Below are 72,089 nucleotides of genomic sequence, written 5' to 3'. Positions count from 1 at the left end.
ATAACCATTTGAATCCAGGATGTTTTTATACATCCCATGCAGCAAGCATCCCAGGCAGCAAGTAGTTAATTGTAGTTATTAATTTGTATAGCAAAATATTCTTCTGTATCACTGTAGAAAGTGGTGAGGTACACAAGTTATAATAATAATATTAAAACATATTGAAATAATTAAAGCAGTAGGAATAAGACCCATGCCCAAATGCGCTTGCAGTCTAAAATGAAAGAAAGGTGATCTGCCAGCAATGCCCGTAGAAAAAGAACAAAAATCATGTTCTGGGTTAAAGATTTAGAGAATCAAAATTACATGTCAATATATGGATTCTGAGGTTATGTTTTAGAGCTCATGGGGCTGGTTAATAATATATAACATTTGGAATAGAGTTCCAGAGAAAGGGCATTGAGAAACAAAAGGCTTAAAAAAAGGGCCAAAACATTCATTTTTTTAAAAAGGGGCAATTTTTATGATACATAATAATTTAGCAAGATAAATGTCATTCAACTTGAGTTTACATCCACTTTAACATACTTGTTGTAAAATAGTAGATCTAGCAGTTTTCTTTGTTTAAAAATAATAATGGTACAAACTTGAAAGGTAATGTGTTGCTTTTTAATTTCTCCACAGATGAAAGATGATTTCGGCATCAATCAATCAGCAACACATAATCCTGTTTCTCATATTGATCATTTTTTTTCTCTTTTCGTTCATCTGCTACCGGTCAGACTTTGTTCCTTATAATTCAGAATGTCCAGAAATGATACATAAGCAAGACAAGGAGGTCCAGAACAAGACATCAGTGAAACCAAATCCAACGCCAACACCAAAAGACACTATTGTTCTGGTTTGGAACTGGCCATGGGGGCAGCAGTTTGCGTTAGACAAGTGTACAGAATTTGGTTTTCCTGGATGCAAGCTTTCAACAGACAGGAGTCTATATGGTATTGCCGATGCCGTTGTTATACATCACGCAGATGTATGGGATAAAAATGCATTACCTCAACAGCCAAGACCTTCTTTCCAGCGTTGGGTGTGGCTTAACTTAGAACCTCCACTGATTATTAGAAACTTGGAGATGATGGACAACTTGTTCAATGCAACTATGACATTCCGTCAGGATTCGGATATTTATATCCCATATGGCCAAATAGAAACAACGAAAGAGCCTCAAAACTTCTCCATTCCCAAGAAGTCCAAGCTGGTATCTTGGGTGGTCAGCAAGTGGTATCCTGGTGTTCGTCGCATTGCTTATTACAATGAGCTGAATAAACATGTTCCAATAGATGTTTATGGAGCAAAGCACATGCCACTGAGCAATAAAGATTTCCACCCAACAATATCTCAGTACAAATTTTATTTGTCTTTTGAGAATTCCATATATAGAGACTATATCACTGAGAAGCTTTGGTCAAATGCCTTTGGTTCTTGGGCTGTTCCAGTTGTATTAGGAACGTCCCGTAAGAACTATGAGCAGTTTGTCCCGGGAGATGCCTTCATTCATGTTGATGATTTTGCAAGTCCAAAGGAGCTGGCTGATTATCTTCTTCAGTTGGACAAAGATGATGTGAAGTACCAAAAGTATTTCAAATGGAGATCCCGATATTATGTAAAGATAGGTGATGGATGGCCATATCACTACTGTAAAGCATGTGCAGTCATAAAGCAGAGTCCAAAATATCAGGTCGTTCATGAAATAGCTAAGTGGTTTCTGAAGGATGTATAGCTCTGACAGTTGGAGATTAAATCCTAACTCCAGCTAGTTTTGGATAGAGTGGGGTGAAATGTCTGTCAGGTTTAATTTCAGTCTGGAACACTACTGGGGGGAGTTGCCTTACTTCCTGTGCCTGTGACCCCATGCAATAATAACATTTTCCAAAAATGTAACCCTTCCTCACACTATTAAAATTATGTTCCTTTCTGTTTTCTCTATCTGCATTGGAGAGATTTGCTATCACTACCTGTCCTGAGAGAAAGTGGGACTCTCCCCACTAAGGACACAAACAAAAGTAAAAAACCTGGCAGAGGTTCTAACCGTTCATCTCTTCATACAAAATGAAATAAGCAGGTTTGTTTTATTGTTGCACTTGAAATATTATTTGATACTGTAAATAATTATTTTCTACTGTATGTAGAGTAAATTATTTAGTTCAAGCTATGAAACATTATTGCCAACACAACACTCCCAAAAAGAAATTACCCCTTGGTAAATGTTCAACTTACATGCAGCTTTGGATCTCTACTCAGGCTATCTTGGTCCTATTCAACAGGTTTCCACAAAGCATGCAGACTGGAAGAAAGTCCATCCCAACTCAGAGTACTCTGTAAGCCAGCGGTCACCAAACTATAGCCCTGGGGCTGGATGCGGCCCTCTGCTTGCATTTATCCGGCCCTTGGGGCACCATTCCATTCCACTGACACAAATAATGGGGCATAATTCCTGTCACTGACACCAACAATGGGGCACTATTCCTACCACTGACACCATCCAAAGGACAAATTCCTCCCACTCACACCAATGGTGGGCACAATTCCTTCCATTGACCCCAATAATGAGGCACAATTCCTTCCAGTGATACCAATGACAGGCCACTATTCCTCCTACTGACACCCACAGTGGGGCACAATTCCACCAACAAAAGGGCACAATTCCTCCCACTGACATCAACGATGGGGTAGAATTCTTTCCATTGACACCAACGATGGAGCACTATTCATTCAACAGACACCAACAATGGAGCACTAGTCCCCCCCCCACTGACACCAAAGATAGGGCACTGTTTAATCCTACTGGACCTCTCCAATTAGATCCTATCTCTTTCAAAAATATATTAGGACTATTGCGGTACCAAGGGGATATAGACAGAAGTATTAAAAAGTTATTTAGTTTATTCAAAAATAGGATAAAAAGTCCCACAAGGGATACAGTGTGAACAATAACATAATAACACAATCATACATTTAATTGTTACAGCAATATTGACAGTCAGGTTATGTAAATAATGCCTACACAGACACATAAAGGCAGGTTATGTGGTACTTGCAGACGTGACCTCTACAGTTTCGCGGTCAAAGGCCGCTTCTTTAGGAGGCGTCTTTTAGTACATATTCTACAAAATAGCAAAAATAAAAATATCAACATTGAGATACATGGAAAGAGGAAGCACATATACATGGAAAATACAAGATTAATATTGGAGAAGGTAATCGTTATTAAATGTTGCACTCACCAATCTACACCCACAAAGGGTTTAGAGCGACACTGTGAGACGCCCATAAAGGGCGTTCCCCCGGGGGCGGGCCAGGGGGGCACTTAGGATGGTACTATTGTGGAAAAAAAATAGAAAATGAAATGTAAATTGTAATAAACTGGGGTTCTAATGGGTGAAAGGACCACCCGAGTGTGTCAGGTCGCGGTAAAAAGTGGTGGACGAAGGGAAAGAAGGAGGGAGAGGAAAGGGGAGGAAAAAAGAAAAAGAAGGAAAAAATGAGGGAGAAAAACACACGGGGACGAAGAGGGATAAGGGCTGGGGGGAAGGGAGGGGAAAAGGGGGAGAGGGGAGGAGGGGGGAAGGGGAGAAAAGGAAGGGGGGGAGGGAAAAGGAGGGGAGGGGCGGGGGGAAGGAAGGGGGAAAGGAAGAAGGGGAAAGAAAAGGGAGGGAAGGGTGGAGGGGGGGAGGAAAGGGGGAGGGGAGAAAAAGACCAAGGGAAAAGAGGAGAGGAGGAATCGACCTGGGGGGAGGGGCCAAAGGTCACCTGACCAGAATAGTATAAATAGAGATGCTTGGAAGAGCGGGGGTTTGTATCAAAAGGATATACCCAACATTGCTGTAAAGTTAAAAACCTATATAGAACTTGATGGCTATCCACACCCAGGATATATGAAAGGTAGAGCGACAATAACCATAGGGATTTAAGTTGTGTCAGCACTTCTACCATAAAAAGAAATGCTTACAGGCAGGGGAGAAAGGGGGGTATAGTGCCTGATAATGTCATAACATCCCCCCCCCCCCAAAAAGGCAAAAACAGGTAATAGCTACTTACAAATTTCAGCCGGCGTAGATAGAACACTGGGTGTGTGCCTTTCTTTGGCAGTCAGATAAATCTGCTGCCTTAAATGCCCCCAACACGGAAGTTTAATGGCGCTGAAGACATCAGCTGCCATCTCTTCCGGGTCCTATCCCTCTCTGTTGCGCAATTGTGAGGAACCTTCTGCGCAAGCGCACAGCTCCACAGTGATTGACGCAACGGCGTAATTCATGGCTAACTCTGTTGATTTATTTGAATATATAGCCTTGCACTCGCTCCCTCTCCAGAGTGACGTGAGGAGTTAATTCTCCCCCATACGGCGGGCTTGCTATCCTCCAGCAGTGGGCGGGGCTCCACGGAGCCCAGCTGCTGCTTCTCCTTGATTGACGCCGTTGTGTCAATCACTATGGAGCTGTGCGCTTGCGTGGAAGGTTCCTCACGCTTGCGCAACAGAGGGGGATAGGACCCGGAAGAGACGGCAGCTGATGTCTTCAGCGCTGTTAAACTTCCGGGTTGGGGGCATTTAAGGCAGCAGATTTATCTGACTGCCAAAGAAAGGCACACAACCAGTGGTCTATCTACGCCGGCTGAAATTTGTAAGTAGCTATTACCTGTTTTTGCCTTTTTGGGGGGGGGGGGGTGTTATGACATTATCAGGCACTATATCCCCTTTCTCCCCTGCCTGTAAGCATTTCTTTTAATGGTAGAAGTGCTGACACAACTTAAATCCATTTATTTATCCCTAGGGACCTCCTGTGGTATCGCTGTCTGGTCCCTATGGTTATTGTCGCTCTACCTTTCATATATCCTGGGTGTGGATAGCCATCAAGTTCTATATCGGTTTTTAACTTTACAGCAACGGTGGGTATATCCTTTTGATACAAACCCCCGCTCTTCCAAGCATCTCTATTTATACTATTCTGGTCAGGTGACGGGTCTCTCCCCTTCCTTTGGCCCCTCACCCCAGGTCGATTCCTCCTCTCCTCTTTTCCCTTGGTCTTTTTCTCTCCCCCCCCCTCCACCCCTCCACTCCTCCACCCTTCCCTCCCTTTTCTTTCCCCTTCTTCCTTTCCCCCTTCCTTTTTTACCCCCCCTCCTTTTCTCCCCCCCCCTTCCTTTTCTCCCCTTCCCCCCTCCTCCCCTCTCCCCCTTTTCCCCTCCCTTCCCCTCAGCCCTTATCCCTCTTCCTCCCCATGTGTTTTTCTCCCTCATTTTTTTCTTCTTTTTCTTTTTTCCTCCCCTTTCCCCTCCCTCCTTCTTTCCCTTCGTCCACCACTTTTCACCGCGACCTGACACACTCGGGTGGTCCTTTCACCCATTAGAACCCCAGTTTATTACAATTTACATTTCATTTTCTATTTTTTTTCCACAATAGTACCATCCTAAGTGCCCCCCTGGCCCGCCCCCGGGGGAACGCCCTTTATGGGCGTCTCACAGTGTCGCTCTAAACCCTTTGTGGGTGTAGGTTGGTGAGTGCAACATTTAATAACGATTACCTTCTCCAATATTAATCTTGTATTTTCCATGTGTATGTGCTTCCTCTTTCCATGTATCGCAATGTTGATATTTTTATTTTTGCTATTTTGTAGAATATGTACTAAAAGATGCCTCCTGAAGAAGCGGCCTTTGACCGCGAAACTGTAGAGGTCACGTCTGCAAGTACCACATAACCTGCCTTTATGTGTCTGTGTAGGCATTATTTACATAACCTTACTGTCAATATTGCTGTAACAATTAAATGTATGATTGTGTTATTATGTTATTGTTCACACTTTATCCCTTGTGGGACTTTTTATCCTATTTTTGAATAAACTAAATAACTTTTTAATACTTCTGTCTATATCCCCTTGGTACCGCAATAGTCCTAATATATTTTTGAAAGAGATAGGATCTAATTGGAGAGGTCCTTGCTGCCCGCTCTTTCAACCCAACATTGCCTTATTCATTTCAAGGATGATGGTATCGGTCAATGATATAATACCTCACTTTTCTAACCTTGTGGCAAACTTTTGAACAGTTTAATCCTACTGGACGCCAGGACATTTTCTACTCCCACAGGTCACAGTCCAGCCCTCCTAGTCTTAAAGACAGTAAACTGGCCACTTGTTTAGAAAGTTTGGAGACCCCTGCTGTAAACGCATAGAAAACCTTCCAGTAAACGCACAACGTGTCAGTTGTAAAAAAATAGTAGCAGCCTCAGCTCGCTCCATCTACGCTATGGCCCCAATGTGTTTTTTCCCTGCCCCCGGAGCTTAATCAATTATTAAGCCCTGGGGTGGGGCGAAATGCATGGGGATTGCCTAGACAGAGCAAGCTGAGGCTACTACCATTTGTTTGACACATGACTTGGCATGGTGTGCGGTTACTAGAAAGTTTTATTTCTTGGGTAAATGTTATTTACATGTCAGGAAAGTTAGTGAATGGCCATCAGTCTTTGAGGCAATGCATGAGCTTTTGCTGATTCAGATCATCCAATCAAGGACAGTTCTGTTAAGGCCTATTGGTATTCATCAGCAGATAACTTGTAGCAGTATATGAAGAGGGAACACCACCTATACCTTGGGGTCTTCAGTGTCAGTAAGAGGCTGTGTGTGAAGAGGTAGAGGGAGTCACAGGTGCATTATGGATATTTATAAATGGACTTTTGGATTTTTTCACTCACGATGTTAATACTTTGCACACCTTGAATGTGGTACATTTTTGGATATTTATGAATGTATTTGTGAGAACTTTTTTACTTATGGTGTTAATACTTTGCATACATTATTATGAATCACTATATCATGCATCTGTATAGGTGTTTTACTGTTTTATTCTCAGTGCAACAGGTTTAGATGATATTATTTGCACCATTTGCATTTTTTATATCTGAGTGCGGCTGTGGTATTTAGGACACATTTATGGTATATGTTTTAGCACATAGCACAGTTTTTTCTATTATACTCAGCGGCGGCTGTTTTTTTGTTTTTTTGAGGGGGGGACAGCAAACAACCCGCACGGTTGGTCAATCGGCGGCACTCCCCCCCCCATCTAGGTTGCGGGCCCCTACGGGCAGCGGGCAGCAGCCGGGTTTCGCTATTGTCACACAACTGGGTTGAAGCCTATTAGAGACTCTGGCTCTAATCATGTGCTTCAAAAAAACACACCTGGCCATTGGAATCCATGCGTCCGGCGCCCTCCGTTTAGATCAGGGGGCCGGATGCGTGGATAGGGCGGCGGCGCCCATGCGCCCTTAATGGACGGGCCTCCACTGATTACACTTTCTCTTCTTAAGGTGACAACTCTCATTTAAGCTAAGGAATGGTTACCCATTCCTGTGTGCATCTAACTTCTGCTACAAGGAACTATGCTAGGAATACCATACCCAAACTAAATTGTTATATTATATATTTTTTAGATAGATAGAGCTTTCTTTTGGTAGTATTTAATCATCACCGGGTTTTTTTATTTTTTGCTATATGAATAAAAAAATACTGAAAATTATGCAAATAAATAATATTTTATAAATTCAGGGCAAATGTATTCTGCTACTTTTTTTTGGTAAAAAAATAACCCAAATCAATGTATAATATTTTTTTTTTTTTTTTTAAAGTTATAGAGTCTACAAACCATGGTATATATATTTGAAAATTAATCAATCCTTGAGGTACTGACAGCCTATCCCATTTTTGAGGCCCTGAAATTCCAGGACGGTACAAATACCCGCCACATGACCCCTTTTTGGAAAGTAAACAGTCCAAGATATTAAGAGGCATGTTGTGGTTTTTGAAGTTGTAATTTTTTTTTGTCTCACAATTTTTTGGAAAATTTAGGAAATTAAATAAAATTTGTTTTTTTTTCACAAAGTTGTCATTTTAAATTATTTCTCACACACATCATGGATATATTTACAATTACACCCCAAAACATATTCTGCTATGCCTTCTCAGGGCTTTTTTACTCAGAGGATAGGTGCAGGAACTCACCCCTTCTGACTCACCCCTTTTCCCTGCCCCATACTCACCTCTGAGCGCTGTTCCACCCCCAACTCCCAGTACCGCCCCTTTTAGAGAATACAGAACCAAGAATAATTTTGTGGTGCTAAGTAATTTGTATGGAATTTTTTAATGATAACAAGAAAGACAGAATAGATTCCCTGTAGCTAGCAACAATGGACCTTCTAGCAACCATAGATCCACCCCAGCAACGTTAGACTCCCAACAGCCAGCATCAATAGACCCTCCAGCAGCCAGCAACAATAGCCACCTGTCTCAACATTAGATCCCTCCCAGCAAGGATTGACTACCCCCAGCAACATAAGACCCACCCCCAGCAGCCATAGATCCTTCACCAGCAACAATAGACCCTCCCTGCAAAAACAGATATCCTCCAGCAACAATTGATTCTCCAGCAGCGAGCATCAATAGAACCTCCAGCACACTCACAGCACCCCTTGACATTACATACATTTAGTGCTGGAGGTGCCGGAACTGCGTTCCCCCGCGTTCCCCCTGAAAAAAAGCCCTGTGCCTTCTGAGTATGGGGATACCACATGTTTGAGACTTTTTTACAACATATAAAAGATGCAGGCTGGCTATCTAAAGCACCAGACCGGACATTATAGGCTCAATATGAGAGACCACACAACAAAATATAAACATAATACATGTGGTGGGGGTATATTAGGACCTGCCTCAATTGTGGGGAAGTGCGGATTGGTGGGCAGCATGGCGTGGTAGCACAGTGTACTGGCAGGTGAGTCATCTGAAAATGTACATATGCTGTTTTGTAGAGGTATCTGTGTGGGCCTTTGTGATTGAATATATGTAATGATAGCCCTATCCCATTAGTTACCCTTTGCTGACAGGACATATATTACATTTATTTATTCAAAATGTTGTTTTCTAATGGACTCTGGACTAACTATATGGTTTAACACAATCATTAGCCATTGGTTGATCTCTTGTTCCTTAATACTGATTAGAGTGAGTATCCTATTAGGTGCAATGTGGGGTTTTTGAGTATTTTTCAATGGTTTTTGTTCCTTCTAATGTTCACATCTATGCCTATGTTTTTTTCTATGATATTTATTTCGTCATTTTCCCGGTTTCAGGTTTCTGGGGAGTTGATATCATCTATTAAAGTGGTTGTAAACCCACTTTGAAAAAAAAAAAAACACCTGCAAGACGAAGGCATAATCAGCTAGTATGCATAGCATACTAGCTGATTATGTAATACTCACCTGAGATCGAAGCCCTCGCTGCAGTGCCTGTACACAGCACCGGCCGGCAACCTCACTCCCAGGGGTTACTTCCGGGTATCGCGGTTCTGGCGCTGTAATTGGCAGGAGCCGCGATGACGTCATTCCCGCACATGCGTTCGGGAGCCAACCGTAACGGCAGACTCACTGAAGCAAATGGCACGTATGTTGTTTCAGTGCGCATGTGCCAATGACATCGGCACATGCAAATACAGGGGATATCTCCTGAACCGTGCAGGTTTAGGAGATATCCTGGGTAGCTACAGCCTTATTATAGGCTTACCTGTAGCAAAAAGTGGTCTGTAAGGGTTTACAACCACTTTAATCTGCTTGTGATCTACTAGTATCCTTAGCGCTGATGTTCCTGCCCTACAATATCAGTAAGTAGGCCTATTTTATTTGCACCTCAACTTAAATGTATGTATCTCTAAATGTATGCCTCTTCGATCCCTGCACCCCTTTACTGCCCATGGTGATGTCCCACAAGGTGGTGGCTGGCTTAGGTGACCCTGTGCCCACCCCCAGGCTTTGCTAAATGAACGCCCTATGATCCACCATATTGATAATCATTGATTATCATATAATCATAGGAATCATTGCTATAAAATATATTCTGTTTGTTATTGATTTTTAAATATATAGAAAAGTGCAGCGTGGGATAGTAAACCAATGGTTTTACCAAGTGAACATAATATATAAATTTACATCAAAAGTGACATGTGTATCGTAATCAAAAATATCCAGTGAAATAAACCAAGTTAAAAAAAATCAGGTGGAAAATAAATTAAAAAATTAATCCATACATAAATTTATGTGTTAAAGAAATTATGTGCATTAATGTGACAAACAAAGTTCATAAGTGAAGGTATCCCAATGGAAGAACTTCAATACAGGAACCAGGGTCTATGTTCTCCGCTTGTACTGCCCGTCACCTGACAATAAACAATGGAAGCTTACCAGAAAGCCTGCGACCGCCCTTCTCAGGGGGGGTCAAAACAGGCTTAGTAGAAAACGCAGGAACACTGTTAGGGATTCCCAGGTGACCAGCTGGCATCAGTCAGGAGTAACTTCCATGGTTCACTTCCAAGAAATAAGTGCTGTGCACCAATGGATGACCAAAGGGGCAAGAAAGCACCAATGGGCGACCGTTGAGACAAGAACTGTGCACCAATGGATAGGGACTGAGGGGACAGCAGTAAGCCTCCATTGTTTATTGTCAGGTGACGGGCAGCACAAGCGGAGAACATAGACCCTGGTTCCTGTATTGAAGTTTTTCCATTGGGATACCTTCACTAATGAACTTTGTTTGTCACATTAATGCACATAATTTCTTTAACACATAAATTTATGTATGGATTCATTTTTTTATTTATTTTTCACCTGATTTTTTTAAACTTGGTTTATTTCACTGGATATTTTTGATCACGATACACATGTCACTTTATTGTAAATTTATATTTCATGTTCACTTGGTAAAACCATTGGTTTACTATCCCGCGCTACACTTTTCTATATATTTATCTTTCTGTGCCCCATATCAGGGTTATAGTGCTTAGCAGCAGGATATCCTTCACGGTTTCCATCTTCAGTAATTTATATGTTTTTTATTTATCACACACCTAGCGCAATTTCTTTCCTTATTTTGTTATTGATTTTTGAAATATTTTTTTCTATAATATATATATATATATATATATATATATATATATATATATATATATATATATATATATTCAGGCCCCCTTAAATTTTTCACTCCTTGTTATATTGCAGCCATTTGCTAAAATCATTTAAGTTCATTTTTTTTCCTCATTAATGTACACACAGCACCCCATATTGACAGAAAAACACAGAATTTTTGCACATTTATTAAAAAAGAAAAACTGAAATATCACATGGTCTTAAGTATTCAGACCCTTTGCTCAGTATTTATTAGAAGCACCCTTTTGATCTAATACAGCCATGAGTCTTTTTGGGAAAGATGCAACAAGTTTTTCACACCTGGATTTGGCGATCCTCTGCCATTCCTCCTTGCAGATCCTCTCCAGTTCTGTCAGGTTGGATGGTAAACGTTGGTGGACAGCCATTTTTAGGTCTCTCCAGAGATTTTTTTTTTTTTGAGTTAATTCACAAACTTTTCTTCTCAGCATTACATACTCACATATTGTGTGTAATATGTCCGCCTGTGTCAGATTTCGTCGGAAAGAATAACTTATATTATTCACTGCAGGCGGTTTCCATCTTCATTGTGGGCATTTGAAGCCCACAAGCATTTATTTCCTGGATGTGGTGAATGCTGTGCTCCCAGCATTCACAGCTCATTCCCGCACATGCTCAGTGGCATCCTGGGAAGCCTGAGACTAGCTCCCAGGAGTCTGGGAGAGGCTAGAAACACGCCTACTCCCACTGAAGGAGAACCAGGAAGTGCAAAGAAGAATAGAAAAATAAAAGGTAATTATGGCGATTTAAATTTTTTTAAACGGCATGTCAGCATCTAGGCAAGGAAGAGAATACATACAGATAATGTTCAAAATTTGGGTGGAACCCCGCTTTAAGTCAGGGCTCTGGCTGGGCCATTCAAGAGTTGTGAAGCCACTCCTTCGTTATTTTAGCTGTGAGCTTAGGGTCATTGTCTTGTTGGAAGGTAAACCTTCGGCCCAGTCTGAGGTCCTGAGCACTCTGGAGAAGGTTTTCGTCCAGGATATCCCTGTACTTGGCCGCATTCATCTTTCCCTCGATTGCAACCAGTCGTCCTGTCCCTGCAGCTGAAAAACACCCCCACAGCATGATGCTGCCACCACCATGCTTCACTGTTGGGACTGTATTGGACAGGTGATGAGCAGTGCCTGATTTTCTCCACACATACCGCTTAGAATTAAGGCCAAACAGTTCTATCTTGGTCTCATCAGACCAGAGAATCTTATTTCTCACCATCTTGGAGTCCTTCAGGTGTTTTTTAGCAAACTCCATGCAGCTTTCATGTGTCTTGCACTGAGGAGAGTCTTCAGTCAGGCCATTCTGCCATAAAGTCCCGACTGGTGCAGGGCTGCAGTGATGGTTGACTTTCTACAACTTTCTCCCATCTCCTGACTGCATCTCTGGAGCTCAGCCACAGTGATCTTTGGGTTCTTCTTTACCTCTCTCACCAAGGCTCTTTTCCCCCCGATAGACCAGTTTGGTCGGACGGCCAGCTCTAGGAAGGGTTCTGGTCATCCCAAACGTCTTCCATTTAAGGATTATGGAGGCCACTGTGCTCTTAGGAACCTTAAGTGCTTACTACTGCTTCTCAGTAGGGTATTTTATATGTCAATATTTAGATCTTGTTGAGGCTATTTATGTTGATTTTTTTTATTTAAACCAGTTTTTAAAATTTATAAATAAATGTATTATGTTTTATATTTTGTTGTGTGGTCTCTCATACTGAGCTGTATTTATCCTGTATCGTATCATCTGTAATACATCTTTAATCAAAGCTAAGTAAATTTCCTTTATTACATTCTTTGTGTGTTGGGTGTTTTAATCCTTGCATTTACTGACCACATATCTGAAAGGGTAAATATATGAATGAACCTATGAATAAATGTAACCCCTTGTTACATAATGGTGCTGCGAGCAGGATATTTAACCCTTTCAGTGCTGGTTTGAAGTGCAGTGATTAATCCTAGTAATACTGTTGTGAATTGTAATGTTTTTTGACAATTGGGAAACTGTATTATGGTATTATTAGTGTGCACTGTGATGGGAGGTTTGTTGCTAGCTTTGCTTTGGTGGCAGTTAGTGGCAGATATGTTTGATTTAAATTGGATAAATATAGCAAAGGGGGTAGATGGTCAAATGTTTCCACTCATTGTGTGCTTAGGGGACCCCCGGCAAACTTTAGATTTTTTGAGATATAGAACAGATGAGCTGATGACCGCATTAGGAGGATGAGTGGCCCTTTCGCTGGTGCTCATATAGTTGTTCTTTGAGGTTTGAAAACGATGAGCAGAAAACAGGTAAGAAAAGGAAAAATATGACCTGTGTTGATGCTTAGATTGTGATTACTGTAGTAATATATGTGTTGAATTTAAATGTTGAGCTCTTCTGTTGGTTGTTTAGCTAGCTATTGGTGAGGAAAAGTTGCTTGTATTGATGATTTGTAAAAATGCATTTGGTTACTGATGTTTAAGTGAGTATGTTTAACATTAGAAACTAAGCAAAATTTTGAGAAAAGTGAGTCTTTTGTATGTTTAACTGAAAAGATCATTAGTTAGCAGGAATGGCTGCAGTCTGCAGCACCCCCCTCTTTTCCTCCCCCCGAACAATGGACAATAGTCCAGCATGTTGCGAAAGGGACACCTGCAGCTGTATTTGTGAGAGCCTGCTTGGATGAAGACGACCCCTTTCTCCTTTAAGAGAGGGAGATTTCCCCTCAACCCCCCTTAAAAAGTTTGTGCCTGTGTAAAGCAGGGCATTGCTGAACATCTGAGAAATGTCTAATTATGTTGAAAAATATAACATCATAGTTGAAATTGTTAGTTTTTATTATGCAAATCTAGGATTATTTGAAACAAAGAAATAAAATGTCTGATTGATGTTAACACCATTTAAAAATCCTGAATAGCAGTCATGATTATTATAATTTTATTGGTGAATGTAATAAAGTGTCATGTTTTAGGATACAATACTATTTTTTTTTTTTTTCGTTAATACAGAAGGAACCAGATCTATTCCTAGAAGTTTCGTAGATCTGTATGGTATTGAACAAGAGGTTGCAATAGAAACATCAATATGAGTTTGGTGATGTATAATGTTTGTGCACAAATGTGATGAACACCATATAATGTTCTTGTGAATGTTATTTCAACCATGGTGAATTAATGATAACTTCGAATGGATGTCCCTTAATGAAAATCCATGTAGTGATAATTAAGTAAAATTAGCTCAATTAATATGGGTAATAAAAAGTGCACTCATGAATAACAGAAATAATGGCCATATGTTTTGTAGTTTGTGGAAAGTGTTGGTTAAATGTGTTTGTTGCTAACTATTTGTTACTTTCTAGGAGGGGACTGTAATAATATCACACTAAAACCTTTCATTTTGTTTAGGTCCTAGACAATATTAAACAGCATCAATCCACCTTTCTCATATGGTTTGATGTCCAAGAACTAAAGATGAAGATTACAGTCAAACTGAATAATTTATGTTGTTTTTGTTGTTATTTTTATGTAATATGCAAATGTACTGAAAGTTTTCATTGAAACTGATTGTAAACCAGAGCAGTTAATAATCTCGATGCTGCATGATAGATTTCTAAGGGTTTTCTCTGATTGAGTTGAATATAAAATGATATAGAACAAATAATGTTTGAATCTTGACAGCAAGATTGTTTTGATATCTGGAATTATATAATACTTGTAATGGTTTGAAGGGTGTAAGAATACCCAAACATTTACATATTGTTCCTGCGTATATGTAAGCTAAATTATGGCAGCATCTACTTCTGTATATTCTGCCATAATTATTTTAGAGGAACTGTAAGGCATTACCACTGTGGGAGTGTGCTTGGGGTTTTACATATAAAGTACATTTTCCTACATGATTGACAGATTAAATTTAAAGTAATCATTTTGTTTATCAAATAAAAAAAAAGTACTTTTATGTCTACTTATAATTGTGCATTTAGGTTAATATTATTACGATGAACACAATTTTTTAAGTCTTTCAAAATGAGGTGTTCTAGTGGTATATATACGGTCAGTTATATCTGACACTTAGTGATTCTTTGGCCACCCTGTTTTATACACCTGAATGAGTTTTCATAAACATTTTTTGGTAAAGAAAAGAGTTATAAAATAGGTTCTCAGGTTTGGTTTTCCTCAATTCTCCTTGATTGCTTGGGGTGGGACTGGCATGTTGAGTACAGTGACACATATGCATGGGCATATTATATGCACATATTGGGATTAGTGTAGACAAGAGCCGGTTAGCCTGCCAGAATGTCTTTAGAGTGTGGAAGGAGATCAAAGTGCATAGAAGAAACACACATAAAGCAGTTTAAAGTTGAGCCTATAGTTTGAGACAGAGTAGTGTATAGTTCAGGTGGGGGATGAATAATATACCTGTAATAATATTTCACCTTTAATGTAGAAAGCTGAGTTTTTCAGTGTTAAGCCAGGTCAATAATGATCATCGATTTGCCTGTTCAGAAATCCATAATGGGCTATATGGGCATTGTTGTTAATTCCGGAATGTTGGACTGACATATTTGGTAATGTACCTGCCATGACGTCAACTAGAAGCATATTGGAGAAAGGAGACAAACACTTTTGACAGCAGCAACGTTCTATAAAGTCTTTACCAAAGATCAGCAGCTGAACTGTTGGTGCAAGTTCCACCTGTTCTGAGGGTCGAGTACCTGAACTCTGCCATCCGCTATCATGGTTAAGTACCTGAATCTGATGGTGAAGTACTTGAACTGTTTTATATGCTCTACTGGTCATTTGCCTGAACTGTCTGTAAAAGTTCCAGCTACTATGTGGTTATGTGCCTGCACGTCTATGACTTGTGAGCTGCAATAGTCCGAAGGATATGGACTTTGTATTCTACAGTTCTTTCAGTTCTACAGTGTTGCAAGTGCTATGCTGCAGCTGCAATCTGGTAACCGGATGTCTAAGACTCTGCTCTCCATCACCAGATATGGAGGACTTTGACAAGTATCTATGTGTTTAAACTTTTGGAAAGGAAAGTTTGATGTTCATGCCTGTACTTTCAAAAGGAAGTTTGGTGTTATTCTGTTAGTCCAACATATAGTTGTTTTTATATTTTTGGAAGTTTGGATATTTTTTATATTTTTCAGCCCTAACATAGCAGAATGAGATTTCCTGGACAGGTAAATCAGGCAAAGAAAGTGGGTCAAGAGATAGAACTTTAGATAGATAAGACGAGGTGTGGAAGGATGTAAAACTTTTATACATTAGTTTACATGTGGAAAATACCCAAGGAGTGGGATATATTGGAGATGGACCATATTTAATAATGAGGAGTGTTTCGCATACATACTCATAATACTAGAAATGTGAAGGATGAAATTAATGAAGCCAGAAATGTTTATATTAGAGTACAAGCGAAAAGACTACCTTGAGTAGAACATCTTGATATATCTATAAGTAATCTTGAGTATTATTAACTAAACTAACAATCTTGTAAATCAAGGGCTGGAATGTAGTATGGGTCTATATTCATATATAAAACTTTAGTTATTGAATTACAAGAAACTTAGTAATAGTTTTATAAGTAATCACTTCTATCTATCTATATACAACATGTTTAATGCATGAGACATCTGCTTCATTATGCTATGGGAAGTTGGGAACCTTTGACCTTTTCTTTTCATCAGTTGTAGCTATTGTTTTCCCTACCATATAAATATGACTGGGAGGCCAGTCACGAGTTTGAGGTTTGATTCAGGACTGAAGAGAAGGTCTGAATCAAGTTGACTATCGTCTCCAGGTATCTCATTTCTAATGAGATTGTGACTCCCCTGGATTGAATATGCTGTATTTATCCTGTATCATATCATCTGTAATACATCTTTAATCAAAGCTAAGTAAATTTCCTTTATTGCATTCTTTGTGTATTGCGTGTTTTAATCCTTGAATTTACTGACCACATATCTGAAAGGGTAAATATATTAATGAACCTATGAATAAATGTAACACAGAAGTTAACCCCTTGTTACAAATGCTGCACCCAAACGAGATTTGCGTCCTTTTTTGTCAACAAATAGAGCTTTCTTTTGGTGGTATTTGATCACCTGCGGTTTTTATTTTTTGCGTTATGAACAAAAAAGAGCAACAGTTTTGAAAAAAAAACAATATTTTTCAGTTTTTGCTATAATATTACCTCAAAAAAATGTTTTTAAAAAACAAATTTCTTCATTAGTTTAGGCCAATATATATTCTTCTACATATTTTTGTTAAAAAAAAAAAAAAATCGCAATAAACGTATATTGATTAGTTTGTGTAAAAGTTATAGCGTCTACAAACTATGGGAAAGATTTATGGCATTTTTATGGCATTTTTTAAATTTTTTTTTACTAGTAATGGCAGTGCTGGCTCTCCTGCATGCGATCGCGCGTGGCCAGCGGTGATCTCACCCGCCGGCCATGCACATTGGGACTCCCGCACGTGCCCCCTCTGGCAGTTCTTAATGGGGAAGATGTACCCGTATGGGGTTTCGCCCAGCGGTGCCAGTGTGCTGAAGTATATATACATGAGCCGGTCGGGAACCAGTTAAGACCCCTTTTCATGTCATTAGATACTGGCCAAATTGCATTCTTATCAAATTGCATTCAAACCCCCCCCATGGACCTATACTATTCCTTTCAAGTCTGACCAAGCAAATCTACATTTTACAATCCCCTGTAGATAACGTCCTTTGAATCCTTTGGTATGTAAAATGCAACTTGTCTGCCAGTTATGTGTTAGGCCTAGCACACACCTATGTACACATTACAAAACTGTATACTGTGTAAACATATATAAATATATATAGAATATCCTACATAATTCGGTCTACAGATGCCTACGGGGCTTTCTTACATTTCCAGTTAACCAGTTAAAGTCTGCCCACCGCATATATATACTGCGGCTGGGCGGCTCTATTGCGCAAAACAATGTACCTGTACGTTGTTTCATGCAATAGATAGTGTGGGCACATGCGCCCGCTGCACACCAGGGGGGAACGCGCATGCGTGTCTCGCGGACTCGAAGTCCGGCCACCCGTGAGCGCTTCACAGACAGATCCCCATTCTGACAGGGGACAGCACTGAGATCATCTGTTCCTAGTAATCAGGAACAGCGATCTCTGTGTTGTACCAGTGAGCCCATCCCCCACACAGTTAGAACACACACTGAGGGAACACGGTTATCCCTTTGATCGCCCCTAGTGTTAACCCCTTCCCTGCCAGTGTCATTTATACAGTGATCAGTGCATTTTTTTTGCATCGATCTCTGTATTGGTGTCACTTGTCCCCAAAAAGTGTCACTTTAGATAAGCTGTGTCTGCTGGAATGTCGCAGTCCTGCTTAAAATTACAGATTGGCGCCATTACTAGTAAAAACAATAAAAAACACTAGTGCCCCGTACACACGGTTGGACATTGATCGGACATTCCGACAACAAAATCCTAGGATTTTTTCCAACGGATGTTGACTCAAACTTGTCTTGCATACACACGGTCACACAAAGTTGTCGGAAAATCCAATCATTCTGAACGCGGTGACGTAAAACACGTACATCGGGACTATAAACGGGGCAGTAGCCAATAGCTTTCATCTTTTTATTTATTCTGAGAATGCGTGGCACTTTGTGCGTCGGATTTGTGTACACACGATCGGAAATTCCGACAACGGATTTTGTTGTCAGAAAATGTTATAGCCTGCTCTCAAACTTTGTGTGTCGGAAAATCCGATGGAAAATGTGTGATGAAGCCTACACACGGTCGGAATTTCCGACAACAAGGTCCTATTACACATTTTCCGTCGGAAAATCCGACCGTGTGTACAGGACATAAGGCTTAATGTACACGGGACGTTTTTACAACCTCTCCTGAATGATTTAATTTGACAGATAGTAACCCACATCTAAAACATCTGTTTTGCCGCGTTTACATGCTGCTTTGCATTTAGAAGCGTTTTTTTTTTTCAAAATAGCCAAAAATGAAAAACGCCTGTAAACAAAATGCGGCTAAACGCGAGTTTAGCATTTGGCACTTGAAATAACTCTAAACTCAGCGTCTGAACTTATTTTTTTGCTTTCCAAAAAAGGCCTCTAAACTCAACTGCCTAAAAATGACATTAAACAAACCTGTGTACATGTACACATAAGATACCATTGGATGAGTTCAGGGGCAGCTGAAAAAAGCATCCAACTGACTCTGAATGTCCGTTTACCAGCAGCAGTGTACATGAGGCCTAAAAGTCTATAAATCTATCCCCTATTTTGTAGACGCTATAACTTTTGCGCAAACAATCAATATACGCTTATTGCAATTGTTTTTTTTTTTTTTATTAGCAAAAATATGTAGTAGAATACATATTGGCCTAAACTGATGAATAAATTCCTTTTTTCTTTTTTTTTTTTTAATTGAATATGTATTATAGCAGAAAGTAAAAAATATATATATTTTTTTTTTCAAAATTGTCGGTCTTTTTTTGTTTATAGCGCAAACAAATAAAACTGCAAAGGTGATCAAATACCACCAAAAGAAAGCTCTATTTGTGGGAAAAAAGGACATCAATTTTATTTGAGTACAACGTCGCACGACTGTGCAATTGTCAGTTAAAGTAATGCAGTTCCGTATCACAAAAAATGGCCTGGTCATTAAGGGGGTAAATCCTTCCGGGGCTGAAGTGGTTAAACAAATACCTTCCAGTAAGATTTTCCACTAAGTTATTAATAATAATAAAAAGAAGAATAATCATGCCCAAAAGTGTTTGCAGTCTAAAATGAAAGAAGGGTGATCTGCCAGCAATGCCCATGGAAAAACAGAAAATTTGAAGATTTTGTGAATCAAAATTACAAGCCAATATGGATTCTGAGGTCATGTTTTAGAGCTCATGAGGCTGGTTAATAATATAGAACATGTGTAATAGCATTCCAGAGAAAGGGCATTGAGATGCAACAAATGCTTTAAAAGGGCAAGAACATATATATTTTTTATAAAAGGGGCAATTTTTATGATACATAATTATTTAGCAAGCTAAATGTCATTCAATTTGAGTTTACATTCACTTTGATATAGTAGATCTGCAGTTTTCATTGTTTAATATTAATGATAAAAGTTTGAAATGTAATGTGTTGTTTTTTTAATTTCTCCAGATATGAAAGATGATCAGTCAAACAACACACAATCATGTTTCTTCTAGTGATCTTTTTTTCTCTTTTCATTCTTCTTCTGGTACCAGTTAGACTTTCCTCATTATAATTCAGTATGTCCAAAAATAATATGTAAGCAAGACAATGAGATTCAGAACAAAACATCAAAAGACACTATTATTCTGGTTTGGAATTGGCCATGGGGGGGTAAAGTTTGCATGAGACAAGTGTACAGAATTTGGTTTTCCTAGATGCAAGCTTTCAACAGATAGGAGTCTATATGGTATTGCTGATGCCATTGTTATACATCATGCGGATATAATGAATAATAAATATGCATTACCTCGACAGACAAGACCTTATTTTCAGCGTTGGGTGTGGTTTAACTTGGAACCTCCAATGACCATTACAAACTTGGAGATGTTGGACAACTTGTTCATTACGACTATGACATTCTGTCAGGATTCAGATAGTTTTATCCCATATGGCCAAACAGAAACAATGAAAGAGCCTCAAAATATATCCATTCCCAAGAAGTCCAAGCTGGTATCTTGGGGGTGATCAGCAAGTGGTATCCTGGTGTTTCTCGCATTGCTTATTATGAAGAGCTGAAGAAACATATTTCAATAGATGTTTATGGAGCAAAGCACATGCCACTGAGCAATAAAGATTTGCACCCAATAATATCTCAGTACAAATTTTATTTGGCTTTTGAGAATTCCATATATAAAGACTATATCACTGAGAAGCTTTGGATAAATTGATATTAACAAGCCTTGTGAGCCACCGAAGGGTTAATGCCTTAAAACCAATCCTAAGTGCAGATCAGCTGCAAACACTAATCACGTTTCATAGTCGTGCAGTAGTTGAAAAAATATATATAAGTGTGTCTGCGCTGAAAAATCCAGAAAGTGCTCCGTGCAAAAATAAATAAATCAAATAATTATATACTGAATACCAAATAATCAAGGCTAATTGATTCTTAGTGCTAAACACACATGACCCCCAAAAGTGCAATGTGCAAAAAATATGCCCAAAATCTGAGTGTCAAGATAAAAATGAAAAAATACAAAATATAAAAAATATATATATAACCATTTATAAAAAGTCCTTATAGTCCATAAAAAATAAAGTGCTCAAAAAAGTGTGTCCATAATCAGTGAAGTCCATCCATCCTGCTCATCTCATAAGTGTATCACCATAAAGCATGCCTTAGTGCTCTCCTGTGACCCCAAAAGCGCATTCGCTCACCTTAATGTGTGTGACACAGTAATTAAACTCTGTCAATGCACGCTTTGGAGCCACTCCTGTGCTCAATGGGATCAGCTGTGTAGATCTCCAATGTTCCCCAACAACGTCATAATAATCATATGGAAAAGAAAGGAAACTCCATAGCGCAATATTGCAACATAAAAAGGATTTTTATTCAAAACAAAGCTCTCCCTTAATAGGGGTACTCACATGCTGCAGGTGCGTAAGTGCACCATCCTGTACAGGTATAACAAGCCGATCGTTGGTGTGTGGCGTGCGGTGCGGTGTATGCATCCAAAACCTCTCTCTCTCTGCTGACAGCTCCGTCCTGGCCCCTCCCCTACGCGTGTTCGGCACAGGGATCACGTGCCTTCATCAGGGGGATTTGATTGGACGGACGCTCTATGCTCAATTTATAATACCGGCGGCCATTTTCCCTTAGACCGCAGACACCTCTAGTAAACGGCTACAGCCACATATAAGATCGCAATCTAAATGTTAATCAATCTTCAAGGATCAAAGACACACAACCAAACAGCCAGATGCTTCATGTGTCTACAAGCATAGACCGGGCAAATAGAATCTATATAATATAATACGTTGTAATCATATCCCAGAACGAAGCTGCCTTTAATAGAGAACACCGCAACGCACCTCATACACCAAACAGCAACAATGACAATAATAAAATAATAATAAAAACATGACAGCTAGATATACTATCACTTATAGTGAATCCTTTTTAAAGATCTAAAAATCTACATAAAACCCATTTAATAGTCGATGTGTATGCAAATACCAATCTGCAAAAAATTATTTAATATGTAATAAAAAAAAAAAAAAAAATTTATTATAAAAAATAAAATTAAAAAATTAAAAAAAAAAAAAAATATATATTAAGAAGTGTAAAATTTTACATATATGAATAAAATATTATACCACCAAAATTACTGTGGGGGAGTGACAACAGCAAAATTAGTAAGCAAATTAAAATTATGTACCAATAATAAGACAAAGCCTAGAAGACTGCAATAGGCAAAGACCATAAGAAGATGCCAAAGGGCATGCAAAATAACACTGGGGCCCCCTATATGATGTAAAACCCCCTTATAGTTAGAGAATACTAAACTAAATGCGTAACCGAATAAAAACGGAGAGATGAAGGCAAAACGCTTAATAAGAACTCTCTGGTGAATAAGAGCCATTAATAATTACTAAGGAAGCATCTTAAATCAAAATCTCTGTTCAGGCCACGAGGCACCAAAGAGCCAAGTTGGTGTATCCACCAGGATTCCCGTTTGCTAATTTCTCTAACGAAATTAGAGCCCCTCCAGTGACGTTTAGGTGCTTCAATTCCCCAGAATCTCAAACCAGCTGTACTTTGGTTATGCATTTTCTTAAAATGCACATATAGATTATGTTTATCTGAACCTTTAGGGCCCTGGTAGTGCGCCCTACATAAATCAAATTACATGGGCATTTTAACGCATAAACAACTCCAATCGTATCACAGGATATAAAATCCCTAATAGTGTAAGATAGATTATTTATTGGATTCGTAAAATCCTTAACCCTTTTAATATTGTCCGGAACCCTAATACAGCTGTAGCATCTGCCACAGCCATAGAAACCTTTGAGCTCCCAAAACATTGGGATATGATTACAACGTATTATATTATATAGATTCTATTTGCCCGGTCTATGGTTGTAGACACATGAAGCATCTGGCTGTTTGGTTGTGTGTCTTTGATCCTTGAAGATTGATTAACATTTAGATTGCGATCTTATATGTGGCTGTAGCCGTTTACTAGAGGTGTCTGCGGTCTAAGGGAAAATGGCCGCCGGTATTATAAATTGAGCATAGAGCGTCCGTCCAATCAAATCCCCCTGATGAAGGCACGTGATCCCTGTGCTGAACACGCGTAGGGGAGGGGCCAGGATGGAGCTGTCAGCAGACAGAGAGAGGTTTTGGATGCATACACCGCACCGCACGCCACACACCAACGATCGGCTTGTTATACCTGTACAGGATGGTGCACTTACGCACCTGCAGCATGTGAGTACCCCTATTAAGGGAGAGCTTTGTTTTGAATAAAAATCCTTTTTATGTTGCAATATTGCGCTATGGAGTTTCCTTTCTTTTCCATATGATTATTATGACGTTGTTGGGGAACATTGGAGATCTACACAGCTGATCCCATTGAGCACAGGAGTGGCTCCAAAGCGTGCATTGACAGAGTTTAATTACTGTGTCACACATATTAAGGTGAGCGCATGCGCTTTTGGGGGTCACAGGAGAGCACTAAGGCATGCTTTATGGTGATACACTTATGAGATGAGCAGGATGGATGGACTTCACTGATTATGGACACACTTTTTTGAGCACTTTATTTTTTATGGACTATAAGGACTTTTTATAAATGGTTATATATATATTTTTTATATTTTGTATTTTTTCATTTTTATCTTGACACTCAGATTTTGGGCATATTTTTTGTACATTGTACTTTTGGGGGTCATGTGTGTTTAGCACTAAGAATCAATTAGCCTTGATTATTTGGTATTCAGTATATAATTATTTGATTTATTTATTTTTGCACGGAGCACTTTCTGGATTTTTCAGCGCAGACACACTTATATATATTTTTTCAACTACTGCACGACTATGAAACGTGATTAGTGTTTGCAGCTGATCTGCACTTAGGATTGGTTTTAAGGCATTAACCCTTCGGTGGCTCACAAGGCTTGTTAATATCATTTTGTATACTTTTTTCATATGCTTGTTAGTAGCCTGATGGATCCTTTTGCCTTTTTTGAGAACCGAGAGATAGATCTAGAAGATCTCTTCTCCACCGTTAGTGGTAATGAGAATGATATTACACAGCTTTTCAGGAAATTAGGACACTGTATGGATAAAAAGAGCAATATATGGTGGGACCAGTCCACCATGGAGAAGTATTTAAAGGATGGCATGATTCCTAGGAAGCTACGGTGGGATATTCCCATCAATGATGGTTTACTGGGAGATGACGATATAGAGGAATGGTATACGTTTTTTGCAGGGAAAGGGAGAGAAATCATGGAATTTCTCATTAAAAGAAAACAGCGTAAATTGAAGCTCTTAGAGAATCAAATCAAAGAGATCAGAGATAAGCTTAACCCTTTCATTAATAGTCCTGAACATACCAGACTAATGGGGGAGCTGCATAAGAATATGCAGAAAAAAGATATTGAGAACAAAAATGTTAAAAAGAAAAAGTATTTGAGAGATCTTGAGGACTACCAAAATAAACAAGTTTTTCGTTGGCAATCAACGTTAGCATCTAATGCTGTGACTAATGCTCAGCCACAAAATGGTGATATGAGAGCACCACAATCACAGGGGCAACAACATCTACAACAACAGAATATCAAACAACCAAATAGGGGATATCCTCCACATCGACAGGAGGATGTACAACCCCATACACCCTATCGTCAGCCGCCTAAGAGGCCTTATTACAATCAACAAGGACGACCAGGCAATGAGGGAAATAATATCCCATACCCCAGAAATAGTGCACAACCCAATCAGGGGAATTGGGGTCATGGGGCACTAAGTTATCAAGGGAATGGAGATAGAATACAATATGAAGGAAATCAATATGGCAGGGGTTACACTTCTAACCCCCCCCCTCAATACAGAGGGGGACAACACAATGCTTATGGCTATCATAGGCAATATGGGTACCAACGTAGTACCCCATACCGGCAACAAAGGAATTTTGATTACCAGCAAGGTACACCCTATAGAGGGAACCATCAATCGCACAGGGGTCCCCCACCTTATCAACCTCCATATAGGAGCTATCCCCCCAATCTGAGAGAAGATGCACGAAGGGGTGGTATTTATTATTCACCTAAACCGCAAAGAGTCAGATATGAGAAACCTCCGCAGGATCAATACAGGGTACCTGTTTATAACAGTTTTCAACCGTTGGAGGATAATGAACACTTTCTGGATGAGTCTTTTTTAGGGGGGACCAGGGGAGGGTCCACCCGAGAGATAAGAAACCCAGGAAGAGAGGAGGGAGAGCTGGACGAAGAGTACAGCAGAAAAAGAAGGCGGGAAAATTAGGGGAAGGTATCTACAATTTGAGCGGAGTTACACTTTCGAGGGAAGAATTGTTGGTGTTAGATAAGGGCATCAAATATGCCCCAAAAAAAGGACTCAATAAATTTGAAACATATGTTGGGGTACAGAAATTTATCAGAAAACTTAAGAAATACTATGCCCTTAATCCTGTAGAAAGGACTATTACGAATAACAGGTTCACCAGCTTAAGGAACAATTCCGTATTCAACCCCTATATATCCAACAACAAGTATGTAGATCTATTCAAAAAGTTGGTCACTACAGAATTGGAGCAACTACCAATTAACCACTTGACGACCGCCTCACGCCGATTTACGTCGGCAAGGTGGCACGGACAGGCAAAATCACGAATATACACGTGATTTGCCTTCCGCGGGAGGGGGGTCCGATCGGACCCCCCCCCGGTGCCCGAGGCGGTCGTCTTTGGTCCCCCGGCGATCGGAGGTGAGGGGGAGGCCATCCGTTCGTGGCCCCCCCCTCGCGATAGCCGCCGGCCAATCAGATAACTTCCTTTGCTGCTGTATGCTAAACAGCAGCAAAGGAAATGATGTCATCTCTCCTCGGCTCGGTATTCCGTTGCAGCGCCGAGGAGAGAAGACATCACTGTGAGTGCACTAACACTACACACACAGTAGAACATGCCAGGCACACAAAACACCCCGATCCCCCCCCCCGATCGCCCCCCCGATCCCCCCCCAATCACCCCCCCCCTCCCTGTCACAAACTGACACCAGCAGTTTTTTGTTTTTTTTTGTTTTTTTTTCTGATTACTGCATTGGTGTCAGTTTGTGACAGTTACAGTGTTGGGACAGTGAATATTACCCCCCTTTAGGTCTAGGATACCCCCCTAACCCCCCCTAATAAAGTTTTAACCCCTTGATCACCCCCTGTCACCAGTGTCGCTAAGCGATCATTTTTCTGATCGCTGTATTAGTGTCGCTGGTGATGCTAGTTAGTGAGGTAAATATTTAGGTTCACCGTCAGCGTTTTATAGCGACAGGGACCCCCATATACTATCTAATAAATGTTTTAACCCCTTGATGGCCCCCTAGTTAACCCTTTCACCACTGATCACCGTATAACTGTTACGGGTGACGCTGGTTAGTTTGTTTATTTTTTTTAGTGTGAGGGCACCCGCCGTTTATTACCGAATAAAGGTTTAGCCCCCTGATCGCCCGGCGGTGATATGCGTCGCCCCAGGCAGCGTCAGATTAGCGCCAGTACCGCTAACACCCACGCACGCAGCATACGCCTCCCTTAGTGGTATAGTATCTGATCGGATCAATATCTGATCTAATCAGATCTATACTAGCGTCCCCAGCAGTTTAAGGTTCCCAAAAACACAGTGTTAGCGGGATCAGCCCAGATACCTGCTAGCATCTGCGTTTTGCCCTTCCGCCCGGCCCAGCTCAGCCCACCCAAGTGCAGTATCGATCGATCACTGTCACTTACAAAACACTAAACGCATAACTGCAGCGTTCGCAGAGTCAGGCCTGATCCCTGCAATCGCTAACAGTTTTTTTGGTAGTATTTTGGTGAACTGGCAAGCACCAGCCCCAGGCAGCGTCAGATTAGCGCCAGTACCGCTAACACCCACACATGCAGCATACGCCTCCCTTAGTGGTATAGTATCTGAACGGATCAATATCTGATCCGATCAGATCTATACTAGCGTCCCCAGCAGTTTAGGGTTCCCAAAAACGCAGTGTTAGCGGGATCAGCCCAGATACCTGCTAGCACCTGCATTTTGCCCCTCCGCCCGGCCCAGCCCACCCAAGTGCAGTATCGATCGATCACCGTCACTTACAAAACACTAAACTAAACTGCAGCATTCGCAGAGTCAGGCCTGATCCCTGCGATCGCTAACAGTTTTTTTGGTAGCGTTTTGGTGAACTGGCAAGCACCAGCGGCCTAGTACACCCCGGTCGTAGTCAAACCAGGACTGCAGTAACACTTGGTGACGTGGCGAGTCCCATAAGTGCAGTTCAAGCTGGTGAGGTGGCAAGCACAAGTAGTGTCGCGCTGCCACCAAGAAGACAAACACAGGCCCATAATGCCCTTCCTGCTGCATTCGCCAATCCTAATTGGGAACCCACCACTTCTGCAGCGCCCGTACTTCCCCCATTCACATCCCCAACCAAATGCAGTCGGTTGCATGAGAGGCATTTTCTTTATGTCCTCCCGAGTACCCCTACCCAACGCCCCCCAAAAAAGATGTTGTGTCTGCAGCAAGCGCGGATATAGGCGTGACACCCGCTATTATTGTCCCTCCTGTCCTGACAATCCTGGTCTTTGCATTGGTGAATGTTTTGAACGCTACCATTCACTAGTTGAGTATTAGCGTAGGGTACAGCATTGCACAGACTAGGCACACTTTCACAGGGTCTCCCAAGATGCCATCGCATTTTGAGAGACCCGAACCTGGAACCGGTTACCGTTATAAAAGTTAGTTACAAAAAAAGTGTAAAAAAAAAAAAAAAATATATAAAATAAAAAAAAATAGTTGTCGTTTTATTGTTCTCTCTCTCTCTATTCTCTCTCTCTTGTTTTGCTCTTTTTTACTGTATTCTATTCTGCAATGTTTTATTGTTATTATGTTTTATCATGTTTGTTTTTCAGGTATGTAATTATTTATACTTTACAGTTTACTGTGCTTTATTGTTAACCATTTTTTTGTCTTCAGGTACGCCATTCACGACTTTGAATGGTTATACCAGAATGATGCCTGCAGGTTTAGGTATCATCTTGGTATCATTCTTTTCAGCCAGCAGTCGGCTTTCATGTAAAAGCAATCCTAGCGGCTAATTAGCCTCTAAACTGCTTTTACAAGCCGTGGGAGGGAATGCCCCCCCCCCACCGTCTTCCGTGTTTTTCTCTGGCTCTCCTGTCTCAACAGGGAACCTGAGAATGCAGCCGGTGATTCAGCCAGCTGACCATAGAGCTGATCAGAGACCAGAGTGGCTCCAAACATCTCTATGGCCTAAGAAACCGGAAGCTACGAGCATTTTATGACTTAGATTTCGCCAGATGTAAATAGCGCCATTGGGAAATTGGGGAAGCATTTTATCACACCGATCTTGGTGTCATCAGATGCTTTGAGGGCAGAGGAGAGATCTAGGGTCTAATAGACCCCAATTTTTTCAAAAAAGAGTACCTGTCACTACCTATTGCTATCATAGGGGATATTTACATTCCCCGAGATAACAATAAAAATGATTTAAAAAAAAAAAAAATGAAAGGAACAGTTTAAAAATAAGATAAAAAAGCAAAAAAATAATAAAGAAAAAAAAAAAAAAAAAAAGCACCCCTGTCGCCCCCTGCTCTCGCGCTAAGGCGAACGCAAGCGGCGGTCTGTCGTCAAACATAAACAGCAATTGCACCATGCATGTGAGGTATCGCCGCGAAGGTCAGATCGAGGGCAGTAATTTTTGTAGTAGACCTCCTCTGTAAATCTAAAGTGGTAACCTGTAAAGGCTTTTAAAGGCTTTTAAAAATGTATTTATTTTGTTGCCACTGCACGTTTGTGCGCAATTTTAAAGCATGTCATGTTTGGTATCCATGTACTCGGCCTAAGATCATCTTTTTTATTTCATCAAACATTTGGGCAATATAGTGTGTTTTAGTGCATTAAAATTTAAAAAAGTGTGTTTTTTCCCCAAAAAATGCGTTTGAAAAATCGCTGCGCAAATACTGTGTGAAAAAAAAAAATGAAACACCCACCATTTAAATCTGTAGGGCATTTGCTTAAAAAAAATATATAATGTTTGGGGGTTCAAAGTAATTTTTTTGGAAAAAAAAATATCTTTTTCATGTAAACAAAAAGTGTCAGAAAGGGCTTTGTCTTCAAGTGGTTAGAAGAGTGAGTGATGTGTGACATAAGCTTCTAAATGTTGTGCATAAAATGCCAGGACAGTTCAAAACCCCCCCAAATGACCCCATTTTGGAAAGTAGACACCCCAAGCTATTTGCTGAGAGGCATGTCGAGTCCATGGAATATTTTATATTGCGACACAAGTTGCGGGAAAGAGACAAATTTTTTTTTTTTTTTGCACAAAGTTGTCACTAAATGATATATTGCTCAAACATGCCATGGGAATATGTGAAATTACACCCCAAAATACATTCTGCTGCTTCTCCTGAGTACGGGGATACCACATGTGTGAGACTTTTTGGGAGCCTAGCCGCGTACGGGACCCTGAAAACCAAGCACCGCCTTCAGGCTTTCTAAGGGCATGAATTTTTGATTTCACTCTTCACTGCCTATCACAGTTTCGGAGGCCATGGAAAGCCCAGGTGGCACAAAACCCCCCCAAATGACCCCATTTTGGAAAGTAGACACCCCAAGCTATTTGCTGAGAGGTATAGTGAGTATTTTGCAGACCTCACTTTTTGTCACAAAGTTTTGAAAATTGAAAAAAGAAAAAAAAAAAAGTTTTTTCTTGTCTTTCTTCATTTTCAAAAACAAATGAGAGCTGCAAAATACTCACCATGCCTCTCAGCAAATAGCTTGGGGTATCTACTTTCCAAAATGGGGTCATTTGGGGGGTTTTGTGCCACCTGGGCATTCCATGGCCTCCGAAACTGTGATAGGCAGTGAAGAGTGAAATCAAAAATTTTCACCCTTAGAAATCCTGAAGGCGGTGCTTGGTTTTCGGGGCCCCGTACGCGGCTAGGCTCCCAAAAAGTCCCACACATGTGGTATCCCCATACTCAGGAGAAGCAGCTAAATGTATTTTGGGGTGCAATTCCACATATGCCCATGGCCTGTGTGAGCAATATATCATTTAGTGACAACTTTGTGCAAAAAAAAAAAAAAAAAAAAGTGTCACTTTCCCGCAACTTGTGTCAAAATATAAAATATTCCATGGACTCAATATGCCTCTCAGCAAATAGCTTGGGGTGTCTACTTTCCAAAATGGGGTCATTTGGGGGGGTTTTGTGCCACCTGGGCATTCCATGGCCTCCGAAACTGTGATAGGCAGTGAAGAGTGAAATCAAAAATTTACACCCTTAGAAATCCTGAAGGCGGTGCTTGGTTTTCGGGGCCCCGTACGCGGCTAAGCTCCCAAAAAGTCCCACACATGTGGTATCCCCATACTCAGGAGAAGCAGCTAAATGTATTTTGGGGTGCAATTCCACATAGGCCCATGGCCTGTGTGAGCAATATATCATTTAGTGACAACTTTTTGTAAATATTTTTTTTTTTTTTTTTTGTTATTATTCAATCACTTGGGACAAAAAAAATAAATATTCAATGGGTTCAACATGCCTCTCAGCAATTTCCTTGGGGTGTCTACTTTCCAAAATGGGGTCATTTGGGGGGGTTTTGTACTGCCCTGCCATTTTAGCACCTCAAGAAATGACATAGGCAGTCATAAACTAAAAGCTGTGTAAATTACAGAAAATGTACCCTAGTTTGTAGACGCTATAACTTTTGCGCAAACCAATAAATATATGCTTATTGACATTTTTTTTACCAAAGACATGTGGCCGAATACATTTTGGCCTAAATGTATGACTAAAATTTAGTTTATTGGATTTTTTTTATAACAAAAAGTAGAAAATATCATTTTTTTTCAAAATTTTCTGTCTTTTTCCATTTATAGCGCAAAAAATAAAAACTGCAGAGGTGATCAAATACCATCAAAATAAAGCTCTATTTGTGGGAAGAAAAGGACGCAAATTTCGTTTGGGTACAGCATTGCATGACCGCGCAATTAGCAGTTAAAGCGACGCAGTGCCAAATTGGAAAAAGACCTCTGGTCCTTAGGCAGCATAATGGTCCGGGGCTCAAGTGGTTAAGAAGGTGCACGAACACAAGGACCTCAAGAGGGGAATTGATTTATTGGAAAAAAGAACGGACATAGTGGTTAGACCAGCGGACAAAGGGGGGGGGGGTTGTTATACTTTCATTACAGCAGTATAAGGATGAAATGGAGAGAATATTGAGCGACACGGATACATATCAGTTACTTGAAAGCAATCCCTCCAAACCCTTTAAGAACGCATTGGAACGCATTGTTAAATATGGAACTGATAATGGTTTTTTGAATAAACAGGAAGCAAAATATTTAGTCCCCATGGTTAGCAGGATGCCTGTGATATACTACTTACCCAAAATCCATAAGGATAGTACTAACCCTCCGGGTAGACCGATAGTGAGCGGTATTGAATCTTTGACATCTAGATTGGGAGAGTATATAGACGTCCATCTGCAGCCCCTAGTGAAGAAGACTATGGCCTATCTTAAGGACACCAAGCACACCTTGCAACTTCTGGATGAGTGTACGACACATGAGGATATGATTATGGCGACAGGAGACGTAGCCTCATTGTACACCAATATCGACCATGAGGGTGCCTTGAATGCAGTAGAATGGGCCCTGAAGAGGGAAGACACCGTGGAAGAGGGTTTTATTATTTTCATTTTGAAATGTCTAGATTTTTGTTTGAGGCACAACTTCTTTTGGTACGGTAATAAGATTTACCTGCAGAGTAAAGGTGTCGCTATGGGCGCGAAATTCGCCCCGAGCGTGGCAAACCTTTACATGGCCAAATGGGAAGAGGAGGGGATTTTGAGTAATGATTGCAGTGGTATTTTATTGTACAGGAGGTTTATTGATGACCTTTTGGTCATCTGGAAAGGCAATATGGAAACATTGATGGAACTTTTAGATTCCATGAATGTAAATGATCGCAATATCTCTCTTACTTGGAATGTCAGTAGAGAATGTATACATTTTCTAGATCTGGAGATTTTTAATACCAATGAGGGCATCATTACCAAATCCTTTTTTAAAACCACAGACCGTAATTCTTATATTCCGACCACTAGTTGTCATTTTAGACCTTGGCTAAGCAACATCCCTAGAGGACAATTTACAAGGATGCGGAGAAACTGTACGAGGGCTGAGGACTATGACTTACAATCTGATAGGTTAAGCAATATGTTTTTGGATAAGGGGTATCAAAAAGAATTTCTGGAGAGAGACAAGGCTGAGGTTGGATGCATGAACAGGGATGACCTGCTAAGAGATAAGATCAGGACTACGGGTAATGATGGCAATGAAGGCATCAGTGTCGTCCTGGATTATTCTGTACAGAGTAATGAAGTAAGAAGGATTATATGTAAATATTGGAATGTACTCAAGCAGGATATTCATTTGAGAGACGCACTTCCAGAAAAACTCAAAATTGTTTTTAAAAGAGCGCCTAATTTACGTGATAAGCTAGTTCACAACGTAGTGGAACCGCCTCCCCCAAAACCAAAAATGTTTTGGGAGCTCAAAGGTTTCTATGGCTGTGGCAGATGCTACAGCTGTATTAGGGTTCCGGACAATATTAAAAGGGTTAAGGATTTTACGAATCCAATAAATAATCTATCTTACACTATTAGGGATTTTATATCCTGTTATACGATTGGAGTTGTTTATGCGTTAAAATGCCCATGTAATTTGATTTATGTAGGGCGCACTACCAGGGCCCTAAAGGTCCGTATTAGGGATGAGCTTCGAGTTCGAGTCGAACTCATGTTCGACTCGAACATTGGCTGTTCGCAAGTTCGCCGAACAGCGAACAATTTGGGGTGTTCGCTGCAAATTCGAATGCCGCAGAACACCCTTTAAAAGTCTATGGGAGAAATCAAAAGTGCTAATTTTAAAGGCTAATATGCAAGTTATTGTCATAAAAAGTGTTTGGGGACCTGGGTCCTGCCCCAGAGGACATGGATCAATGCAAAAAAAAGTTTTAAAAACGGCCGTTTTTTCAGGAGCAGTGATTTTAATAATGCTTAAAGTCAATCAATAAAAGTGTAATATCCCTTTAAATTTCGTACCTGGGGGGTGTCTATAGTATGCCTGTAAAGGGGCGCATGTTTCCCGTGTTTAGAACAATCTGACAGCAAAATGACATTTCGAAGGAAAAAACTCATTTAAAACTACCCGCGGCTATTGCATTGCCGACAATGAACATAGAAGTTCATTGATAAAAACGGCATGGGAATTCCCCAAAGGGGAACCCGGAACCAAAATTAAAAAAAAAAAAATGACGTGGGAGTCCCCCTAAATTCCATACCAGGCCCTTCAGGTCTGATATGGATATTAAGGGGAACCCCGGCCAAAATTTAAAAAAAAAAATGACGTGGGGTTCCCCCTAAATTCCATACCAGACCCTTCAGGTCTGGTATGGATTTTAAGGGGAACCCCGCGCCAAAAAAAAAAAAAAAACGGCGTGGGGACCCCCCAAAAATTCATACCAGACCCTTATCCGAGCACGCAACCTGGCAGGCCGCAGGAAAAGAGGGGGGGCGAGAGTGCAGCCCCCCCCTCCCTCCTGAACCGTACCAGGCCACATGCCCTCAACATTGGGAGGGTGCTTTGGGGTAGCCCCCCAAAACACCTTGTCCCCATGTTGATGAGGACAAGGGCCTCATCCCCACAACCCTGGCCGGTGGTTGTGGGGGTCTGCGGGCGGGGGGCTTATCGGAATCTGGAAGCCCCCTTTAACAAGGTGACCCCCAGATCCCGGCCCCCCCCCTGTGTGAAATGGTAAGGGGATACTTATACCCCTACCATTTCAAGAAAAAAGTGTCAAAAATGTTAAAAATGACAAGAGACAGTTTTTGACAATTCCTTTATTTAAATGCTTCTTCTTTCTTCTATCTTCCTTCATCTTCTGGTTCTTCTGGCTCTTCTGGTTCTTCCTCCGGCGTTCTCGTCCAGCATCTCCTCCGCGGCGTCTTCTATCTTCTTCTCCTCGGGCCGCTCCGCACCCATGGCATGGGGGGGAGGCTCCCGCTCTTCTCTTCTTCTTTTCTTCTCTTCTTCATTTTCTTCTCCGGGCCGCTCCGCAATCCATGCTGGCATGGAGGGAGGCTCCCGCTGTGTGACGGCGCTCCTCGTCTGACAGTTCTTAAATAACGGGGGGCGGGGCCACCCGGTGACCCCGCCCCCCTCTGACGCACGGGACATGACGGGACTTCCCTGTGGCATTCCCCGTGACGTCACAGGGAAGTCCCGTCAAGTCACCGTGCGTCAGAGTGGGGCGGGGTCACCGGGTGGCCCCGCCCCCCCGTTATTTAAGAACTGTCAGACGAGGAGCGCCGTCACACAGCGGGAGCCTCCCTCCATGCCAGCAAGGATTGCGGAGCGGCCCGGAGAAGAAAATGAAGAAGAGAAGAAGAGAAGAAAAGAAGAAGAGAAGAGCGGGAGCCTCCCCCCCATGCCATGGGTGCGGAGCGGCCCGAGGAGAAGAAGATAGAAGACGCCGCGGAGGAGATGCTGGACGAGAACGCCGGAGGAAGAACCAGAAGAGCCAGAAGAACCAGAAGAACCAGAAGATGAAGGAAGATAGAAGAAAGAAGAAGCATTTAAATAAAGGAATTGTCAAAAACTGTCTCTTGTCATTTTTAACATTTTTGACACTTTTTTCGTGAAATGGTAGGGGTAAGTACCCCCTTACCATTTCACACAGGGGGGGGCCGGGATCTGGGGGTCACCTTGTTAAAGGGGGCTTCCAGATTCCGATAAGCCCCCCGCCCGCAGACCCCCACAACCACCGGCCAGGGTTGTGGGGATGAGGCCCTTGTCCTCATCAACATGGGGACAAGGTGTTTTGGGGGGCTACCCCAAAGCACCCTCCCAATGTTGAGGGCATGCGGCCTGGTACGGTTCAGGAGGGAGGGGGGGCCGCACTCTCGTCCCCCCCTCTTTTCCTGCGGCCTGCCAGGTTGCGTGCTCGGATAAGGGTCTGGTATGGATTTTTGGGGGGACCCCACGCCGTTTTTTTTTTTTTTTTTTGGCGCGGGGTTCCCCTTAAAATCCATACCAGACCTGAAGGGTCTGGTATGGAATTTAGGGGGAACCCCACGTCATTTTTTTAAATTTTGGCCGGGGTTCCCCTTAATATCCATACCAGACCTGAAGGGCCTGGTATGGAATTTAGGAGGACTCCCACGTCATTTTTTTTTTTTAATTTTGGTTTGGGGTTCCCCTTTGGGGAATTCCCATGCCGTTTTTATCAATGAACTTCTATGTGTATTGTCGGCAATGCAATAGCCGCGGGTAGTTTTAAATACGTTTTTTCCTTCAAAATGTCATTTTGCTGTCAGACTGTTCTAAACACAGGAAACATGCGCCCCTTTACAGGCATACTATAGACACCCCCCAGGTACGAAATTTAAAGGGATATTACACTTTTATTGTTTGACTTTAAGCATTATTAAAATCACTGCTCCTGAAAAAACGGCCGTTTTTAAAACTTTTTTTTGCATTGATCCATGTCCCCTGGGGCAGGACCCAGGTCCCCAAACACTTTTTATGACAATAACTTGCATATAAGCCTTTAAAATTAGCACTTTTGTTTATTCATGTTCGTGTCCCATAGACTTTAACGGTGTTCGCGTGTTCGAACGAACTTTTTTCCTGTTCGCATGTTCTGGTGCGAACCGAACAGGGGGGTGTTCGGCTCATCCCTAGTCCGTATAGAGGAGCATGTGAGAAACATTCGTAAAGGTTCAGATAAACATAATCTATATGTGCATTTTAAGAAAATGCATAACCAAAGTACAGCTGGTTTGAGATTCTGGGGAATTGAAGCACCTAAACGTCACTGGAGGGGCTCTAATTTCGTTAGAGAAATTAGCAAACGGGAATCCTGGTGGATACACCAACTTGGCTCTTTGGTGCCTGGTGGCCTGAACAGAGATTTTGATTTAAGATGCTTCCTTAGTAATTATTAATGGCTCTTATTCACCAGAGAGTTCTTATTAAGCGTTTTGCCTTCATCTCTCCGTTTTTATTCGGTTACGCATTTAGTTTAGTATTCTCTAACTATAAGGGGGTTTTACATCATATAGGGGGCCCCAGTGTTATTTTGCATGCCCTTTGGCATCTTCTTATGGTCTTTGCCTATTGCAGTCTTCTAGGCTTTGTCTTATTATTGGTACATAATTTTAATTTGCTTACTAATTTTGCTGTTGTCACTCCCCCACAGTAATTTTGGTGGTATAATATTTTATTCATATATGTAAAATTTTACACTTCTTAATATATATATATATTTTTTTTTTTTAATTTTTTAATTTTATTTTTTATAATAAAATTTTTTTTTTTTTTATTACATATTAAATCATTTTTTGCAGATTGGTATTTGCATACACATCGACTATTAAATGGGTTTTATGTAGATTTTTAGATCTTTAAGAAGGATTCACTATAAGTGATAGTATATCTAGCTGTCATGTTTTTATTATTATTTTATTATTGTCATTGTTGCTGTTTGGTGTATGAGGTGCGTTGCGGTGTTCTCTATTAAAGGCAGCTTCGTTCTGGGATATGATTACAACGTATTATATTATATAGATTCTATTTGCCCGGTCTATGGTTGTAGACACATGAAGCATCTGGCTGTTTGGTTGTGTGTCTTTGATCCTTGAAGATTGATTAACATTTAGATTGTGATCTTATATGTGGCTGTAGCCGTTTACTAGAGGTGTCTGCAGTCTAAGGGAAAATGGCCGCCGGTATTATAAATTGAGCATAGAGCGTCCGTCCAATCAAATCCCCCTGATGAAGGCACGTGATCCCTGTGCCGAACACGCGTAGGGGAGGGGCCAGGACGGAGCTGTCAGCAGAGAGAGAGAGGTTTTGGATGCATACACCGCACCGCACGCCACACACCAACGATCGGCTTATTATACCTGTACAGGATGGTGCACTTACGCACCTGCAGCATGTGAGTACCCCTATTAAGGGAGAGCTTTGTTTTGAATAAAAATCCTTTTTATGTTGCAATATTGCGCTATGGAGTTTCCTTTCTTTTCCATATGATTATTATGACGTTGTTGGGGAACATTGGAGATCTACACAGCTGATCCCATTGAGCACAGGAGTGGCTCCAAAGCGTGCATTGACAGAGTTTAATTACTGTGTCACACACATTAAGGTGAGCGCATGCGCTTTTGGGGGTCACAGGAGAGCACTAAGGCATGCTTTATGGTGATACACTTATGAGATGAGCAGGATGGATGGACTTCACTGATTATGGACACACTTTTTTGAGCACTTTATTTTTTATGGACTATAAGGACTTTTTATAAATGGTTATATATATATTTTTTATATTTTGTATTTTTTCATTTTTATCTTGACACTCAGATTTTGGGCATATTTTTTGCACATTGCACTTTTGGGGGTCATGTGTGTTTAGCACTAAGAATCAATTAGCCTTGATTATTTGGTATTCAGTATATAATTATTTGATTTATTTATTTTTGCACGGAGCACTTTCTGTATTTTTCAGCGCAGACACACTTATATATATTTTTTCAACTACTGCACGACTATGAAACGTGATTAGTGTTTGCAGCTGATCTGCACTTAGGATTGGTTTTAAGGCATTAACCCTTCGGTGGCTCACAAGGCTTGTTAATATCATTTTGTATACTTTTTTCATATACTTGTTAGTAGCCTGATGGATCCTTTTGCCTTTTTTGAGAACCGAGAGATAGATCTAGAAGATCTCTTCTCCACCGTTAGTGGTAATGAGAATGATATTACACAGCTTTTCAGGAAATTAGGACACTGTATGGATAAAAAGAGCAATATATGGTGGGACCAGTCCACCATGGAGAAGTATTTAAAGGATGGCATGATTCCTAGGAAGCTACGGTGGGATATTCCCATCAATGATGGTTTACTGGGAGATGACGATATAGAGGAATGGTATACGTTTTTTGCAGGGAAAGGGAGAGAAATCATGGAATTTCTCATTAAAAGAAAACAGCGTAAATTGAAGCTCTTAGAGAATCAAATCAAAGAGATCAGAGATAAGCTTAACCCTTTCATTAATAGTCCTGAACATACCAGACTAATGGGGGAGCTGCATAAGAATATGCAGAAAAAAGATATTGAGAACAAAAATGTTAAAAAGAAAAAGTATTTGAGAGATCTTGAGGACTACCAAAATAAACAAGTTTTTCGTTGGCAATCAACGTTAGCATCTAATGCTGTGACTAATGCTCAGCCACAAAATGGTGATATGAGAGCACCACAATCACAGGGGCAACAACATCTACAACAACAGAATATCAAACAACCAAATAGGGGATATCCTCCACATCGACAGGAGGATGTACAACCCCATACACCCTATCGTCAGCCGCCTAAGAGGCCTTATTACAATCAACAAGGACGACCAGGCAATGAGGGAAATAATATCCCATACCCCAGAAATAGTGCACAACCCAATCAGGGGAATTGGGGTCATGGGGCACTAAGTTATCAAGGGAATGGAGATAGAATACAATATGAAGGAAATCAATATGGCAGGGGTTACACTTCTAACCCCCCCCCTCAATACAGAGGGGGACAACACAATGCTTATGGCTATCATAGGCAATATGGGTACCAACGTAGTACCCCATACCGGCAACAAAGGAATTTTGATTACCAGCAAGGTACACCCTATAGAGGGAACCATCAATCGCACAGGGGTCCCCCACCTTATCAACCTCCATATAGGAGCTATCCCCCCAATCTGAGAGAAGATGCACGAAGGGGTGGTATTTATTATTCATCTAAACCGCAAAGAGTCAGATATGAGAAACCTCCGCAGGATCAATACAGGGTACCTGTTTATAACAGTTTTCAACCGTTGGAGGATAATGAACACTTTCTGGATGAGTCTTTTTTAGGGGGGACCAGGGGAGGGTCCACCCGAGAGATAAGAAACCCAGGAAGAGAGGAGGGAGAGCTGGACGAAGAGTACAGCAGAAAAAGAAGGCGGAAAAATTAGGGGAAGGTATCTACAATTTGAGCGGAGTTACACTTTCGAGGGAAGAATTGTTGGTGTTAGATAAGGGCATCAAATATGCCCCAAAAAAAGGACTCAATAAATTTGAAACATATGTTGGGGTACAGAAATTTATCAGAAAACTTAATATTAAGAAATACTATGCCCTTAATCCTGTAGAAAGGACTATTACGAATAACAGGTTCACCAGCTTAAGGAACAATTCCGTATTCAACCCCTATATATCCAACAACAAGTATGTAGATCTATTCAAAAAGTTGGTCACTACAGAATTGGAGCAACTACCAATTAAGAAGGTGCACGAACACAAGGACCTCAAGAGGGGAATTGATTTATTGGAAAAAAGAACGGACATAGTGGTTAGACCAGCGGACAAAGGGGGGGGGGTTGTTATACTTTCATCACAGCAGTATAAGGATGAAATGAAGAGAATATTGAGCGACACGGATACATATCAGTTACTTGAAAGCAATCCCTCCAAACCCTTTAAGAACGCATTGGAACGCATTGTTAAATATGGAACTGATAATGGTTTTTTGAATAAACAGGAAGCAAAATATTTAGTCCCCATGGTTAGCAGGATGCCTGTGATATACTACTTACCCAAAATCCATAAGGATAGTACTAACCCTCCGGGTAGACCGATAGTGAGCGATATTGAATCTTTGACATCTAGATTGGGAGAGTATATAGACGTCCATCTGCAGCCCCTAGTGAAGAAGACTATGGCCTATCTTAAGGACACCAAGCACACCTTGCAACTTCTGGATGAGTGTACGACACATGAGGATATGATTATGGCGACAGGAGACGTAGCCTCATTGTACACCAATATCGACCATGAGGGTGCCTTGAATGCAGTAGAATGGGCCCTGAAGAGGGAAGACACCGTGGAAGAGGGTTTTATTATTTTCATTTTGAAATGTCTAGATTTTTGTTTGAGGCACAACTTCTTTTGGTACGATAATAAGATTTACCTGCAGAGTAAAGGTGTCGCTATGGGTGCGAAATTCGCCCCGAGCGTGGCAAACCTTTACATGGCCAAATGGGAAGAGGAGGGGATTTTGAGTAATGATTGCGGTGGTATTTTATTGTACAGGAGGTTTATTGATGACCTTTTGGTCATCTGGAAAGGCAATATGGAAACATTGATGGAACTTTTAGATTCCATGAATGTAAATGATCGCAATATCTCTCTTACTTGGAATGTCAGTAGAGAATGTATACATTTTCTAGATCTGGAGATTTTTAATACCAATGAGGGCATCATTACCAAATCCTTTTTTAAAACCACAGACCATAATTCTTATATTCCGACCACTAGTTGCCATTTTAGACCTTGGCTAAGCAACATCCCTAGAGGACAATTTACAAGGATGCTGAGAAACTGTACGAGGGCTGAGGACTATGACTTACAATCTGATAGGTTAAGCAATATGTTTTTGGATAAGGGGTATCAAAAAGAATTTCTGGAGAGAGAAAAGGCTGAGGTTGGATGCATGAACAGGGATGACCTGCTAAGAGATAAGATCAGGACTACGGGTAATGATGGCAATGAAGGCATCAGTGTCGTCCTGGATTATTCTGTACATAGTAATGAAGTAAGAAGGATTACATGTAAATATTGGAATGTACTCAAGCAGGATATTCATTTGAGAGACGCACTTCCAGAAAAACCCAAAATTGTTTTTAAAAGAGCGCCTAATTTACGTGATAAGCTAGTTCACAACGTAGTGGAACTGCCTCCCCCAAAACCAAAAATGTTTTGGGAGCTCAAAGGTTTCTATGGCTGTGGCAGATGCTACAGCTGTATTAGGGTTCCGGACAATATTAAAAGGGTTAAGGATTTTACGAATCCAATAAATAATCTATCTTACACTATTAGGGATTTTATATCCTGGGATACGATTGGAGTTGTTTATGCGTTAAAATGCCCATGTAATTTGATTTATGTAGGGCGCACTACCAGGGCCCTAAAGGTCCGTATAGAGGAGCATGTGAGAAACATTCGTAAAGGTTCAGATAAACATAATCTATATGTGCATTTTAAGAAAATGCATAACCAAAGTACAGCTGGTTTGAGATTCTGGGGAATTAAAGCACCTAAACGTCACTGGAGGGGCTCTAATTTCGTTAGAGAAATTAGCAAACGGGAATCCTGGTGGATACACCAACTTGGCTCTTTGGTGCCTGGTGGCCTGAACAGAGATTTTGATTTAAGATGCTTCCTTAGTAATTATTAATGGCTCTTATTCACCAGAGAGTTCTTATTAAGCGTTTTGCCTTCATCTCTCCATTTTTATTCGGTTACGCATTTAGTTTAGTATTCTCTAACTATAAGGGGGTTTTACATCATATAGGGGGCCCCAGTGTTATTTTGCATGCCCTTTGGCATCTTCTTATGGTCTTTGCCTATTGCAGTCTTCTAGGCTTTGTCTTATTATTGGTACATAATTTTAATTTGCTTACTAATTTTGCTGTTGTCACTCCCCCACAGTAATTTTGGTGGTATAATATTTTATTCATATATGTAAAATTTTACACTTCTTAATATATATATATTTTTTTTTTTAATTTTTTAATTTTATTTTTTATAATAAAATTTTTTTTTTTTTTTTTTATTACATATTAAATAATTTTTTGCAGATTGGTATTTGCATACACATTGACTATTAAATGGGTTTTATGTAGATTTTTAGATCTTTAAGAAGGATTCACTATAAGTGATAGTATATCTAGCTGTCATGTTTTTATTATTATTTTATTATTGTCATTGTTGCTGTTTGGTGTATGAGGTGCGTTGCGGTGTTCTCTATTAAAGGCAGCTTCGTTCTGGGATATGATTACAACGTATTATATTATATAGATTCTATTTGCCCGGTCTATGCTTGTAGACACATGAAGCATCTGGCTGTTTGGTTGTGTGTCTTTGATCCTTGAAGATTGATTAACATTTAGATTGCGATCTTATATGTGGCTGTAGCCGTTTACTAGAGGTGTCTGCGGTCTAAGGGAAAATGGCCGCCGGTATTATAAATTGAGCATAGAGCGTCCGTCCAATCAAATCCCCCTGATGAAGGCACGTGATCCCTGTGCCGAACACGCGTAGGGGAGGGGCCAGGACTGAGCTGTCAGCAGAGAGAGAGAGGTTTTGGATGCATACACCGCACCGCACGCCACACACCAACGATCGGCTTGTTATACCTGTACAGGATGGTGCACTTACGCACCTGCAGCATGTGAGTACCCCTATTAAGGGAGAGCTTTGTTTTGAATAAAAATCCTTTTTATGTTGCAATATTGCGCTATGGAGTTTCCTTTCTTCCATATGATTATTATGACGTTGTTGGGGAACATTGGAGATCTACACAGCTGATCCCATTGAGCACAGGAGTGGCTCCAAAGCGTGCATTGACAGAGTTTAATTACTGTGTCACACACATTAAGGTGAGCGCATGCGCTTTTGGGGGTCACAGGAGAGCACTAAGGCATGCTTTATGGTGATACACTTATGAGATGAGCAGGATGGATGAACTTCACTGATTATGGACACACTTTTTTGAGCACTTTATTTTTTATGGACTATAAGGACTTTTTATAAATGGTTATATATATATTTTTTATATTTTGTATTTTTTCATTTTTATCTTGACACTCAGATTTTGGGCATATTTTTTGCACATTGCACTTTTGGGGGTCATGTGTGTTTAGCACTAAGAATCAATTAGCCTTGATTATTTGGTATTCAGTATATAATTATTTGATTTATTTATTTTTGCACGGAGCACTTTCTGGATTTTTCAGCGCACACACACTTATATATATTTTTTCAAGCTTTGGATAAATTCCTTTGGTTCATGGGCTGTTCCAGTTGTATTAGGAACCTCCCGTAAGAACTATCAGCAGTTTGTCCCAGGAGATGCCTTCATTCATGCTGATGATTTTCCAAGTCCAAAGGAGCTGGCCAAATATCTTCTTGAGTTGGACAAAGATGATGTGAAGTATTTTAACTGGAGAACCCGATACTATGTGAAGACAGGTGATGGATGGCCATATCACTACTGTAAAGCATGTGCAGTCATAAAGGAGAGTCCAAGATATCAGGTCATTCATCAGATAGCCAAGTGGTTTCTGAAGGAGGTATAGCTCTGACAGTTAGAAATTAAATCTTAACTCCAGCTGGTTTTAGATAGAATAGGAAAAAATGTCTGTCAGGTTTAATTTTGGTCTGTAATACTACTGGGGGAGTTACCTTACTTCCTGTCCCTGTGACCACATACAACATTGTTCGAAATTTTAACCCTTCCTCCCTCTATTAAAATGATTTTCTTTTGTGTTTTCTCTATCTGCATTGGAGTGATTTCCTATCATTACTTGTACTGAAAGGAAGTAAGTGAAACTCCCCCCACTAATGGCAAAAAGTAAAAACCTTCATTTCTCTATACAAAATGGAATAAGCGGGTTTGTTTTGAGCTGGGTTTTAAATATTGTATGCTGATACTGTGAATAATTCTTTTCTACTGTATTTAAAGTAAGTTGTTATTTAGTTCAAGTTATTAAATTGTATTGCCAATACAACACTCCCAAGAAGAAATTACTCCTGGGTAAATGTTGAACCTAAATGCAGCTTTTGATCTCCACTAAGGCTGCCCTGGTCCTTTTTGGTGGATTTCGCAGACTGGAAGTGAGTCCATCCTAACTCAAAGTACGCTGTAAACCAGTGGTCACCAAACTGTGGCCCTGGGGCCAGATGCTGCTCTTTGCTTGACTTTATTCAGCCCTTGGGGCACCATTCCATTCCACTGACACCAACAATGGGGCATAATTTCTGTTGCTGACACCAACAATGGGGCACTTCCTGCCATTGCCACCATCAAAAGGGCACAATTCCTCCTACTCACACCAACGGTGGGGCACAATTCCTTCCATTGGCACCAATGATGGGCCATGTGATGGACTGCCTGGCACCCCACCTGGATGCCTCTGCCAAGATACAGCTTCCTCCACTCTGAAACCAGGAACCAGGTATTATAGCTGAGAATTGCACCCAGGAACTAGACAACTCTAGCTAAGGTGCAAACTGGAACTGACTTTATTGTAAACTCACACAGAATATATACCACACAAAATCAGATAAGAGCTTGATCACATTATCCTAAACCATGCTTTAAACAGTAATATAATTAGTACATCTAATGAACAGCTAACATAAACATAAACACCCTACAATGGTTTGGTAACTAGGTAAAGTGGACACACTGCTAATCACATCTCCAGGAGGATTCGCAGACAGGCAAAAACAACAAGTGACTCAATTAAGGAGGAAGTAGACACTTTTTTTTTTGATGACCTGCAAAGTAAAGGCATAATGTGCTAGTATGCATTGCATACTAGCACGTTATGTGAAACTTACCTATAAAAAACGAAGCCCTCGTTGTCCCCGCTGGAGGCCTCATCCATCTTCACCCGTCTTCCACCTGGGTCCGGGGACTTCGGCAGTGTGACTGGCCAGAGCCGGATGACGTCACTCCCACGCATTTGTGCATGAGCCGCCGATCACAGTACAGGGCTCTGAGAAACGGCATGGGCAGCCATTCTTTCAGAGTGCATGCGCCGATGATGTCAATGGCGGTGTATACAGTAAGTATCTCCTGAACGGTGCAAGTTTAGGCGATATTTATAGTACCTATAGGTAAGCCTTATTATAGGCTTACCTATAGGTACATACAATCAAGGGAAGCTTACTTCCTCGTTAACAATGGGAATTCACACCTAAGAGGCATACAATGGGGATTTATACAATGAGAGAAAGACACCTTAATAAACAGATTACACAAAGCAGCAGGCTCAGCATCAGGTTGTTTTAAGCTGATTATAATCTTCTTATGCTGCGTACACATGAGCGGACTTTTCAACATCAAAAGGTCCAACGGTCTTTCCGACGGACTTTCAACGGAGTTACAACGGACTTTCGAATGACCGGACTTGCCCACACACGAACGAACTAAAGTCCATTCGAAAGTCCGTTGGTTTGAACGTGATGACGCACTAAGGGACTAGAATAAGTAAGTTCATAGCCAGTAGCCAATAGCTGCCCTTGCGTCCTTTTTTGTCTGTCGGACTAGCATACAGATGAACGGATTTTTCGACCAGACTCGAGTCCGTCGGAAAGATTTGAAACATGTTCCAAATTCTAAAGTCTGTCTGATTTTCAACAGAAAAAGTCAGCTGAAGGTCCGATGAAGCCCACACACAGTCGGATTGTCCGGCGGATTTGTTCCGTCGGACCAGTCCGGTCGAAAAGTCCACCCGTGTGTACACGGCTTATGAGTCTCTGAGTCTAGGGTGGGGCTAGAAGCAGTCATTGCTGGTTTGGGCACAGAGGCCCCAAATCTGTATCCAGGTCCTAGGTTCCCAGGGTCTGTGTGCTCCGGGGAGACATGGACCCGAATCCAAAGCAAAACCACTCCAAAAGGTCCCCCCAGGAACACGCCTCGCAAATAATAGAGCCCACTCAAAAGCCAGGGCCCATAGTCAGTATGCAAGAGGCTACCCTGCAGTCCCCTCCAAAAGCCCCTGTCCTGGTTTGGTCTGTCACAGGCCACCATTCCTCCCACTGACACCAACAGTGGGACACTGTTTAACCCACTGACACCAATGAAAGGGCACAATTCCTCTCACACCAACGATGGGGTCGAATTTTTTCCATTGACACCAACGATGGGGCAGAATTTTTTCCAATGACACCAACGATGGGGCACTATTCATGCAACTAACACCAACAATGGGGCACTATTCCTTCCACTGACATCAACGATGAGGCATTAGTCCTTCCACTGACACCAAATGTAGAGCATTGTTTACTTCCACTGGATGCCAGGACATTTTCTACTCCCACTGACTACAGTCCAGTCCTCCTAAGGTCTGACAGACAGTAAACTTGCCCTTTGTTTAAAAAGTTTGGAGACCCTTACTGTAAACACATAGAAAACATTCCGGTAACACCACACCATGCCAAGTCATGTGTCAAACAAATAATAGCAGGGTAATCCAACCTGGGGTTTAATCAAATTGCATTCAATCACTAAGCCAGAGTTGGAGCCTGCACAGGACATGTTCTTAGGGCCGAAGGGCAGGTGAACCAGGAGATGGGAAAACCTGGGTAAGGTAGGTATCAACAGAGGAGGAGGAAGGCTATGAATTGAACCTGTTAGGTTTTGCTGAATAGGCAACATACAAGTTCCTTTTAATGGTATACTAATCTGTTAAATCTATCTGATAAATGCGTGGGCATTTGCCTCCTCAAAAAAGGAACATTTTTTGGCTAAATATAACTTTTACAAGGAACTACTCCACTGTTATTGACCATAAAGTTGAAGTTTGCTTTTTTGTAAAGGTTACAGTTCAGCAATTATAATTGTCCATGCACATCCCAATGATCTATTCTAATTATTAGACATATGCAGAACAAAAAAAAAATGTTTTGTTTCATTTCGATATTTGCATAAATGTGTTTAGTTAAATTTGTTTAATTCATCTAATTTGTTTTCGTAATTGTTTTGTTTATTCGAGTTTGAATCAATATGTTATTTACATAAATTCATTTAGTTAAATTTGTTTAATTCATTTCATTCATTTTCAGAATTTGTTTTGTTTATTCGAACTCTATTCGACCGAATTCGGAAAATTAAATCTAAATCCATTCAAATTCCATTCGAAATCAAATTTATTCTATTCCAAATTTGAATTTTGGAAGATAGTTAAATACTTTCTATTCCAGTCTATTCCATTGTTTTTCTATTCTATTCTATTCTATTCAGATTTTAATTTATTCTATTCAAAATTCAAATTTCGGAAGATGGTTATATTGTTATATTCTATTCTTTCTGTTCTATTCTATTATTTTTTCTATTCTAATCTTTGCTATTATTTCATCTTCAATTCTATTCTTTTCTATTCTATTCAAATTCAAATTTATTCTATTCAAAATTTGAATTCTGGTTAGATTCTCTCTTTTTTATTATATTCATTTTTTTTCTATTCTATTCAAATTTATTCTATTAGAAATTTGAATTTTGGAAGAAGGTTATATTCTTTCTATTATATTGTATTCTATTTTTTATTCTATTCTATTATTTTCTATTCCAATCTATTTAATTATTTTTTCTATTTGAATTCAAATTTATTCTATTTGAAATTCGATTTTCAGAAGATGGCTATATTCTTTCTATTTTATTCTATTATTGCTTTTTATTCTATTTTATCCCTTTATTTTCTATTCTATTTTTTTCCATTCTTTTATTTTGTATTATGTTCTATTCTACTCTACTATATACTATTCCTTTATTTTCCTTGTCAAAAGAAGTTTATTGAGTATACAATGTTATAAAGATACATAAAGTAAGTTTACAAGGATCTATAAAGTAAGCTCATTGTTTTACAGTAGGGTTTCTATAGGTAAATATAATGAAATTTCAAATATTAAACATTGGGTTTACGTAAACCTAAATTAAAGATATATATCATTTCCTTAGTTACTTTTGTAGGTATTTAAATGATTTATACCTACTATACATATTGTTTACAAGTAGAGTGTATATAGGTCAAATAAATTCTGATAATGAGCTTTAATCGTAAGGTGGAGAAAAGGAAAGAAAAAGAAGAAAAAGGGTTGAAAGGTAGAGGTATGGTCCACAAGGTTGTCCCGCTCGTCAATTTATTATTCTTTTTAGTTCTCTTTGAAGCCTTAGAATGGGTGTCTCTGTAAGTCATTTAATCTGTTACCATGGCAACAGGACAGAGTCATTGAAGTTTGACAGGAACTGTTGTTTTATCCAAGGATGCCAAAGTTTTTCAAATTTTGGAATTTGATTTTGATCGATGGCTACCATCTTAGCATGGGACATTGTATTATTCATTCTGTGAATTGTTTCTGCTAGTACCAATGTAGGAGATTTCCATGCCTTGGCCACTGTTTGTTTTGCAGCCGTTATTAGTTGGATCATAAGTTTGAATTGAGAGAGTGTTAACCATTCCGGTTTTAGATTAAGTAAAGTTAAATATGGATCTGGTTGTATTATTTTTTTAAATATTTTAGATGCAATCACGAAGACTTCCTTCCAGAAGGTTTGGATTACTGGGCACGTCCAACATATGTGTAAATATGTGCCTATTTCTGGGCATCCTCGAAAACAAAGAGCTGAGGTATTAGGTGAATATTTTGCCACTCTAGCGGGTACAAGGTACCAGCGAGTTAGGACTTTATAATTTGTCTCCAGTGCTAAGATGTTGGGTGAAGATGACTTAGATGTGAGCCATATGTTAGACCAGTCCGTGTCTTCTAAAGTTCGTCCCAGGTCCTCCTCCCACCTCTGAACGTAAGAGGGTCTATTAAGATTTGCTACTCCATATAATTGATTATAAAGTGATGAAATTGTACCTTTAGGAAATGGATCTTTTGTACAGATTGATTCAAAAATGGATAATTGGGATAATGGTGTATCCCCCTTTAGGAATGGTGTATAGAAATTTTTGATTTGGAGATATCTAAATATCTCAGAGTTTGGTAGATCATATTTTTCTCTAAGCGATGGGAATGAAAGGAATGCTTTAGATGCTATGAAGTCATTTAGTGTCTGAATGCCTGATGTTGTCCAAGCTTTAAAAGAATTTGGGTAGATCCATGCCGGATAAAAGGCCGGATTTCTGATAAAAGAAAGGAGAGGATTGTGTGGAGATTGTAACTGATATTTGGTTTTTAGTTTATCCCAGAGAGATAAGAAGTGTTTAGTTATGGGATTATGAATTTTAAAGCGGTCTTTAGGATCAAGCCATAATAAATTTGATATTAATAGAGGGTCATTTTCTGAAGCCTCTATAAATACCCATAATGGGATTTCCTGTTTTGCATGGTATTTGGACAGACTGGCCAAATGTGCTGCTCTGTAGTAGTTAGTAAAATTAGGGTATCCCAGGCCTCCTTTATTTTTGGGAAGATGTAGTGTGTGTATAGGTATACGTGGTTTAGAAGAGCCCCATATAAACGAAGTTGCTCTTTTTTGTACTATTCTCAAAAAATAGGAAGGAATTGGAATAGGGAGGACTCTGAATAGATAAAGCAATTTGGGTAGAATAGTCATTTTGATTGCATTAATCTTCCCTATCCAGGATAAAGGAAGTTGCGACCATTGTTTTATTAGATTTGTGATCTGTCTTAATACAGGAGGATAATTGGTTGAGAATAAGTCAGAATGAGATGCTGTTAAATGAATTCCAAGATATGGGATTGATTTTTCTGCCCATGTGAATGGGAGTGCAGCCCTAGCCGGGATCAATTCCATGTTTGTGAGTGAAATATTAAGCATTAGGCATTTCTTAGGATTAATCATAAGGCCGGATAGGGCTGCAAATCCATCAAGAGCTGGTATTAAGTTAGGACCAGAGACCTGTGGCGATGATAGAAAAAGTAATATATCGTCTGCAAATATACATAATTTGTGTGTAATACCTCCTACTTCAATGCCAGTTATAGTTTGGTTTGTTCTGATGTATTGGGCCATGGGTTCGAGTATAAGGGCAAATAATAAGGGAGATAATGGGCAATCCTGTCGGGTACCTCTTTCGATATTAAAGGCTTCAGATTTGTATCCAGCATATTTTATATAGGCTTTGGGTTTATTATATAATGCTTTGATCCATGTTAAAAAGTGGGGTCCAAAACCCCATTTTTGTAATGAATATTGCATATATTGCCAGGATACTGTGTCAAATGCCCTCTTAATATCGAGAGATAGAAAACATAAAGGGATTTTCCGTTTTTTAGCAATATGTGCCAATATCACTGCCCTGCGTATATTATCGCCTGCCTGTCTATTTGGCATGAAGCCTACTTGATCTCTATGTATTAATTTTCCTACAATGCTATTAAGGCGTTTTGCTATTATTTTTGCTAATAATTTAATATCGAGGTTTAACAGAGAGATAGGCCGATAATTCACACAGGAAGTATCATCAGAAAGGGGTTTTGGGATCATACAAACAATTGCCATTAGTGTTTCTTGCCGAAAAGAATGTCCATCTAGAAGTTTGTTAAACGTTTCAGTGAGAATGGGAGAGAGTATTTCTGAGAATGTTTTATAGTATAAAGCCGAGTAGCCGTCTGGGCCTGGTCTTTTGTTAAGTTTTAGGTCTTTTATGGCGTTAGCAACTTCATCTATAGTTATAGGCTCATCCAAACTGCTTTTTTGATTCTGAGATAACTCAGGTAAGGTTATTTTTGAGAAGAAGGATTCAGCCTCTGTAGGATTAAATTCATTGTTTGTCTTATATAAAGTTGCGAGATGTGAGTGAAATTTATGGACTATTTTAACTGGATTACAAGTGTAAACATTTTTTGATAATTTCAAACGTATTGGTTTGAAAGATTTGTTAGTTGAATTTAATGCCCGAGCCAAATATGTACCTGGTTTGTTTGTATTCATGTAGAAATTGTGTTTGGAGCGTTTGAGGGATTTATCAACTGACTCAGTGAGAAATAGATCGTATTCCAATCTAGATTTTTCCAGATGAGATTTTGTACTCTGAGATGGATTATCTTGAAATGATATGTAGGCTGCATTAAAATTGAGTTCTAGTTTTTTTGCTAGATTTTTGCGTTCCCGTTTAAATAGTGCCATTTGTCTTTGTATTGTACCACGCAAGACAGGCTTATGAGCTTCCCACAGTGTTATTGGGGAGATGTCTGTTGTATTATTAATTGATATGTATTCCTTTAAAGCTTGTTCAATGGCCATCTGATGTAGTGGGTGTTTGAGCATTATGTCCGGTAAGTACCACGTTGGGTCATGCGCTTTTGGTATGGCTGAGGCTATAGTAGTGTATACTGCATTATGGTCAGACCACGGAATCGGAATTATATCTGATGCAATAATTTCTGGTATCATTCCTATTGTTAGAAAAATATGATCTATTCTGGTGAAGGTTTGATGAGGGTGCGAGAAATAAGTGAATTTCTTTTTCATTGGGTTACTTTCTCTCCACGAATCTACCAGATTGTATTTGGAAAGAAGTTGAGAAAAAGGTAATCTAGAGGTTATTTTGGATGGTGTAAAAGGTGATTTATCTAGAAATGGGAGGAGGACCTGGTTCGAATCCCCACACATTATCACTGTTCCTATTTTGTGTGTATTAATCACTTGCCTATTCCTTTATTTTCTATTCTATTTTATTCTCTTCTGAAATTCAAATTTGGTTAAAAAAACTATTCAAATTTTGTTCAAAACTCTTGTTTCGTTATTTCGGGTTCGTTTAAATTTGTTACTATTGTAATTCAGAAACATCTGATTTTCTGAATAACGAAAAATTCTCTCAAAATTTCGATTCAGTATGAAACGAACCACACATGTTTACTAATCATATTATGGTCATATATTGGGCACTGTCCACTTTCAGGGCTCCTGAATGCCCACAGTGATCAAAGCTGACTGACTTCTGTTGTCTACACAGTCCAGAAATGTGCACAAGTCCAGGTTCACACTGACAGCAGGATTGAAATCGTGCAAGTTCAGCTGAACTCGCAATATTTCATTCCTGCATGTCAGTCTGACTTCGGGGGCCGTTTTAGAGACATTGGTGCAGCTTGCTGCAAAGATGTCTATACAAATCGCACCCCGAAGTCGCCAAAAGCAGTACAGAAACTACTTTTAAGAATCGGTGTGGCCCGCAAATGTGGCATCGCACCGATTCGGACGGTGCCGTTGCCAGCAATAGCCACCTATTTGGAATGCGATTTGACATGTCAAATCACATGCCAAATCGCTTTAATGTGAACCTAGGCTTAAAGTGGTATTAAACCCAAAATTAAATATGTTGCAGCTTACAATCATTAGCAAATGCAGCCACCACAGCTTTCTTTTTTTTTTTTTGGCTTTTTCCCCTCTGTTTTCACCCTGTGATCTTGCCAGTAACACACCACCTGGACACCTTTGGACAGCAGCATGGGGAGTGTTATGCCCTGTACACACGGTCGGATTTTCCGATGGAAAATGTCCGATCGGAGCATGTTGTCGGAAATTCCGACCGTGTGTGGGCTCCATCGGACATTTTCCATCGGATTTTCAGACACACAAAGTTGAAGAGCAGGAGATAAAATTTTCCGACAACAAAATCCGATCGCGTCAATTCCGACCGTGTGTGGCCTGTTCCGACGCACAAAGTGCCACGCATGCTCAGAAGAAATTTCGACACGGAACAGCTCGGTCAGGTAAAATTAGCGTTCGCAATGGATACAGCACTTTCGTCACGCTGTAATGTTAAAAATGGTTTAATACAGCGCACTCTCTTCTTCTTTATAATGTGAGAAGAATTAAGTAGTTTTGCTGCTCATATTCACACACACTTCTCACAAACTTATTTTTGTGTTTTTTTCTTAGGATTCCCGGAATATATTGTTATTTGTCACATCTGACAGAATTTTTTTTTTTTTTTTTTTTTTGTGTGATTTCAAGCCATTTTTGTTTTAGATTTTATGTTTGTATTTTTTCAAAGGCTGATCTTTGTTTAATGTTATTTTTAGTTTTACTCCAGACTATTTTTGTGTGTGTTTTGTGTGTCAAGTTACCACAACACCATTGATATCTTTTATTATTTAATCTCAAGGAGATTGTTTGGTGTTGGTGTCCCTTGTTAATTTCACATTGTAGTTTTGAAATGTACCTGAATCCTCACAAACAAACTGTCCTTTTTGAAGTAAAACACACATAGGCAAGTATAATTCAAACCAAAATTCCTTTATTAAGGGTTCAGAACCAAACAAAGAGGGAGGCAACACTGGATAAACATGAGAAATTAGCGACGCCTGGGACCCCCAGGGCAGACATCAGTTCTTGAACATCAAAATTGGTGGCCTGAGGAGTCCATATGTAAGGGAGGGCAGTCTGGTCCAGAAGTCGCAGAGATCCGGATAGCAGCAGATGACACCTGTGTCCCCAGGCTGTGGTACCACAAGAGGCTGCATCTTTTGGCCGACCAGACTGGATCCAGGGTCCTCACTTTCTGGTCTTCCTTCCACGCTTCATTCCGGGCTGTGGCTGTGCTGTTGGAGATGTGGCAGGAGGAGGAGTAGGACCTGGAGGAGGACTGGGAGGACCTGGAGGAGAAGGAGGAGGAGGAGGACCTGCAGGAGGAGGAGGAGGACCATCTGTGAGTTCGCAAAGGTGTGTCTGAGATGTAATTTGGCCCCTCATACCTTTATTAAGAGCCTCCAATATGAGCGACTCACATATGAGTTGTTGTCCCTCCTCCATCCTCTGCATTTTAGAGGCAATGATGGCAGCGAAGTTCTCCTCCACGGTGTGTGGTGCTCCCAGGGCCTCTGTAGCCCTCCAAAAGAGGCCTATGGCAGCCTCCTCTAGGGCACTCCTCCTCCTGCCACTTTCTCTTTCCAGGGGGAGTGGAGGGACTGGCATATCAGGCAGCCGGCTCGGCCACCTCCTGGCTGAGACTTCCCTGTGTATGAAAAAGGGACATGGTTTTAGTTTTTGCATCATCAATCACAATCATAAATTAGTACTCCAAACTAACATCTAGTTAACATCATTGACTGGACAACCAGCAATATTTAGAGGAATGCTATACCTGGCTCAATCTGGGCTCCTCCACATGTTGTTGCCTGGAAGGCCCAGGTTGGGCGTCAGAAGCCTCAGCTGGAGGGGAAGGAAGCGTGGAAGGAAGACTGGAGAGGGATGACCTGGACTCAGTCTGGCCTGCCAGAAAATGCAGCCTGTCATAGTACCACATCCTGGGGACGTAGATGTCATCTGCTGCTCTGGATCTCTGCGAATCCTGGACTTTCTGGCGCTCCCTTACATATGTGCTCCTCAGGCCACCAATTAGGATCTTCAAATATGTGATGTCTGCCGTGGGGATCACCTGCTTCACAATTTCCAACAAATGATCCAGTGCTGCCTTCCTCTTTGTTTGGTTCTTGTAATGTGGGTGGTTGATCTCCCACAGACATGGCAGCTCCCTTAACATATCAATGAATATTGACATGAAGTCATTATCTTTTAATAAGATATCCATGTTCACTGCAAGACACAACACAAGACAAAGCCTAATGTCAGACAAAACTCTCCTAATCTGGTTACAATATAGGCCTCAATATAGAAGCAGTATAGGCACAAGTTTGTCTCTTACCATTTTTGTTTTACATAGGGGAGAGAAGACTCGGAGGACACCCCTCATCCGAGGAGAACAGAGACCCCCCACCTCGGGAAGAAGGGGAAATACCACCATCCCAAGAAGAGCAGGAGGAGGAAGAAGATGTGGTTGAAATTGCCACCACAACAGGTGAGTGTCTGCGACCACAGGCTCAGGTAAGAGATGGATGCTGGCAGATTTTTGATACCTGTTTTTGTTTGGTTTCTCTCTTTTTAGGTGATCGAGATCCTTTCACCTCCGAAAGTGCCCAGATGCTGATCGGGGAGATCATGGGGTGTAATTTGGAATTGGAGAACCTAAAGACAAAAATCAATGATGTGATTAAAAGAAATAATAACATCATTGATGTTTTGGGGCGAATTTAATACCCCACAAAATCACTTTTGGTTTTGTGTGGTACAATGTTCTAAATTTTTTTGTAATGTTTAGAAAAGCCAAATTTGGAGGATGCACACAGTGTGCCAACATGTGCTATCTGCCATCACAGGAGATCAATGGACGCGTTTTGGGGGTGCAACCCCTTTCTCAATAATAAAGTAGCGGTGAGGAAGGGCTTGCTCCCCCAAAACACATCCCTTGATCCCCCGTGATGGCAGGTCGCACATGTTGACATTCGTAAATTGGTGTGCATCTTCCAAATTTGTCTTTTCAAGGGGTGATTTGACCCCATCTGAACGCAATATCAAACACAGTTCCTAAATACTCATGTCTGATATTGCCTTCAGGTTTTACCATATGTGAACTTTGTAAGTTCAAGTTTTTGGTCTTTCTTGTTGGTTTTACACAGGCCTGTTTTATCGTAAATGGACATTTCTATTTTTGATAATGCCACCCCAAAAATTGTTATACAAAAAACATGTTGGTTTGTTCTAAAAACCGTTTCTAAATGTGCATGTGATTGTGCAGGTATTAAAAAGTTTGTTAATCAAGAATGTGTGGATTATTGTCTCAACGCGACAACATTTTGTGGTGATGTAATTGCTGTTTTCGTAAAAAATGGTGGTTATTTCCTAAGGCCAAATCCTCTTTGCACTACAAGAGCATTTTCATTGCAGTTTCAAGAGCACTTGTAGTATAAAAAGTGTATACGCCTTTAGTAAATGACAGCCAACAGTGCTTTGTATAAGGTTACACAATCACGCCATTTTCAGGACTCCACACATTGCTGTCAGGGTCAGCTAAAACAAACACAAGCAGTAAATGTCCACAAAGAATTTCTTAGTTTTTTTTTATTGGAAAAAGGCTTCACAAATTTGAAGGCATATTGATGGCCCCCCTACCCGCAAAGAACTCCAGGTATCGTAACCGGACATCACGGGCACTCAGGGAGGGCAAGCCAGGACGGCCGCTTTCAAGCGCCGTCAGTGTTTCAGGTATCACTCCGGCCTCAGGCCCAACTGAGCCAGCATAGTTGGCCGAATGTTTCCTTAAAAAGTTATGGAGAATACAGCACGCCAGTATAATATGGTTCAGTTTATACTCCGCCATATGGATAGGTGTCAGAAAGAGGCGGAACCGGCTGGCCAGGATTCCAAATGTGTTCTCCACCACTCTTCGGGCTCTGGCCAGCCGGTAATTAAAAACCCTCTGTTCCGGGGTGAGGGTCCTCATCGGGAATGGCCGCATCAGGTGGTCCCCCAGCGCAAACGCTTCATCAGCAACGAACACGAATGGGAGTCCTTCCACATTGTCCTCTGGAGCTGGCAAGTCCAAGCTGCCATTCTGGAGATGCCTTTAGAACTCCGTCTGGGCGATGACTCCACCATCGGACATCCGGCCATTCTTCCCCATGTCCACATACAAGAAGTCGTAATTAGCCGACACCACCGCCAACATCACAATACTATTGAACCCCTTATAGTTGAAATAGTATGACCCCGAGTTGGGTGGTGGGATGATGTGGACATGTTTCCCATCAATTGCCCCTCCGCAGTTAGGAAAGTCCCACCGCTGGGCAAAGTGGGAGGCCACAGTCTGCCATTCCTGTGGCGTGGAAGGAAACTGTTGAGGAAAACAAAAATAAATTAATATTTTTGCACAGAAACATGGCAAGCAGATTAGGCACAAACATTCTGGGGCAACCTCCAGATATCATTTATTAAGGGGAATTTAACAACACCAAAGTCTAAGGTACACCTATCATATTCCCCCCCCCCCCCTCTCATGGGCCATTTCGAACATTATGGGGGGTGTGAAAATCTTGGACAGGTAAGCCTCTTCACTTCATTGAGAGATGAATGCCTAAATACAGGGTATTACTTGGAACAGCCCCTCAGTTACACTATTGGCAGCCCACTGGACAGGTAAGAAGTGTCATAATACAAAGATATAAATACACACTGGACACATTTGAGCACATTTGAACATTCTGCTATTACCTGACTCAAGATAATAATAGTATCTTAAAAATTCAAACAGTACCGTTGGAAAGTATACAGGCAGGCCCTTGCACTACATGCTTTGGGGAATTCATCCATAAATCAGAGCACAAAACAGATGGGAATAGTGTGTATGGGTTTGGCAAAGTCAGCAGATAGATGATTGAGGATAGATAGAGAATTGGGATCAGCTGACTTAGCAGTTGGGGGGAGGGAGGGTTAGTAAAAATGATTTTGGGACACCACAAAAAATAAGCCTCTGCCACTCTGCCAGAATTTAAAGCAAAAATAACATTTATAAACATTTTAGGGGGTGTTTGGGGTAAAGCACTACTATGGAGCTGAAAAAATACATTGTTAGGTGACTACATGAGGTGAATATAGGGCCAGGAGAGACCATGCTGGGGAGGTTATTGAAGGCCAATCTGTATAAAGGACCTAAAAAAATAATGACATAAAAATCCAGCATGCATGAGGACAAAGGGGACATTCACAGCAGATTCCAATCATGGTAATTAGGGAACGAGGAAAGAAATACAATATATTATCAAACATTAAATACAAAAAAATGTGATATTAAAGGATAAAAATCTTACCTTCATATACTCCTTCTGCAGGACCTGGATGATGGCAGAACAGGTCTCCGGGAAAATGATTCCCAGAGCCTGGGGGGAGATGCCTGTTGAGAACTTCAAGTCCTGCAGGCTTCTCCCTGTCGCCAAGTACCGCAGGGTAGCGACCAACCTCTGCTCCGCAGTGATGGCTTGCCTCATGCAGGTATCCTGCCTGCTAATATAAGGGGTCAGCGAAGCCAACAGACGGTGAAACACGGGGTCCGTCATCCTGAGAAAGTTCCTGAAATCATCAGGATTATTCTCACGGATCTCACGGAGCAAAGGCATATGAGAGAACTGGTCACGCTGAAGCAACTAATTCTTGGTCCATGAACTCCTCCCCACCCTGTTCATGGACTGGACTTGTGTCAAGGTCAGGACCCCAACACCAAGCCCCCGCACAGCACGAACTCTACGAGGAGTACGCATATGCAACATGGCTAGAAAACGGTCGGCTGCTCAGAACGAAGTAACAGAACGCACTGAAGAACAGCAAGGCCTGTGAAGAGCGACCTGAAAAACAGTAACGAACGAACAAGACTACAATGACTAATTAAAGTCACGCGGAACTTGCTTGCACGCACTGAAGAGCAGATACAAACCCACAAGCACAAACTGAACCGCAGAAAACGATCTGAAAGCCACGAGTCTGAAAAAGCGCGAATCATCTCTCCCCAAACTTTTACTAACACAAGATTAGCAAAAGGAGCCCAAAGGGTGCCGCGCTTGGTTCTGAACTGGCCTTTTCTAGTCTCGTCGTACGTGCTTGACGTCATCGCGTTCTTAGCGATCGGAAATTCCGACAACTTTGTGCGACTGTGTGTACGCAAAACAAGTTTGAGCCAACATCCGTCAGAAAAAATCCTAGGATTTTGTTGTCGGAGTGTCCGAACAAAGTCTGACCGTGTGTACGGGGCATTAGATGGACTAGTAGATTTAGATATGTTTACAAAATAAAGCTAAACTTCACACTACAGTTTAAACTACAGCAACAATTTTTTTTTTTTCTTTTGGGATAAAGATTTGTAACCACTTGCCGACCGGCTGACGCCGATATACGTCGGCACAGTGGCACGTTCCCACAAATCGCCGTATGGGTACACCAGCTCCTTTAAGGGCCGCACGCGCCTGCTGCAAGGCAGGGGACCCGATGCGCGTGGCTGGCAGGCGCGATCGCCGCCAGCCACCTGCTATCACGGGCACGAGAGCCAGAATGGGGATTTGTGTGTGTAAACACACAATTCCTCGTTCTGTCAGGAGAGAAGAGACAGATCTGCTGTTTGTAGTAATTACAAACAGCGATATGTCTTCTCCTCCAGTCAGCCCCATCCCCCCCACAGTAAAATACTCACGAGGGAACACATTTAACCTCTTGATCGCCCCCTAGTGTTAACTCATTCCCTGCCAGTGACATTTACACAATAATCAGTGCATTTTTAAAGCTGTATAAATGTCAATGGTCCCAAAAAGGTGTCAAGAGTGTCCGATCTGTCCACCGCAATGTCACAGTACCACTAAAAATCGCAGATGACCGCCATTACTAGTAAAAAAAAAAAATAATAAAAATGCCATAAAAATGCCATAAATATATCCCCTATTTTGTAGATGCTATAACTTTTGTGCAAACCAGTCAATATACGCTGATTGCGATTTTTTTTACCAGAAATATGTAGAATACATATTGGCCTAAACTGATGAAGAAATTAGTTTTTTAAAAACATATTTATTATAGCAAAAAGTAAAAAAATATATATTTTTTTTCAAAATTGTTATTGCAGAAAAAACCGCAGAGGTGATCAAATACCACCATAAGAAAGATCTATTTGTGGGAAAAAAGGACGTCAATTTTGTTTGGGTACAGCATCGCACGACGTGCACGTGCAGTTGTCAGTTGAAGCGACGCAGGTCCTGTCATTAAGCAGGATAATCTTCCAGTCTGTAAGTGGTTAAATATATATGGGGCAATCAGCGCAAACAAAACCTAATGATAAAAAATTGCAAGCTGAACACTAAAGGATACACCAACCTTAGTAGAATTTATTAAACAGTTAAGTGCAGCGCAAGAAGAGATACAAAATAGCTATTTGGAAGAAATGTATCAAACTAGTTGAATAAATAAATAAATCATATGGAGTCCATAGAAAAAACGGCATAAGTAATCTTCTGGTAATATCCAGGCTGGCTACTTGTCTGCAGGTCTAATAAGTAAAAGCATGTATGTGCCCTTACCAGATCAGATGGACCCCTTAATTACAGGGGGTCTTTCAGGCATCAAAGGCTCTTATCAGGCTGCTCTGTAGGATGTCATCAGCAGGAACAAAACGTCAGATATCCCGGGATCTGAGTCAGCTGTGAGGTCCGTGCTCACACTGCTTGGCTGGATGTCTTCTGGGAGAGGTAAGTGTCAGATGTCCCTGGATCCGAGCGGGCTGTGAGGTCCGTGCTCTATTTGGCAGCAGTAGTCATCAGTGTAAAAAGATAAAGGAGTACTCTCCCAGAAGACATCCAGCCAAGCAGTGTGAGCACGATCCTCACAGCTGACTCAGATCCCGGGATATCTGACGTTTTGTTCCTGCTGATGACATCCTACAGAGCAGCCTGATAAGAGCCTTTGATGCCTGAAAGACCCCCTATAATTAAGGGGTCCATCTGATCTGGTAAGGGCCAGGGGCGGATCCAGAGTCTATTCTCGGGAGGGGCACTGGCAGAAAAAAAGGTGTTGCTTACAGGGCCAGATTAAGAGCAACATGGGCCTGGTGCTAAGGATTTTGGTGGGCCTTTTTATGGAAATAAATAAAATGAAAACACAAACAATTTTTTGTTAAATTTAAATTAAAGAGAGAGAGGGGTGTGAGACAGTGGTTGAGAGAGGGGGGGGTGATAGCAAAATGGGGGGGTTGAAAGAGAGGGGATGAGAGGGAGGGGGAAAGAGAGAGAAAGGGGGTGAATAAGAGAGAGAGAGGGGGTGAGAGAGAGGGGACGAGAGAGAGGGGGTGAGAAAAAGGGGAATAGAGAGAGGGTGAAAGAGAGAGAGGGTGGTAGGGGGTGAAGGGGGTGAGAGAGAGAACAGGGCGAAAGAGAGGGGATGAGAGAGAGAGGGGGTGAGGGGGGTGAAAGAGAGAGGGGGGTGGGAGTGAGTGGGTGAATCTGTGGGAGGCACAGCATAGTACATAACACGGGGGGAGGGGGGGGAATAGCACAGCACATTTAATGGTGGGCAAAGCACATTACACAGTTGGCACTGCCCAATACAGCACATTACAAGGTAGGCACAGTTAATTATATGGTGGGCACAGCACATGACATGGTTGGTACTACACAACACAGCACATTGCATGGTGGGCACAAAACAGCACATGCACACGGTGGGCACAGGACCTTATATGATGGGCAAAGCATATGACATGGTGGGCACAACACAGCACATGACATGGTGGGCACTGCACATGACATGGTGGGCACTGCATGGCACAGCACATTACATGGTGGATACAGCGCATTACATGGTGGGCACTGCATGGCACAGCACATGACGTGGTGGGCACAGCGCATTACATGGTGGGCACTGAATGGCACAGCACATTACATGGTGGGCACAAAACATTACATGGTGGGCACTGCATGGCATAGCACATTTCATGGTGGACAATGCAACTGCACATTACATGTTAGGAACTGCACATGACATGGTGGGCACTGCTGAACAGCACAGCACATTACACAGTGGGCACAACACACTACATTCTGGGCACAACACATGGCAGGGTGGGCACAGCACATGACATGGTGGGAACTGCACATGACATGGTGGGCACTGCATGGCACAGCGCATTACATGGTGGGCACTGCACATTACATGGTGGGATCACTGCATGGCACAGCACATGACATGGTGGACACTGCAAATTACATAGCGGGCATTGCAAGGCACAGCACATGACATGGTGGGCACTGCACATTACATGGCGGACACTGAATGGCACAGCCCATGACATGGTGGGCATTGCACATGACATGGCAGGCACTGCATGGCACATCACATGACATGGTGGGCACTGCTCATTACATGGTGGGCACTGCATGGCACATCACATGACATGGTGGGCACTGCACATTACATGGTGGACACTGCAAGGCACAGCACATGACATGGTGGGCACTTCACATTACATGGTGGGCACTGCAAGGCACAGCACAACATAGGGGGCACTGCACATCACATGAAGGGCAATGCAATGCACAGCACATGACATGGTCGGCACAGCACATTACATGGTGGGCACTGCAATGCACAGCACATGACATAGTGGGCACAGCACATTACATGGGGGCACTGCAATGCACATGACATTACATGGTGGGCACAGCACATTACATGGGGGCACTGCAAGGCACAGCACAACATAGTGGGTACTGCAATGCACAGCACATGACATGGTGAGCACTGGGCACAAGAGAGCACATTACATGGGGGGAAGCTGGCAGTCTGTCCCCTAGCACAATAATTATACAATACCTCCCTAACAAATGTACTAACCTTATCATAACAGCATGTAAGATGTCCTTTCCCCCGGGCTCCTGCTGGTTAGGAGAACATCAGCACCCCTCTCCCAGACAGCTCCCAGACACTGAGGATCTGTGTCAGTGTAACAGATGCTGTAATAGGAGTCAGGCATCGGTAGGCATGCTGTTTGCAAAGTGGCATGCATAGTGCATACAATCCTCTCACCTGCTACAGCCAAGGAAGTTCCCTTCCCTCACTCACGCCACGCTGGAGCTGTCCCTGGAGAAGATAGAGGGAGGAGGTGGATGGAGCCAACATTCACACACTAGGCGTGGAGGAGGAAGAAGTTAAATCCTCCTCTGCTCGCTCCACTCTGAAAGCTGGGACCTCCCTCTCCTCCTCCTTGGCTCTGACATGACATCACTGGTTGCTACACGCCAGGCGGGCAGGCGTTAGCAACCAGTGAGAGTCCAGGCCAGAAGCGTGGCCGTTCAACAACACCGGCGCTGCTGCTGATTCTAAACATTGAGAGAGACACTCGGCAGTCAGGAATATTTCTCGGGGGGAGCAATTGCCCCGTTGCCCCCCCCCCTGGATCTGCCCCTGGTAAGGGCACATACATGCTTTTACTTATTAGACCTGCAGACAAGTAGCCAGCCTGGATATTACCAGAAGATTACTTATGCCGTTTTTTCTATGGACTCCATATGATTTATTTATTTATTCAACTAGTTTGATACATTTCTTCCAAATAGCTATTTTGTATCTCTTCTTGCGCTGCACTTAACTGTTTAATAATGTAAGTGGTTAAATAGCTGACCATTGTAAGCATCCCTGTCGGTGGCAAAGTAGGGTACACACACTATAACAAAATCGGGTGAAGGATCATCCGATTTTCCTTGTTGTTTCACAGCAAATCGGAACCGATGAAAGAAAATTTGTACAAAAATTCTCGTACGACAAAGGCTTTTTTTTTTTGTTGTTTATTGTTTCTGATCATGCGCAGTCTTTCGTTTCTGATTTTTCTCGTCTGAAAATTGTACAAAAACGGTACACATTACTCGAAAATTGTTCGTCCTGTTCCCGTACGAGAAAAATTTTGGACCTTGTACCCTCGGAAATTTTCATTCAGAAGGTCGGAATCGGATGTAGACTATATGAAAATCGTTGGAAAGTTCTTTGGAGGAAAATTCTTGCCCAATTTTCTTATAGTGGGTAGGAGCCTTTACTGGTCAAATCACCAGGTGAAACTCAAAGAAGGAAAGCCTAAAAAGAAATAGAATGCAGCCGCCACATCTAAGAATTGGTAAGCTACCATATTATAAATGTTTGCTTTTGGGTTTAAAGTTGCTTTGACCACTACATCCCTGTACGTTTTGAGAAAGTGGTTGTACCATGGTTGCAAGCTTCACCCCGGTACCGTTTTTTTAGATCCGGCGGACGGCTTTCTGGTGATAACAACTGATGTGGCTCAGCAGCCGCTTGGCCGTTATCACAAGGGGCAGAAGAGGATAACCCCCACCCTTCCCCTCCCACCACCGTTTGCCGCTCCGCCCGGGTCTCCCGTCTCACCGGGAGACACGAGCATCCACCGGCTGGCCAGAGTCCCGAACAAAGCTGGAATCGGCTTCGATCGGGTCTCCCATGTAGTGATCCGGAAGCAACGTCACAACATCACTTCTGGTTTACTCAGCTGCCAATGGCGCCGATTTAAAAAATCCCTAGTATTTCAAAACACTGATTTTGGCATTTTGAATCATTTTAAGTGCAAAGGAGGGATTTGGGGTCCTTAAGACCCCTGATCCCACCATAAAGAAAACCTGTCTTCGCCTATTACTGTCACCAGTAATGTTTACATTCTTTGTGACAGCAATAAAAGTGATCAGATTTTAATTTTTTATTTTAAAGAGACAGCGTAAAAAAAAAAAAAAATAAATAAAATAAATAAGTACATTTTTTTTTAAAGTGCCCTCGTCCCCGTGTGTTCACGCACTGAAGAAAACGCATGCCTAAGTTGCATGTGAGGTATCGTTGCGATCGTTAGCGCAAGAGCAATAATTCTAGCAAAAGACCTCCTCTGGGACTTTAAACAGGTTACCATTAAAATTTTTTAAAGCGTCGCGGATGGAGATTTTTAAGTACCATAGTTTGTCGCCATTCCACGAGTGTGCGCAATCTTAAAGCGTAACATGTTGTGTATCTATTTACTCAGCGTAACATCATCTTCCACAATATACAAAAAAATTGGGCTACAGTAGCTTTACTGTTTAGTTTTTTTTTTTTTAATTCAGTGAAGTGTATTTTTCCAAAACAATTGCATTTGAAAGACCACTGCGCAAATCCCGTGTGCAATGACCGCCATTTTATTTTCCAGATTCTTTGCTTAAAATATATATAATGTTTGGGGGTTCTAAGTAATTTTATAGCAAAAAATACTGATTTTAACTTCTAAACAACAAGTGTCAAAAATAGGCTTGGTCCAGAAGTCGTTTGTAAGGATAAACTTCAAGCAGATATGAAAGACACCATTTTATGCAGCTCTGTATTCATTTATTTCTTATTAAATTTTACTTTTTTTAAAATGTCTTAATTTGACTTATTGTTTAACTAAATTGACTAATTTGATTCTCACAATCACCCTGTGCAGCTGCACTCAGACTAGGAAAGAGAGAGGCAAGGCTGGGAGCCAATCAAATGCGATATGAAAATATGTTGACAAAGCACATGGTAATAGGGAAAGAGAACCAAGTGAGCAAAGGGCTGACCTCATCAGTCTGTACTGTTCTTTCACTGTCCAGCCACCAGGCATAGGGTAGAGAGAGGACACCACTGTTTTCCTGAAAAATAAGCAGTATCAACCTCATGGCTATGCAGTGTGACAGGGCTGTGTAAATCTCAGGACTGGAGGGAAAGAAATGCAAATCTTCTTTCTATGTATTTCACTGTTTGCCTGGAGGTCAGCTTTATCCTTTGGATTGGATACACTTAGGCTGGGTTCACACCATTGCGAATTGGATGTGGGTTCGCTGCATCTAATTTGCAGGAGATTTTGACCGGCTCTCTATGGAACCGGTTCACATATCCGCGTCCGCAGCAGGTCCGGCGCATTTTGTGTGTCTTTTGGTCCTTTTCAGGTCCGAATTCATTGGACCTGAAACGGTAAACCGGGACACACCGGACCCCTGCTGTGAGCCGCATGTGGTTCATATGTGAACCCAGCCTTAGTCATCCAAGTTTATGCTAAGATATGTTAATAATCAAGTCAGATGGTGAGGTGGATGAAGCGGCATGTTCTTTAGCCACCGGAATTTTTTAGTTTTTTTTATTTGTTCTTGATCAATTTTTTGTTTTCTTTTTTTTATTAAAAAAAAGCAAATAATCTATAGCACCTTACAGGTAATATGTTTTTTGGCCAATTATTAAAATGGATATATTGGTGTTGCATTTTCATTTGCTTTTTCCTTTCTCTTTCTAATGGCACCATGTGCTACAAGTTTGATCACTTTGCTGCTGTTTTCTTCATAGTCTTGTCTAATGCAGATATCCACATTCATCCAGTGTCATCGTGATTTAATATATTTTAATTTTATTATAAAAGTTTGAACAATGCTAGCTAGAAAACAAGAAGAATTAAAGAGTATCTAAAGTTAAACCATTTTTTTCTAGATTTGGATAGAGTGGAGAGGGATTAGAACTCCTGTCAAGTATTTATTGCTGTCTGTGTCCCCATTAGGGATATTTACCCTCTATTTGTCCTAGTGGCCAAGGTCACAGGATCTGAAGCTGTGGGGTGGGGGAGAGAATCCAATTTTAGAGTCACTGTTTTGCTTTGTGTTTTTTTGCAGTAAAAGAAAGGAAGCATAAAAACCTATGTAGTGTATTAATGTGCTTTACTAAACAAACATGCTGTATACACACAAAATTCTTACAATAGTAGGAAAAGCAATACAAGACTTACAATGTATTATAGATGTACTTACAACACATGCACATGCTACCTAACCTTTCTAGCGAATGAGCAAGATGGTCTGTGTACAATAGGAATATGCTACAAGTTACTTAGCTCAGGTTATAGCAGCTTCACAATCTCTGTAGGCAACTCTCTATCTCGTTGGGTAGCCTTAGCATCATTCCCGGTTGAAGTTCCTTCTGGCACAGACTTACCTTGTTATGTTATTATGGAGCCCCTCCTGTTAGCTTATGCGGCTGCCCTTTTTTTTTGGAAAGTTTAGGTAGACACACCCACATGAGTGCATGCTTTTCTGCATTAGTTAGTAGGAGTAAATATTTTCTAAGTCAAACTTTAGATAGCACTGTTGTATCATACTTGCCATAGGTCAGATATGTCAAAAGGTCAAGCTATTGTTTACCTTGGATGCCTGTATGCATCATTTGCCTGGAATTCCTATAAAACAATGGGAGCAGCTACCTGTCAACTGACATTTGCCCAACATACAATAGTATCTATTTTCCCATTGTATAGTAGGATAGCTTGTGCAAGCATTTTGAACAGCATTTGTTTGAGAAATGTTCACACTACTGCGACCTGCAGTGCGACTTTGCCAGGTGACTTAATGGTGAATTGCTGGCGACTTGATGCAACTTTGAAGTGATTTTCAAGGAATGCCTGGATAATCTTCCTGTAATGTCAGATCCAAATCACATCAATATGAGGAGCCTTATTAAGGCTTACCTGTAGGTTAAAAATCACCTACAGGGGTATACAACCACTTTAAGACAGCTCTCATGAGCTAACATGGGATTTCACATGTCATTCAACTTTTCACATGTCGGATCCTAAGTTGTGGCAGTGTGAACCGAGCTTCAGACACCTGATGTTTATTTCTAAAACAAACTGTTAATCTGAGAAAAGCAAAAAACCTATATACAGTATGTATATAATATATATAATGTTTTTTTTCTTTTTGTTTTCTACCAACACAGTCACCAGACCAGGAATAGAAGTAAAATCTTCCAGTGGGAACACCTGTTCCATAGACAAAATTGTCTAAAATACATTTTTTCCATTTTGGAAATATCTATGTCTTCAGAACAAGAAGTAAAGAGATCTCCCCAGTGCGACACAAAAGGCTGACATGAGTTTTAACCATTTCCTATTCTATCTAAAATGTAAACAAAATGGCTTTGAGTCTATTTTAAAATATAACTAAAGGTTTTTTTTTTTCAGGTTTGGATAAGCCGAGAGTAGAACACCTATCAGGTCTTTATTGCTGCCTTTGCCCCTGTTAGTGTTCCCATCGGACAATTTCACCTCTATTCTTGTTCTGGTGAAAACCCAAAATTTATTATTTTCTTTCATTATCAATGATAACTGTAAACATGACAAATAGAGAGGGTGAATCTCCCTAACAGAGATACAAACAGCAATAAAAACATGGCAGGGGTCTAACCCTTCTCCACGCTATACAACCCCCCCCCAAAAAAAAGAAAAAAAAAGCTTTTGCCTTTAGTTCTACTTTACGGTGTTTGTGTTCCCCTAACAATATACCTGATTTGTGTCTGTTGTGCCATGTTATCAAGTATTCTCTTCTCGTTGCATTGCCACTGTGTGAAATCCCTGGTGTTCCTACCAGTTTCCTGCTTTCCTGCTTTCCTATTGCAAACTGACCACGCTAGGCATGGAAGCACATCCTGCCTGCCATCCAATGGAGAAGACTTGTGCCGACACGTCCAGCTGCATAGCTAACGAGTGAACAGAATAGTGTTCTGCTGTTTCTCTGCCTCCTGCAGTCTGCCCCCCCCCCCCCCCCCCAATGCTTTAATCCCCTTATGCAGCTGAGAACAGAGGTTATGTTTTCACTTAAAAAAAAGAAAAAGTATCTATAATGTTTTTTTAATATACATACATACATACATACATATAATGTTTTGCCTTGCATTTCTATTTTAAACCAAATGGGTTGTTTTAACAGGTAAGGGCTCACATATACTTTAAAGTGATTCTAAAGCCTAAACATTTTTCCTTGTCAAAAGAAGTTTATTGAGTATACAATGTTATAAAGATACATAAAGTAAGTTTACAAAGGATCTATAAAGTAAGCTCATTGTTTTACAGTAGGGTTTATATAGGTAAATATCATGAAATTTCAAATATTAAACATTGGGTTCACGTAAACCTAAATTAAAGATATATATAATTTCCTTAGTTACTTTTGTAGGTATTTAAATGATTTATACCTACTATACATATTGTTTACAAGTAGAGTGTATATAGGTCAAATAAATTCTGATAATGAGCTTTAATCGTAAGGTGGAGAAAAGGAAAGAGAAAGATGAAAAGGGGTTGAAAGGTAGAGGTATGGTCCACAAGGTTGTCCCGCTCGTCAGTTTATTATTCTTTTTAGTTCTCTTTGAAGCCTTAGAATGGGTGTCTCTGTAAGTCATTTAATCTGTTACCATGGCAACAGGACAGAGTCATTGAAGTTTGACAGGAACTGTTGTTTTATCCAAGGATGCCAAAGTTTTTCAAATTTTGGAATTTGATTTTGATCGATGGCTACCATCTTAGCATGGGACATTGTATTATTCATTCTGTGAATTGTTTCTGCTAGTACCAATGTAGGAGATTTCCATGCCTTGGCCACTGTTTGTTTTGCAGCCGTTATTAGTTGGATCATTAGTTTGAATTGAGAGAGTGTTAACCATTCCGGTTTTAGATTAAGTAAAGTTAAATATGGATCTGGTTGTATTAATTTTTAAAATATTTTAGATGCAATCACGAAGACTTCCTTCCAGAAGGTTTGGATTACTGGGCACGTCCAACATATGTGTAAATATGTGCCTATTTCTGGGCATCCTCGAAAACAAAGAGCTGAGGTATTAGGTGAATATTTTGCCACTCTAGCGGGTACAAGGTACCAGCGAGTTAGGACTTTATAATTTGTCTCCAGTGCTAAGATGTTGGGTGAAGATGACTTAGATGTGAGCCATATGTTAGACCAGTCCGTGTCTTCTAAAGTTCGTCCCAGGTCCTCCTCCCACCTCTGAACGTAAGAGGGTCTATTAAGATTTGCTACTCCATATAATTGATTATAAAGTGATGAAATTGTACCTTTAGCAAATGGATCTTTTGTACAGATTGATTCAAAAATGGATAATTGGGATAATGGTGTATCCCCCTTTAGGAATGGTGTATAGAAATTTTTGATTTGGAGATATCTAAATATCTCAGAGTTTGGTAGATCATATTTTTCTCTAAGCGATGGGAATGAAAGGAATGATTTAGATGCTATGAAGTCATTTAGTGTCTGAATGCCTGATGTTGTCCAAGCTTTAAAAGAATTTGGGTAGATCCATGCCGGATAAAAGGCCGGATTTCTGATAAAAGAAAGGAGAGGATTGTGTGGAGATTGTAACTGATATTTGGTTTTTAGTTTATCCCAGAGAGATAAGAAGTGTTTAGTTATGGGATTATGAATTTTAAAGCGGTCTTTAGGATCAAGCCATAATAAATTTGATATTAATAGAGGGTCATTTTCTGAAGCCTCTATAAATACCCATAATGGGATTTCCTGTTTTGCATGGTATTTGGACAGACTGGCCAAATGTGCTGCTCTGTAGTAGTTAGTAAAATTAGGGTATCCCAGGCCTCCTTTATTTTTGGGAAGATGTAGTGTGTGTATAGGTATACGTGGTTTAGAAGAGCCCCATATAAACGAAGTTGCTCTTTTTTGTACTATTCTCAAAAAATAGGAAGGAATTGGAATAGGGAGGACTCTGAATAGATAAAGCAATTTTGGTAGAATAGTCATTTTGATTGCATTAATCTTCCCCATCCAGGATAAAGGAAGTTGCGACCATTGTTTTATTAGATTTGTGATCTGTCTTAATACAGGAGGATAATTGGTTGAGAATAAGTCAGAATGAGATGCTGTTAAATGAATTCCAAGATATGGGATTGATTTTTCTGCCCATGTGAATGGGAGTGCAGCCCTAGCCGGGATCAATTCCATGTTTGTGAGTGAAATATTAAGCATTAGGCATTTCTTAGGATTAATCATAAGGCCGGATAGGGCTGCAAATCCATCAAGAGCTGGTATTAAGTTAGGACCAGAGACCTGTGGTAATGATAGAAAAAGTAATATATCGTCTGCAAATATACATAATTTGTGTGTAATACCTCCTACTTCAATGCCAGTTATAGTTTGGTTTGTTCTGATGTATTGGGCCATGGGTTCGAGTATAAGGGCAAATAATAAGGGAGATAATGGGCAACCCTGTCGGGTACCTCTTTCGATATTAAAGGCTTCAGATTTGTATCCAGCATATTTTATATAGGCTTTGGGTTTATTATATAATGCTTTGATCCATGTTAAAAAGTGGGGTCCAAAACCCCATTTTTGTAATGAATATTGCATATATTGCCAGGATACTGTGTCAAATGCCCTCTTAATATCGAGAGATAGAAAACATAAAGGGATTTTCCGTTTTTTAGCAATATGTGCCAATAACACTGCCCTGCGTATATTATCGCCTGCCTGTCTATTTGGCATGAAGCCTACTTGATCTCTATGTATTAATTTTCCTATAATGCTATTGAGGCGTTTTGCTATTATTTTTGCTAATAATTTAATATCGAGGTTTAACAGAGAGATAGGCCGATAATTCACACAGGAAGTATCATCAGAAAGGGGTTTTGGGATCATACAAACAATTGCCATTAGTGTTTCTTGCCGAAAAGAATGTCCATCTAGAAGTTTGTTAAAAGTTTTAGTGAGAATGGGAGAGAGTATTTCTGAGAATGTTTTATAGTATAAAGCCGAGTAGCCGCCTGGGCCTGGTCTTTTGTTAAGTTTTAGGTCTTTTATGGCGTTAGCAACTTCATCTATAGTTATAGGCTCATCCAAACTGCTTTTTTGATTCTGAGATAACTCAGGTAAGGTTATTTTTGAGAAGAAGGATTCAGCCTCTGTAGGATTAAATTCATTGTTTGTCTTGTATAAAGTTGCGAGATGTGAGTGAAATTTATGGACTATTTTAACTGGATTACAAGTGTAAACATTTTTTGACAATTTCAAACGTATTGGTTTGAAAGATTTGTTAGTCGAATTTAATGCCCGAGCCAAATATGTACCTGGTTTGTTTGTATTCATGTAGAAATTGTGTTTGGAGCGTTTGAGGGATTTATCAACTGACTCAGTGAGAAATAGATCGTATTCCAATCTAGATTTTTCCAGATGAGATTTTGTACTCTGAGATGGATTATCTTGAAATGATATGTAGGCTGCATTAAAATTGAGTTCTAGTTTTTTTGCTAGATTTTTGCGTTCCCGTTTAAATAGTGCCATTTGTCTTTGTATTGTACCACGCAAGACAGGCTTATGAGCTTCCCACAGTGTTATTGGGGAGATGTCTGTTGTATTATTAATTGATATGTATTCCTTTAAAGCTTGTTCAATGGCCATCTGATGTAGTGGGTGTTTGAGCATTATGTCCGGTAAGTACCACATTGGGTCATGCGCTTTTGGTATGGCTGAGGCTATAGTAGTGTATACTGCATTATGGTCAGACCACGGAATCGGAATTATATCCGATGCAATAATTTCTGGTATCATTCCTATTGTTAGAAAAATATGATCTATTCTGGTGAAGGTTTGATGAGGGTGCGAGAAATAAGTGAATTTCTTTTTCATTGGGTTACTTTCTCTCCATGAATCTACCAGATTGTATTTGGAAAGAAGTTGAGAAAAAGGTAATCTAGAGGTTATTTTGGATGGTGTAAAAGGTGATTTATCTAGAAATGGGAGGAGGACCTGGTTCGAATCCCCACACATTATCACTGTTCCTATTTTGTGTGTATTAATCACTTGTAATATATGTGAGAGGAATGGTGTAGGTTGTTTGTTAGGAGCGTAGTAGGAAATCACTGTGATTGCTGTATCCATTATATAACCCATGAGTATCAGGTATCTACCTTCTGGGTCTTTAATTTCTGATGATAAGGTGAATGGTGTGGATCGGTGAAATGCAATTAGAGTTCCCCTTTGCTTGGTACAGGCAGAAGCCGTGTAAATTTGTTGATAAAAAGGAGA

The 72,089-nt window shown here is 40.8% G+C and overlaps 1 protein-coding gene and 1 pseudogene across 10 annotated transcripts in view; both read left to right on the top strand.

Annotated features, from left to right (window-relative positions):
• Positions 1-3,506, top strand: part of LOC141107815 (3-galactosyl-N-acetylglucosaminide 4-alpha-L-fucosyltransferase FUT3-like) — a 131,839-nt gene extending 128,333 nt beyond the window's left edge. For all 10 annotated transcript variants that reach the window (XM_073598814.1, XM_073598808.1, XM_073598806.1 and 7 more), the window contains one exon: positions 625-3,506. In XM_073598814.1, coding sequence (XP_073454915.1) covers positions 632-1,720 — 1,089 coding nt within the window. In that variant the 5' untranslated portion in view covers positions 625-631 and the 3' untranslated portion in view covers positions 1,721-3,506. The remainder of the gene's footprint in view (positions 1-624) is intronic.
• Positions 3,507-20,161: 16,655 nt separating this feature from the next.
• LOC141108920 (3-galactosyl-N-acetylglucosaminide 4-alpha-L-fucosyltransferase FUT3-like) lies at positions 20,162-43,468 on the top strand (annotated as a pseudogene).
• The last annotated feature ends 28,621 nt before the right edge of the window (positions 43,469-72,089 follow it).

The sequence above is a fragment of the Aquarana catesbeiana genome, linkage group LG09 (genome assembly GCF_042186555.1).
Source record: "Aquarana catesbeiana isolate 2022-GZ linkage group LG09, ASM4218655v1, whole genome shotgun sequence".
Lineage (NCBI taxonomy): Eukaryota > Metazoa > Chordata > Amphibia > Anura > Ranidae > Aquarana > Aquarana catesbeiana.
The sequence above is the reverse complement of the archived record's forward strand: the minus strand, read 5'-3'. Positions and strand labels throughout refer to the sequence as shown.